This window comes from Triticum aestivum, chromosome 5B (genome assembly GCF_018294505.1).
Source record: "Triticum aestivum cultivar Chinese Spring chromosome 5B, IWGSC CS RefSeq v2.1, whole genome shotgun sequence".
Taxonomy (NCBI): domain Eukaryota; kingdom Viridiplantae; phylum Streptophyta; class Magnoliopsida; order Poales; family Poaceae; genus Triticum; species Triticum aestivum.
Window position 1 is genome coordinate 96,838,721 of NC_057807.1, and position 72,089 is coordinate 96,910,809.

Below are 72,089 nucleotides of genomic sequence, written 5' to 3' on the forward strand. Positions count from 1 at the left end.
ACATCCATCACACTTGCGCACCAGGTCCTCAGCATCTGCATGTGCCGTCAACAAGAATAATCCATGCCTAAACGCTTTAGCCACTAGAGATCTTGAACCGACGTGATGACCACAATCCCTAGCATGAATCTCCTGAAGAATCTCATAGCCTTAATCCAGAGAAACACAAAGTTGGAACACGCCCGTGACACTGCACCTGTGTAACTCGCCATTGATGATTGTCATGGACTTAGAGGCCTGATAATCTGTCGCGCCAAGAGCTCATCTTTTGGTAACTCGCCTCTGGTCAAGTTTGCCAAATAAGGCAGAGCCCAATCTGGGATAGCACGTAGAGCCACCACCAATTTCCCCTCTAGGTCAGGAATAGCAAGATCTTCCTTCGAATGCAATTTGACAGAAGGTTATGTAACACATTAGGGGAACCGGCTTACGCTGTGACCCAAGCCGAGATAGTGCATCAGCCGCCTCGTTTTTGCGCCGGTCTATGTGATCCACTTGGTACCCCTTAAAGTGACCAGCAATATTATCCACTACTTGACGATAGCCGCCATCAGCGGGTCTTTAGAATCCCACTTTCTTGAAACTTGTCGTGCCACCATGTCTAAGTCGCCCAAACACCTAACCCGACTCAAGTTCATCTCCTTCGCCATTCGGAGTCCACGGAGCAAAGCTTCATACTTAGTTGCATTGTTAGTACAAGGGAACATGAGCCTTAAGACATAACAAAATTGATCACCTCTTGGGGATTCCAGAATAACTCCAGCACCCGAGCCTTCCAACTATTTGGACCCATCCAAGTGTATAGTTCAATATGTGTTATCTAGCTTCTCCTCGGGTGCTTGCAGCTCTATCCAATCGTTAATAAAATCCACCAAAGCCTGTGACTTGATTGCGGTTCTAGGCACTTACTTAAGATGATGTGGCCAAGCTCAATTGCCCACTTAACAATCCGACCAGTAGCCTCTCTTTTTGTATGATGTCTCCCAAAGGGGATGAACTGACCACTGTGATTGGGTGTCTAAGGAAATAGTGCTTCAACTTGCGACACGCCATGAACACTCCAAATACAAGCTTCTGCCAATGTGGATACCTCTGTTTAGATTCTGTTAAGACGTTGTTGACGTAATAAACCGGCAGCTGTACGGGTATTCTTTCCCTGCCTCCTTGAGCTCCACAACAACTGCCACGCTGACGGCTTTATTATTAGCCGCCACATACAAGATCATAGGCTCTTTGTCAATCAGAGCAGCCAAGATGGGCGGCTCAGCCAAATGCTTCTTAAGTGCTTCAAATGCTTCATTCGCGGCATCACTCCAGACAAAATGATTTGTCTTCTTCATCATCTGACATAAAGGAATGGCCTTCTCACCGAGGTGGCTTATGAACTGACTCAGGGCCGCAATACGACCCGCGAGGCACTGAACGTCATTGATACAGGCTGGTTTAGAAAGAGAGGTGATAGCCTTGATTTTCTTCGGGTTAGCCTCAATGCCTCGTTCTGAAACCAGAAACCCTAGCAATTTACCTGCAGGTACACCAAAAACACACTTGGCCAGGTTAAGCATCATCTTGTAGACCCGGAGATTGTCAACGGTCATCAAGTTAGCAAGCAAGGTCTCTTTCTTCCTTGACTTGACCATAATATCGTCCACATAAGCATGAACATTGCTCCCAATTTGACCATGAAAAAAATTCTGAACATAGCGCTGGTAAGTCGCCTGGGCACTCTTGAGCCCAAAAGGCATGGAAACATAGCAGAAAGCCCCAAATGTGTGATAAAAGATGTCTTCTCTTGGTCTTTGTTGGGGGAAATATACAGGGGTACATGTTTTCCCCTGACTCGTGCGTGGACAAGCCCAGAACAAGAGGAACAAGAGACCAAGAGACTCGAAGAACCAACTAACAGATAGGAAGGAACCAAGACTAAGATAGAGGAGCCGAATATTATCAAGAGAGAAGCCTCCCTTGCCGGGCAGGCGAGCCCGGCAAGGGGCGAGGCACCCCCAGAAGGAAACAACCAAGGCGTCCTAACAAGGCCTGCCGGGACTCACGGAGGCCAGATCACCTCACCGACTACTCCACCACGACCCACGTCATCGATCAGTGTGGTGTCAAGACGCAAGATGATTAAGTGGCAGCCATTCGCCACATGGCGGCCACTTCCTACCAAGGAAACCCACAAATGACACCCGTCCAGTGACGTGTCAAGCGAGCAGGCGCGGAGCTGGCGAATTAGCCCGACAAGCCTTGTCGGGCAACCAACGACGTGACACTAAGTGTCGCATTAAATGCACACTGTCAGCCTGCAGAGTTAGGTATGATAGCACTATTTGCTATCATATCAGTGTCTAATGACTAATTTGCCACTGTGGTAACCCCTTGATCTATAAAAGGAGGCCCATGGCAACGGTTCGAGAGGTTAGAAGTTTAGACCACTCACACCCCCATACACGCGTAGTCGCTGCCGCCTCGATGCGATCCCTATTGTGCTACCTTGCGTTGGTCTGCTCTTTGTGCAACGCGACTCCCCCCTACCAAACCAGCAAGGCGCCATCCTGGTCCCATAGGTGGTCGTGGTTTCCCGTGACAGTCTTTAACTGACATCTTGATCTGATGATAACCAGAGTAAGTGTCCAGGAAGCATAAACTCTCATAACCCGTTGTTGCATCAATGATCTGGTCGATATGAGGGAGAGCAAATGGATCAGCTGGACAAGCTTTGGTGCGATCTGTGTAATCAACACACATACGCCATGTGCCATTTTTCTTAAGTACAAGCACAGGGTTAGCCAACCACTCAGGTTGAAAAACTTCCATGATAAACCCAGCTGCCAAGAGCCGGGCTACCTCTTCTGCAATGGCTTTACGTCGTTCCTCATTGAAACGACGGAGGAACTGTTTGACCAGCTTGACTTTAGGATCACATTAAGGTGGTGCTCAACGAATTCTCTCAGTACACCTGGTATGTCAGAAGGCTTCCATGCAAAGATGTCCCAATTCTCATGGATGAACTCGATGAGTGCGCTTTCCTATTTAGGATCCATCCCAGCACCCACACTGAACTGCTGAGAAGAGTCGCCAGGGACAAAATCCACTTGTTTGGTATCATCTGCCGACTTGAACTTAAGCAGAGGGTCCTGCTCAGTAGTAGACTTTTTCAAAGGAGACATGTCAGCCGGGTCAACATTGTCCTTATAAAATTTGAGCTCCTTAGTGGCACAAGCCGCCTCTGCATAAGTGGCATCACCTTCCTCACACTCTATGGCGACTTTTCATTCTCCATGAACTGTAATCATCCCCTTTGACCCTAGCATCTTCAACTGCAGATAAACATAGCAAGGGTGGGCCATGAACCGAGCACAAGTCGGCCGGCCGAACAGTGCATGATATGGACTTTTAATTTTGACTACCTCAAACCATAAGGTTTCTGCTCTGTATTTGTATTCATCACCAAAGGCGACTTCCAGAGCAATCTTCCCTACAGGGTAAGCCGACTTGCCTAGCACAACACCATGAAAGACTGTGGAAGATGGCCTAAGATCCTTCTCTATGAGATTCATTTGTCGAAAAGTGTCATAATACAGAATGTTAATGCTGCTACCACCATCCATAAGCACCTTGGTGAACTTATAATCTCCCACCTCAGGAGCGACCACAAGAGCCAGCTGACCCGGATTATCAACCCGAGGCAGGTGATCTGCCTGGCTCCAAGTTATTTTGTGCTCGGTCCACCTCAAATACTATGGAATAGCCGGCTCAACCGCATGAACCGCCCGCTTATGAACCTTCTGATCACGCTTGCAGGTACTTGTAGTGAAGAGGTGATACTGCCCGCCGTTAAGTTGCTTGGGGTTACTCTGATACCCAGACTGATTGCTCCCCTGGCCAGACTATTGATGACCCTGATTCTGATAGACAGAGTTTGAGCTGCCTCCATTGAAGCCGGACCCTAAAAACCCACCGGAACCTGATCCGCCAGGCGGTCCATTGCCATCATTAGGATGCTCTTGAAACATATGGTTCTTAATCTCCCGCAAGAGATGACAATCCTTCCAAGCATGTTTGGTTGGCTTATGAGGATAACTGTGCTTCGGACAAGGGCTATTTAACATCTCCTCCAGACTGTGTGACCTCCCCCCATTGAAGGGCTGCTTGCCATTATCATTACGACATTGATTCTTATATCCAGCGTTGGTGTTAGCCACCAGATCGGACCCTCCATCAGGGTGCATGCACTTACCACCATTGTCCTAGTTATTACCATTGTGCCCGACCATATTCTGCTGTTGGCCCTTAGCACCGCTGTTTTTCTCGCCCTTGTTAGATTTATCCTCATCATCAGAACTGGGGTCCTTTGTATTGTCAGAATCTGCATATTTTGTGAGAGCACTCATGAGCTCCCCCATGTCCTAGCACGTACGCTTGAGTCACCCGATCTTCTGCTTAAGGGGCAAAAAGTGCAAGTTCTTCTCCAGAATCAAAACACCTTGACCCACCGGAATATTATCTGAAGAGTGGATGATAGTAGAGACCCGCCGAACCCAATGATAGGCCGACTCATCCTCCTGTTGCACACAATGATATAAATCAACAATTTTCAGCGACTTCTTGCATGTCCCTTAAAAATTCTTGATAAAACGCACCTTCAACTCCGCCCATGAGTTGATAGAATTGGGAGGCAGGCCTTTCAACCATGTACGAGCCGGCCCCTCCAACATCATAGTGAAATATTTGGTGCAAACTGCATTGTTGGCTTCCAGCATGTCCAAGGCTAACTCATAGCTCTCAACCCAAGCTATTGGCTCAAGATCCCTGTGTAATTGGGCACCTTACGAGGACCTTTGAAATGCTTAGGCATACGCTCATTGTGCAAAGCTAGTATTAAACACGACACTCCAACAGTTCTGGCACTTAACCCAGCTCCTACTGCAGCATAAGGAACCATAGGGGGGGGCTCATAAGCCCCCTGGTTTACGGCCTCCTCACAGCGGTTTTGCCCGCCATCCATGAATGCTTGAACCGCACCCCGGGGATCGGGAGGGTTAACATGGGGCGGGTTTTGGCGCCGCTCACTGTTGGAGACTGCGGGTGAGTTGATACGCCGACTGTTACTACAACTCGGACGGGAAGTTGAGTGCATCCTGTCACGACTGTATGAATAGGTGGCATGCTACGCCAGGGCTGTTTGTAGGAGCTCGACTGTGTTCCGGGTTTCCACCGTTGTCGTTGAGCCGCCGGTCATTGGAATCGCTGCAAGCCGGGTCGCCGCCGCTACCATGTTATCTACTTGGTTAGAGAAGTGCCCAAGCGATGTCGGGAAACGTTGTGGCAGTGTCTGATTAGGGGGCGGGTTAGGCACTGACTCTTCCCTTCGTATCGGCTCAGTCTAATGGGGTTGAGCCGCCACCCAATTTCCCGACAAATCCGAGTTGAACTGGGGATTCACCCGGGCATCTGGAGTACTTGGTCCTGCTTCGGGAGTGCCAAACAAGCGCCTTGGGTCATATGTCAACGGTAGGCGACTCCGATGCCTTCTCTGGAACACTACATTGGATGCGTTTTGGTCCAGATTTAAGCGCCAAGCCTCTGCCCTCACACGCTCTGCCTCTGCATCAATTTGAGCCTTCAACATAGTTGTCTGGACGTTCTCAGCTACAATGCCGTCTTGGGCCTTGGTTATCTCCTCACGAATCTTTGCAATCTCTGTGTTGCGCTCTACCTGATTTTCCGTTGTAACCTTTGTTACCAACAAAGTTGTTAAGGTGCCCATGAGATCCAACAGTACCTGAGTCGGAGGCCTTGCTGAATCGGAACCCTCAACCCTTGCAGCAGCTGGGTCAGAGATTGTTGCAGCCGCTATTGAAGAATTGAGATTCGGCCCTGTGCTCCATGAAGGTAGCAGTCCTGTATGCCAGCTCATATGGGTCTGATATACTGTGGTCCTCGGAATAGCCCCCAAGTCCGCCGTCTTGAAGTTGATAGATTGACTCTGTCTCTCCAGTCGAGGACTCATCACCTGAGTAGATGAGAGTCTCTCCCCTAGAGGCAGAATTCTCCGCAAGTTCCATCCCTTGCATGAAGCCCACGAAAGCATGCCTCCACCCGGCTTGGACCCGGGCGGGTTGCATGCACCGAGCTGGCTCGATGATGTCGGTGTTGAGGTCCGGCTTAGCTTCTGACCCGTTGACCTTGCCGATGAAGACGTGGATTCCGCCGAAGGGGACCCGGTACCCGTACTCAATCAAGTCGACCTTGGGGCCCCAGCCAGCGTCGTCGATGTAGAGCTTGCCGCGGCGACTCTTGGTCATCCTGCCAACAGCATACCCCTCGATCCCTGGGGAAGAGCGCTTCAAGAACTCAAAACCACCGTGCACTGGCCCCACCGTGCAATGATGAAGCGAAACGAGAGCCTTATGCATTCAAATATAGGAGAGAATAAGTTACTCCTCTTGAACTGGAAAAATGTCTTACCTTTAGATAGAGAGGAAGTACCTTCTATAATATAAAACACACACACATGCACATATTATATACACCTTGGTATCGATGATCATTGGTGATGGTCAAATGGCAAAAATATAGCATGTTCCGTGGCTTGGGGGTGCAAGACGAAGGATGTCGTCCGATCACTTCTGCTATTTTCAAGGCCACCAATGGTAATGTCAAGAAGTCTCCAACGGATGGTGCATGGATAAGAAACATAAACACATCGGTGGGAATTAAGGTGACCCAATTGTTCACATTGTGGACCTTGATACATAACCATGTCCATTTTTTAAAATCTCACTTCAGATGGCACCTACTCAACCTATCATGCTCAATTTGAAGGCATTATTGTCGCGACTATGCGGCTGATCATTTGGAACAATTGCCCCGCCGCTCCACCTCCCCCCCCCCCACACACACAACATAAATTCTTTATGTGGCATATATGTGAAGATAGAGTTTGGACCGCGAGGCGCCTCCAAAAGAGAGGTTGGTCTGTTGTGATCTTTGTTTGCTTTGTAGGAGGAACTGGAGACCGTCGCTCACATTCGCTTCAAATGCCACCTCACCGATGGCATTTGGACCATGATCTTAGATTGGCTAGGTTTGACGAACATGGGCATTAATTCTTGGGCTAACTTCGGATTGATCTTTGAATGGTGGTTTTCAGTGATTCATCCCAATGGTGAGCAAGCCATGTCATCTTTAGTCAGGTTGGTGTCTTGGTCGATTTGCAACAAAAGGAATGCATGGGTTTTGCAAAACCATTCTTCATTACTGTCTATCATCATCGCCATGATTAAACAAAAAGCCGAGTATTGGTTGACCATCGGGGCTAAACATTTGAGATGCATCATGCTGCAAGAGTAGTTCCTTTCGGTATCCAGCCCACATATGTTGTTTGTACATATTGAATTGTCTTCTTGATCAATGAAATGCCAGAAAGCTTTTGCGCTTGTTTCCAAAAAATACCAAAAGTGAGTTAGAGATAGTTAAGACTAGGATAATTAACAAAATCAACACATGCCTCACCCTGTTTGCAAATAAGTTTTAGAGGACACAAAAGCATTATTGACTTAGTGAATCACACTTGACACTAAATTATCACTGCTTTCTAAAACCGCTTACCTATCCTCCTAGCTTCAACACCAACTAGAAAACATACAACCATGTTAATTCGGTAGTCTCAGCAAATAAAAAGGCATGCCATGCAGTTGCCAAACACGATACATGCTAAACTTAGTTCCTTGTAGATCATTTGTCGGAGACTATAAAAAGATCGTCATATGCACTAACAACTATCATGCAACAATGAGGTGCAAATGATTCTAGTTATCAGCGTGATGCCTCCATTGAGTGATATCACTACTGGAATCAGCTTCTTTGCCGTCCACCATGGCAGATGGCAAAGGCATGGATCATGGACATCAAAAGTCTTTGCCGTCAGCCAGCGGACGGCAAACCATCCGGCTGACCACGTGCCAGCAAAGACCTTCTTTGTCGTCCGCTTCGTAGAAACGGATGGCAAAGGATTGTGCCGTCAGCCATCCGAGGCCAGCAGACGACAACGAAGATGGACGGCAGCGGTGTGAGGTGAGAGCCGTTAGGGGTTAATGGCGTTCTTTGCCATCCGCCAGCCGACGGCAAAGAGGCAAAGCTCTTTGCCGTCCGCTGATGGACGACAAAGAGCTTAGCTAGGGCAGCACTGGGATGCTGCCATGTGGCTAGCTATGCCATCGGCCAGCAGACGGTATAGATGGCCCTGTTTGCCAGGCCTATTTGGTCACTTTGCCGTCCGCTTGCAGACGGCAAAATGACCAAATAGGCATGTTGCCAGTTTGCACAGGTGACTGCCACGTGTCCTCTTTGCCGTCTGCTAGCGGATGGCAAAGAGCTTTGTCGTCTGCTAGCAGACGGCAAAGATCCTGTATAGTCCTTGTTTTTTCTGTTTTTTCTTAAATTCATTCAATTTCACAGAATTTCACACACACACACACACACACACACATTTATATATATATATATATATATAATTACACACACACACACACACACACATATGAAAATACTTTCGACAAGCATACCAACACATATACATACCAAATCATATCCCTGCCATATGGATATGATCATCCAACACATATACATAGCAAATCAAAAGTCCATATGCAACATATATAGCTAGCCAACATATCCAACAACAAGCATACAATGGTTCCATCCATACATGCATACATAGGTAGCAAGTTTCACATTGTTCATCCTACAAAATCAAAACAAAAAGGAAGCATAAAGAGAAGAGTAGACTCCATCGACGCAAGCTTCCTCATCTAAAGAAAATCTGCAAATAGGGAAAGAAGAAAGTTAGAAGAAGAAAGTAAGAAGAAGAAGAAGAAGAAGAAGAAGAAGAACACTAGCTAGAAGAAGAAGAAGAAGAAGAAGAAGAAGAAGAAGAAGAAGAAGAAGAAGAAGAAAAAGAAGAAAAAGAAGAAGAAGCTTTTTTCTTCTCTTTCTTTTTCTCCTCTCCTCTTCTTTATCTTCTTCTTCTACTAACTAAGGTAAGTAAAAATGTCATTTTATTGCTAAGCTAGGTAAAAATGCTAAGTGTAGGTCATTTTAGAGCTAAGCTAGGTAAATAGGTCATTTTGGAGCTTAGTAAGGTTATTATGTCATTTTCGAGGAAAATAAGCTAAGTCTATATCATTTTGGAGGTAACAAAGATTATCATGCCATTTTTGACCTAAGTATGCTAAGTATGGTATAAATGAACTGAATAAGCTAAGTATAGCTCATTTTTTTTATCTAACTTAGGTAATTATGACATTTAGGAGGAAAATAAGCTAAGTATCCATTTGTAAAGCAAAACATTAGAGAAAACTTACCCTCATCACAACAAATATGATGAAGATCGCAACTAAGGTAATAATTGATCCAATGGCATAATGATACCAAGCCTCATTATCAATGGCATATTTTCTAATCTTCTTAAGCTTCAGGCGCATTGCATCCATCTTCAAGCGCATTGCATTCATCTTCATCTTGTGATCATCGATGACATCGGCAACATACAACTCCAATGTCATCTTCTCTTCTTCAATTCTTTTAATTTTTTCTTTCAAATACTCATTTCCTTTTTCTACTAAATTTAACTTCTCAACAAGAGGGTTGGTTTCAAATTCCGGTTCACATACCTCCTAGATTAAAATATCTCTATGTCAACTTGATGGCCATAATTGTCATAAATGTGAAATGCAACAAATAGTTATGAAAAGGAATTTACCACATCTGAATCATAAAGCGGGCGAGGGCCGACGGGGACGAAAATCAAGACCATGGCACTATGTATAAGAAACAATCATACAAAGTAAGAAAATTATACATATCAACTATATAAATCATACAAAGTACAACATAAAAATTAGAATACCTAAGAATCACTATCGGTAATGACATGCTCATCATCATCATTAATAAATGCAACATCATCATCACTATCGGTAATGACATGCTCATCATCATCATTAATAAATGCATCATCATGTGGAAGGCCACATTTACGTAATCGTTCAAGCATTGACAGGTCATCTGCAGCAGTAACTTCTTCTTCTTCCGGATCTTCTTGTTCCGGCTCAGGGTCGGATTCACTATCGTTGTCTACTTCAATGTTCTGGGGTGGAGTAGAGCGTTTCTTGAAACGTTTTTTGGCAAGACGTGTTTCTTGGAAGAATTCTCCTTCGTCATATGTGTCTTGGTTAATGTGATGTTCATAATCCTCTTCATTGCGGGGAGGTGGTCTAACATGTGGTGGCACTTCATAAATGACATCCCAACCACTGAGATTTGGATCACTTTGACAGGCCCATGGTAGATAGAAAACTTGGGTTGCCTGTTGAGCCATAATATAGACATCGGGAGCATCCAAATGGGTGCTTTGTTTGATTCGACTAGCCCTATATGTTCATGAGTCCTTCTAGTCTCCCTGGGCTGGAACCAATAACATCTGAAGAGTATGATGTTTGGTGGGTTATCACCATAGAATTGAAGTTCATAAATTGCTTCAAATCTTCCATAATACTCGACACCTCCTTCGGTAATAGCAGAGACACAACAATTTGTAGACTTTCGGTCGGCCATAGATAGCTCTTTGCCATAGGTACGAAAGCGATACCCGTTGATGTCGTAATTGTCAAATGAATGAACCTTATAGTCAAAACCATTAGCTACTTGTCTCAATTCGGCATCCATAATCTCTGAATTAGCCTACAAGTTTAATAAGAAAGTATTGTTGCATTAGTCGCAAATTAGCCAAAGAAATGAAAGGGTCTAATGGAAATTACCATTTTTTTGAACCAATAGATGAAACCGGGATATTCGCCTCCTTGCATTGCCAGAAGCTCATACTCTTCGACGGATCCTTTTGGATCATCGCTCCAAACGAGAATATGGCGACGTATCGACTGCATCAAATATCCAGGAATAAGGTAAGTTCAAAGAAATTAGAAGTTGCAAAACAATGTAACGAGATCTTACTCGATGTACGGCCGCACTTCTATTAGGTTGTTAAAGAGATACAACGAAATGGTCCGCCATTCTTCAACATCCAACGATACTGGTTTCCAAGCACTGGATGGTGCGAGATTCCCTTTGAATATGCTGAGGTTGGATTGACCCTTTGTAGGCTCGTCGGCATTGTACCGATGCTTCGGATTATGCAAATGACGTTTTTTAGCTTCGTAGTGTGCTGTCACGAAGTTTGACGCCTCGACCATCGATGCTTCTATTCTACGTTTATTTTTACATTTTGCTCGAAGCGTCTTCTGCATCCTCTCAGTTGAGTAGCACCAACGATTTTGCACGGGCCCCCCCAATCGTGCCTCGGTCGGGAGATGCAAAATCAAGTGTTGCATTGGATTAAAGAAGCTTGGCGAAAAGATCATCTCTAACTTGCAGATCAACTCCGGTGCCAACTGTTCCATTTCTTCTAGGAGGCCAGGCGATAGTTCTTTTGCACAAATAACACGGAAGAAATAGCTCAGCTCTGCCAGTACTAGCCATTCATCCTCAGGGATGAAGCCACGCAACATCACTGGCATTATCCGCTCTATCCATATGTGCCAATCATGACTTTCAAGACCAAATATTTTCAATTTACCAAGACTCGCTCCCCTCTTTAGATTTGTTGCATACCCATCGGGGAACATCAACTGCATTTTCACCCACAAAAGAATTTTCTTCATAGCTAGCCTTCCAAGATTGAACCATGCCTTTGGCTTCTTCCAGTTCCGCTTTCCTTTCGGTTCTTGCATGTTTTGTAACGGTCTATCATAGAGCTCCTCTAGATCGTCTCTAGCCTTAGTATTATCCTTTGATTTTCCCTGTATGCCGAACAATGTACCAAAAATGGCTTCGGCGATATTCTTTTCAGTGTGCATCACGTTGATGTTGTGTGGGCAAAGGAGGTCTTTGAAGTAAGGCAGATCCCAGAAGCATGTCTTGTGAGTCCATGCGTGTTCCTTATTATACCCCTTGAAATACCCTGGATGCTCTGGATCTGGCTCGAGAGCGTTTATCTGATCTAGGGTCTGTTGGCCTGACAACGCAGGTGGTGCAGAGTGTTTGACAACTCTACCTTTCATGAAGTTCTTCTTGTCTTTCCTGAACTTATGGCGAGGATCTAGAAACTGTCTATGCAAGTCGAAGCAACTATACTTGCGCCCCGTCATCAGCCAACGAAACTCAAGAGCTCCCTTGCATGTGGGGCACGGGAACCTTCCATGCACACACCAGCCAACGAATAGCGCATACGCCGGCAAGTCATGTGTCGAGCACATGTACCAGGCACGCATTATGAAGTTCTGTTTGCTAAAGGCATCGTATGTCTTGAACGCATTATCCCAAGCTTCTTGCAATTCGTCCTTAAGCGGCTGCATGTACACATTCATATTCTTCCCCGGATAGTTGGGCCCTGGAATTATCAACATCAAGAAAATGTTCTTTCTTTGCATAATCTACCCGGGGGGGGAGATTGAGTGGAATGACAAACACGGGCCAACAGCTGTATGGGGCTGCCATCTGACCAAACACATTGAACCCATCTGTGCTGACGGCGACTTGAGGATGCCTTGGATCTGCCGTTTTTTCCTTATGTAATGCATCGAAGCGCTTCCACGCTTCACCATCCGATGTGTGCATCATCATCACATTCCCATCTGCATCTAGTTTGGTTCTTTTGCCCGTTTTGTGCCATGTCATCTGTCTGGCCGTCTCTTCGACCATGAAAAGACGTTGAAGTCTTGGTACGATTGGCATATACTGAAGAATATTAATGGGTATTTTAGTCTGCGTCTTCTCACCCATACCATTGTCTACCACAACATACCTGGAAGAATTGCAAATGGGACAATAGTTCAAGTCCTCATACTGAAGCTTAAATAAGACACATCCTTTCTCACAGGCATGTATCTTATCATAGGGCATCTTAAGAGCACGGAGGATTTTGTCTGACTGGTACAGGTTTGGAGGTAGCACATGGCCTTTGGGTAGAAATCGTCCGAAAACTGTCACCATCGCGTCATAGCATTCTCTGCCCAAGTTAAATTGAGCCTTCAAAGTCATTATTTGTGAGATGGCATCCAGCTGACAAAGCTCAGTGTGCTCGTGGAGAGGACGTTTTGAGAACTCCAACATTTCAGTGAAGGCCTTTGCAGATTCCTCCATCTCCTTGTCTGAGTCCCGAGCATCGTCAAAGTCTTGCACCATGTCTGTGGTCCAGGTACCATGCTCGTCGGTGCGACGACGAACCACCTCGGCTCTGGCACGTTGGGTAGACTCACCATGTAATGTCCAGACCGTGTAACCAGGCGTAAAACCAAACTTCTGCAGGTGTTTACTCATTTGAAGCTCGCCCCTCTGATTATAGTTGTCGCACCGGACACAGGGGTACCAGCTAAATTTCTGTCTATTTGCAAATGCGGCTCTAACAAACCCCTTAGTTTTTGTTAACCATTCCTCGGTCCAAACATACTGACTAGTGTAACCGGTGTACATCCACGCACGATCACTCATATTGACTTCCTACTGGACACACAAGAAATATATACATAATTAGGCAATCCATATCCATCAGCTAATGGAGTTTGTTAGTTTTATTACGTCCATGCAACCTACACGCTAATAGGTAAGGATAGGTCCTAATCTCACCCGAGTATGTGTAGATCGGGTTCGTTTTCCCATGCTCTACTCCAGATCCGACGCAAAATTTCGGCAGCACCTCCCCGCTGTTCTCCTGATACACGTCTCGGCAATAAGCAGGGAGGATGTGTACCCGGAGAACAATAGGGAGGCACTGACGAAATTCTGCATCAGATCCGGAGCTGAGCATATGGGAAAACGAACCCAATCTACACATACTCGGGTTGTCCATGGATAACATTGGACAATTCGAAAGAATCACGATTATAAATATGCAAATGCATGCATATTTATAGATGTAACCCTTTCGAATGGGAGACGCGTAGTGGTTACGCATACTGATGATTGACACCTATAGCTAGCAAGTTTCATCGGCACAAAGACCGGAACAGAGCAAATGAAGGGGGGAGGAGGAGATGACATTTGTGCTCACCAACGAACGCAGGGGCGGAGCTCGTCGAACACTAGACCCTCGCAACGATGAAATAACTGCATATTTAAATTGAAAGATGAGTAACATAGCAAGTATTCGACATCGACGGCCACATGTACCTCGCATTGACGATACTTGCTATTTACGGTACCATCGACACCGAGGAACCCTCTAACCCGCTTGTCCCCGGGTAAACTAAATAGCAACTACCATCGGTGCAAGGTACATGAGGCGGTCGGTGTTGAACACTAGATCCACATCCCACAAGTGAAGCCGGCGCCCGGCGTCCCGCAACAATAGTTCTGGTGGCCGATGATGGTCGAACACCTTGGCGAATTTGTCTGGCAGCCTCTGCGATGAGGATTAAAGCCAAGTTTTGAATTTTTCAAACAAACAAACCGACTTGACTTACTTTGGGTGTTTCAAGTTTCAACACTTAGCTTTCAATCGTCATCTCTGAGGTTGCCAGACAAATTTGCAATGGTGTTCGACCGCCATCGACACCGAGAACTGTTGCTGTTGGACGCAGGACCCCTGTGTCACTTGTGGGACGTGGATGTAGTATTCGACATCGACGGCCACATCTACCTCGCACTAACGATACTTACTATTTAGGGTACCATCGACACCGAGGAACCCCCTAATTCGCAATGGTGTTCGACCGCCATTGACGCCGAGAACAATCGACACACGGGCGACGGGTCAGCACTCGGACCGGGGGTTCTCGGCATGGGCGTCGGGACCGACGGGACCCACTGGCTCCACCATCTATCCCCTCGGCAACCCTCTTCCTTTTTCCCTTTTCCCTCTTCTTCTACTTATATTTCTTTTTTCAATTATTTTCTTCTTCTAACTATCTAAACCTAAATCTGGCAGTAACCTAACTATCTACCACTAAAACCTAAACCTAAACACAAAAACCTCTTCTTCTAACTATCTACCACTAAAACCTAAACCTAAACACAAAAAATAGTAAAAAAATCACCTTGGGCGGCGGGGCCGGGGCGTCGCCGGGGCGGCAAGCCTTGGGCGGCTCGGCGGTGGTGGAGGAGGAGGCGGGCGCCGGGGCGGCGGGGGCGGGGCGCCGCCGCGGGCCAGGGGGTGGTGCGGGATGGGGCGGCGAGCCGGGCGCCGCGGCGGGGGTGCCGGGCGGTGGTGGCGAAGGGGCCGCAGGGCTCCTGGGCGGTGGAGTGGGGCGGCGGCAGCGTCCGGGCGGCGACGGGGCGGCGATGGCCGGGCGGAGGGGGCACCGGGCGGTGGTGGCGACGGGGCCGCATGGCTCCGGGACGGCGGGGTGGTGCTGCGGCGGGGTGGGGCGGCGGCAGCGTCCGGGCGGCGACGGTGCTCGACGGCGGCGGTGTGGGCGCGGGTGAGTGGGGGCGCGGGGTGGAGAGAGCGGTGAGAGAGAGGGGAGAGAGCAGTGGGGTGGGACCGGAGAGACAAAGAGGGGGCGGCCGTTACTAATTAGTGGGGACACGTTCTGTGCCGTCCGCTAGCGGACTGCAAAGGGCGCGCATAGAAGAAGGGGAGACGTCCGTTAGCTGGGCCCTTTCTTTACCGTCCGCCAGCAGACGGCAAAGGTCCGGCAGGCAGACGACAAAGATTAGGCTGACGGCAAATAGGCTGACCTAGCCACGCCGTGCCCTGTGGGGCCACCTGGCTCTTTGTCGTCTGCTTTCTAGCTCTTTGCCGTGAGCGGGCTGACGGCCAAGAAGCAGCTGACGACAAATATCCTTTTTGTCATCAGCTCGTTCTTTGCCGTCAGCTTTGTGGAAGTGGACGGCAAAGAGCCTCTTTGCCGTCAGCTGGCCGACGGCAAAGAGGAGCCAGACGGCAAAATGCCAGATTCCAGTAGTGTATGGCTCTCTTTGTCCTCGCGCAGTTTGAGCAATGAGGCCGAGTCTTGGATTTTTCATTAGGAGAACATGTTTTAGCGCCCGTGTATCGATGCCTTTGAAAAGGAACCCTTTTGATGCCTGGGCGAAACACATCGTCATCTAAGCCCTCACACACATTATTATCGCTAGGCCCGATCATTGCATGAATCACCAGGGTCTGTCTTGATCTGCCATTGCGTCGGCTAACACTGTCTTGAACTATGGAGGCCACACCAAGCGCTAGCCTCATCAATCTGAAGCACTAAAACCACAGTTCAAACCATGCACCACCAGAGGAAGCAGTGGTTCAGCCTGCCACTGACTCTACTCTACTTTTTTCCTAGTATGATATTGTTATAATGGGACTTATCTTACATCATATGCCACATGGGATACAATCAAGTCTCTCTCTTGTCGTACCCAAGCCATACACAAAACTATTGTACATGAGGTAGTCCCGCTACACTTTTTCCTACCCTGCACGCCTAATCCCCCCCCCCTCCACTACCTGGTCTTTCTTTTTGCCTAGAGCATCGACCTCCTCTACAAGCAACACCGATATGCTTGAAGCTATACTGAACCTACACACTGCAGTCTGATTCTACGTGGCTCTGTGGGGCAGTGCATTGGCCATGCCTTTACCTACTTAGTGGATCACACAAGCTATCAAAACAACTACTGTCCAAAGTACGACTGAGGTGAGTGAAAAGAGATGCCCGAGGATCCGCCAAATGGTTTTTGGAAGGTTCTTGAGAGGAGACACACAAAACACCGACAAAAGTGAGAGGAAGGCGGCAATGACGACTTACGAGAAAGGAAACCTATTTCTTCATGGATTGCACGCATGCTCCTAAGGGGAGTGCATTTTTCCGGCAATAGCTTGTTTTTTCCTCAATAGTGTGAATTGCTTACCATGTATGTCACGTGGTAATAACTGGATGAATTGTTCATTCGAAGATCGACCTTGTAGTATATGATTGATTTTACAATTGAGTCAATTACATCACTAGTGCTAGAACTTGGCATGAATGGTCAGTTTAGTGCTACAAGTTGTGGTGTACATTAAAGCGATGCAAAAACTTGGCTTTGCGGTGTAAATACGGTGCAAAACTCGTTTTTGTACATCCATGACGCTGACGAGGCGTCTTAGCTTGGCATGAGGCCCGCTGTCAGACGATGGGGACAAGGCATGTGGCCTGCTCTTTTTTTCAGAAAAAACTTCAGTTTTTTTTTCGCAAAAAAAAACACTAGGTGGCCCACCTGTCAAAAATAGCACTGATAGGAAAATTGTACCCACTAGGTTTCGAACCTCAAACCCGCAGGTCCTGCAAGCCTTACCAAATCAACCGATCAAGTTTCCTGTTCATTTGTGATCAGTACTAAGAGTGTAAATTAATTCTTTTTGAACACAAATGAAAAAGGTGCACCTTAGTGGTTCGAACCAAGGAGCTACATATTTTACAAATTGGCGATTAACCACCAGGCCTGACGACATTTAGTTCTCTATAATAATAAATATTTTCTATACCAGTTTGGCCTAACAACATAAATTAAAACTCTAAACTTTGAATGAAAAAAATCCAACAGTCAAACCAGTGACCTCCTATCCTGATAGTGCAAACCAACACCCGACAAAGATTGTTTCTTATACATAGGCTAATGGTTCTTTTATATTGAAGCCACATTTCTATTCTTTAGAAAATATAATATTTTCCTTATAAATGTGCACATGATTTTTCATGAAGCATAAATATTTTTCCTAAAAGTACATAAGCATTTTCCAAAAGCATGAAAAATCTATATATTGCATTAATATTTTATTAAAAATGTTAATTTAAAATTATACAGATATTTATTTAAATACATTTAACCAATGTAAAATATTTATAAAAGTTCATAGAAATTTTAAAAAATTAATATAGTTTCAGAAATGTTGAATATATTGAAAACAATAAATAACAGTAAGTTGTCCCAGGAACAAGAAATACTAATAAATATGAAGATCATACCTGAGGTCACCTGCGACATTTTTAATAAAATATTTAACCATTTAAAAACTACATACATTAATGTTTTCTAAATTATATAAACATTTATTGAAATATGTAAATTCATATAATTTTAATATTCACCTTTTTAATAAAACATGCATGCAGTATATAAACGTTTTCATGCTTTCAAAACTGTTTATGAACTTTTAGGAAACAAAATACTTATGATTTACGAAAAATCGTGTGCAATACCTATAAGTAAAAAATTATATTGTCTAAAGAATATATATATATATATATATATATATATATATATATATATATATATATATATATATATATATAGGTGTGCTAAACTAAGCCCGAGCGTATTATGTCTTAGCGTACGCTCCGGCCGATCGACCCAACCGGACAGTTCGCACTAATTAGCCCGAACCACGCACTAAAAAATCAAAAGTAACGGCTTACGACCAGGTCCACGCACTTCGCCTGGTCCGTGCTCCTCCCTGGAAAATCAGTAGTAACGCGTTACTGCATACCTGTGTGATCAAGAGCCGTTCCTTTTTCATTTTTTCTATGCTTGCCGTTACTGCATGTGGCTTGTGGGATCAAGAGCATCCCATTTTTACTTATTTTCCTACGCTTCAATTGTACTGTATTTCCCAATGAAAAGAGCAGATGTAGTAATTCGTTACTTCAGATCAGTATGGTTGTACCAGGTTTACGAGGCAGGACTGGATCATCTCTAACTAATTGGTTGGTAAAATATGTCTTTCATTACCATTCAATCCATCCATTTTACTGCCAACAATTTCATTACCACCCTCGAAATCTAATTTCATTACCATCCACCCCATCCTTTTTACATATAGCAAGGCACATGTAGTAACTCATTACTACATATCAACATGGTCTTACTAGGTTTAATAGCCGAGGGATCGTAGTTTATTGCTTGGTAAAGTATTTTGGCGCATTACCATCTCTTATATCTCTATATTACTGCCAACGATTAGTAATCTTGGAAGCCGGACTTCGTGGACCATGCTAGTATAGATGGTATCCAAATTAAATCTTATTACTATTCTCTTCACACACTTTTACCCTCAACTAATTAGTAGCGGTTCCTAAAAAACCAAATTAGTAGCGGTGGAGAGGCCTGCAGGACGTGGTGGACCACGTGAGAACCGAAGGTAATCAAATTAAATCCCGTTACTATTTCCTTCAAACCCTTTTACCCTCAACGGCTTACTTCTGCATGCGCGACCATCCCACCTAATTAAGACCGGAGCGTACATCTCAAAAAAAAAAAGACCGGAGCGTAGGCTAAGCAATTCTGCGCTCTCGCTCACAATAGCGTGACCGTATATATATATATATATATATATATATATATATATATATATATATATATATATATATATATATATATATATATATATAAGTGGCCTATTTAGCAAACAATTTTTTGGCGGCCCTGGTAGTTAATCGTGTATGCCTGAAATCTTCATATCGTTTTTTTTTCAGGTGTTGTTACCTGCTGGTTATAGGTTCGAAACTCTGTGTGTGCTATTTTTTCCTCAATGCGTTTTGTGCAGGTGGGCCTCCCAGCGTTATTTTTGTGCAAAAAAAACTGAAGTTTTTTTTTTTCAAAAAGAGCAAGCCGCACAGCCTGTCCTCATTATCCCGTCATTGACAGCGGGCCCCAAGCCTTGTTGGCATGCCTCATCAGCGTCGTGGACGTATACAAACGAGTTTTGCACCGTATTTGCACCGCGAAACCAAGTTTTTGCACCACTTTAATGTACACTACAACTTGTAGCACTAAAGTGACCATTCATGCCAAGTTCTAACACCAATGATGTAATTGACTCAATTGAGTCTTTACAATTACTTGTTCTTTTGTGGGGAATTATGGTTATGTCAACGTACTAACCGTGCGCAGACAAATCATCATATGTAGTTGTTGTGAATTTGTTTCGTGAGTATCGTCGGTGTAATGACAAGTCAAAGAACCTGCTTCGTTGGTAGCACTGGCTAATTAAGCTGGTCTTGGACGGCAGCTCACTAGTCAGTAGTAAACAAATAGCATCGTTGACAAAACCAAACTAGCTGCTAGCCGCCCTGCATCCAACAAGCATGTGATTTTTGTGAATTGTGATCCCCTGGTCACGGCAGACAAAACCTAGACGTTTGCCCCAGCAATCAACTGACCATGCATCACGGTTCACAAAGCTCGCGTGCTAAACCAACACAGATAGCTTACGTGTTTTGTTATTCCATAATTTGCTGCAAACGAGTTTGTGATGATGTTTTTCCCTGCAAACCAATTTATGGTTCCAGTCCATCAGACTTTAAGTTAAATTTTGTATTTTCATTATTCAATTAATGAAAAGGGATTGTGCCCGGTTCAAAGATCAGTGTTTAAGTTGTACATGGGAGTTTATGTCTTGTGGCGATATGCGTTCATTGGAAGGAGATTTTCTCGTCGACTACAAAGACTTTTGTAGCGGCTTCGTCAATCTCAAGATGATGCACTGGCTCAGTTTTTCGGAGGTAGTCATAAGATAGGGTATGCGTGTGTTTAAGAAATGGGTGTATGAGAGTATGTTTAAGCGAGACGCATTGTGTATCTTTTTTTTTTATGTTTTCCCCGTGAGGTTGGACTGCACATTACAGTGTACAACTCCGAGTTTGTGATGACTTTTGGAGCCTACACATTACAGTGTGCCGCGGCACACGGTAACTGGGCCTGTTCTGCTGGCGCAGATGTGGTAGTGCTCACTCAGTACGTGACGCGAGGGTGAACGTGACGCGACGGTCCACGCGAGGCCATACGTGGGAAGGCCGGAGCGTGTCCACGCGTTACGTCCCGCCGGGCCCGCATGGCAGTGGCACCCGAGCTGGCGCTTATCCTGGGTCCAGCTAGGCGCCCGCTCGAACCACCACCCACCAACCAAGCACCAGACCTCGCCAGATAATCAGAGAGGAGTCTCGCCGCCGGCGACGGCCGCCCGCACATGCCGATCTCCGCCGGCATCCGCGCGCCGCCGCAAGGGGCGTCGGTGTACGTCCCTGGGAGCCGGATCCTCCGCGTCCCCGTTCCTCAACTGGCGGCGGGCGGCGTCCGGCGCAGGAGGCTCGGGGTCGTGGTGGCGGCGGCCTCCTCCGCGGCGTCACCCGACGAGCTCCACGCGCGCGGGAGGCATCTCCACGGTTTCCCCGAGGTGAGCGCGAGCGCGATGCCGATACCGATGCTCCTCCGTGGAGCGGGTGTCTGTCTGTCTGTCTGTCCGTGCTAGCGAAAGGAAACTCTGCCCCTTTGGTGGGGCAATATATGCAAATTATTATATACTCATAATCATGTGTGCAACTCCGCAACACAAATTTTTAAAAAATACGATCGTGCAGACAGAAGCTGAAATCATAAGCAGCATAGAATAGGTTACCTGTAGGTTGAGGTGTCTCGAGACAGGTGTGATGAAGTTATTTACCTCCCACTGACAAAGAATTAGATTCTTGTGAGCTTCCAGCCTTCCGCTGGAAAAAGTTACTCCTATCCTATCGAATCGATGTACTAGAATAGGATTGGCATCTTGTAATCCTATCGAGTCGATGTACTGATGCTGTTCATTACCATGACGCGCTTGTATTGTTTGCAGAAATCTTTACTTTGGAACTTGATAAAAGATGTAGAACCTTTGGATCTAAGTGTAGTCCAGAGAGATGTTCCTCCTGAAACTGTGGATGCAATGAAGAGGACTGTTTCGGGCATGTTGGGTCTGCTTCCGTCTGATCAGTTCCGTGTTGTCGTGGAGGCCCTTTGGGATCCCTTCTTCAAGTTGGTGATATCTTCAATAAAGACAGGGTATGCTTTTCTCCTGAATCATACCATTCATATAGACTATAGTTCAAGTTGGTGATATCTTCAATAAAAACAGGGTATGCTTTTCTCCTGAATCGTACCGTTCGTATAGACTATAGTTGAATTTGATTGTCTCTGGTCAAAAGAAGACACATTTTGGCATGGTCCTTTTGCAATTGTGTGCATATAAAAGTAGCAAATGACTTGATGTGGAATCTAGGTCAACCCGTTATGTGAGGTGGACTGGAAAAGTACGCCATTGGTCGTAGGCTGGTAGCCTGCTGTAGCATGCTCTTATTATCTCTGTGTAGGAAATCGAAATTCAACGTCACTACTCACTGTAAAAAGGGCAGTTATCAGAACAGTTTGCTGCAGTTTGAGTCGCACATGTCAAAAACATGTTTTAAGAGTGTGAACTATAAAATCCGATTCATGTTGCATAGTTTCTTTGAGTGTCCGATTTTAATGCTGGTAGAATTGCTGTCTTGTGTACTTAGACGTTTGTCACATAGAATGTGCAAATCCTACTTGATTTTTTCCATGCCCTTCCATTTGTTATTGAATGACTACATTTGTTTCATAATTTGAGAAGCAGCAGATCAAAACATGCTAGCTAAACTTAATCATTCAGACTTCAGTCTGAAACACTGACCTTGATCAACTTATTTTCATGTGGTAATGGTTGTTAGTAAGAAAACGATCGAAAACTTTGCTTTATTCACTTTTCTAAAACAAGACAGGAAATTTGAACAAGCTCCTGCCCCTTGGTACTTTTTGCTTTCTTATAGGCGCACTTGGCTTGCACTGCCTACTCACAAACATGATAAACATGCCAGGTATAATTATCACCTAAAGTTGCTTTGTCTGTATTTCAGGTACACTCTGTCTAATGCTGAATACAGGCTTTCCCTTGAAAGAATCCTAGAGTTGTCTGATGATGAAACTGAGTGCAAGGAAAGAGATAGCACTGAATATAGTCAAGGATCTATTTTGAGATTATCAGAAGACGATGAAGCGGCTAATGAATCAGAAAAGAGGGATGGCAATTTATTATCGGAAAATATGGGTGGATTAGATAGCTTAAACGCTCAAGCAAAAGAACATATTCTCCAATTGCAGTCTCGCTTGGATTCTATGGAAAGGGTAACATCTATTTCATACTTAATTTGGCAATATAAGATGATTGTTACTCCAACTGTTTCACTACCTCTCTCGGTATCTCCTACCTCGGGTTACTCCATTTTAAAATGTCTGTGTATTGAGGAAATCAATAGTGTGGTTATTGTGTTGACTCCGTTCTATACCCCTGTAAATTAACGTTGAGAATGGTTATATAAATAAATTTATTTAGTAGAGATATGCATTATGGTCATTTCTTATTTACTTTTCTCAGGATTAGTGCGAAGGACAGACCTGGTGCAGTGGTGAAGTACTCCCCACTTGTGCCATGAGGTCTTGTGTTCGACGCGGCCTCTCTGCATTGCGCTGTGCAGGGGTAAGGCTTGCCTCGTATAATCCTTCCCCAGACCCCACCTGGTGTGGGAACTTGTAGCACTGGGTCTGTCTTTTTCTCAGGATTAGTGGGCTGTAAGCATAGTAGGCCGAGGAAAGATATAGTAAAACAGAGTTCTCAGTTTTAGATGTTTATTCTGTTTTTATGAGCAGTCCTATGTATTAGCTATCAAAGCCATGGTGCATTTTTTGCACAGTTACCTTTTTGTATCAAGAATTCACAAGAAGGCTAGTTTCTGTGATGCCTGAGGTCATCTTACTTTCTTCAGCGAGAAATTAGTCCCATTTCTGTTCTTTCTAATCTTCTTGCCTTAAGTTCCCACTCATCGGATTTTATTGGGATGCTTATTCTATTTTCAATCCTGCAGGAGCTACATGAGCTCAAGAAGAAAAATTCTTCCTTGCAAATGCAACAGTTTGCTGGAGAAGAAAAAAATGAGTTACTGGACTACTTGAGATCATTATCACCTGACACGGTTTGTTCTATCTCCTACTTCTTCATCGAGCAGTAATATGTTTCCTCTTGTTTCTGCATGTAGTCTATCCAGTGCTTCTTATTGTCCTTCAGTTGAACAACTCAACAGATAAGCTTCTCAGGTTCGCTGGGTACCTGTTTTGTGTCTGATTTGAGCCACTAACTATTTTTTACAGGTTATCGAACTCTCGGAACCTTCCTGCCCTGGTGTGCAGGAAGCTATTCATTCCGTGGTACATGGTCTTCTAGCAACTCTCTCCCCCAAAATGCATGCAAAGCCCCCTCCACCATCAGAGAACATGGCTGGTGGAACCCTGAATTACGGGAATGGGGATGATGACCGTGCTGAACTCGTGGAGGATGTATCGCTCCCATTTCAGCCCCTCATATCTATTCCACGGGATCATCTTGCGCGTCTATTATTCTGGTAATAATACAAATGGATTTATAGCCCTCTTTTCCTAGGTTGCCTATTGGTGCGTTGGAGGTGAACTCTGATCACCCGTTTCTGCGATGGCTGTTCAGGTGTATGCTGCTGGGCCACTACATCCGAGGCCTCGAGCGCCGGTTAGAGCTTTCGCAGCTCCTGGAAATGTCATGTGACACAAGGTTGTGATTCCCAATTTCCCATGGTGACAATAGCCATGCTTAGGCATCATGAAGCTTTGCCAGTGGGTTGTCATCACCCAAAACAGAAACGTTCCCTATCATCTGTGACCACAGGAAAGAGAAGGTCCGCGGACCAGGGTATCTGGTCTCCTATTCGCTGTCGCCACAAAAGCTCGAAATGGCTGAGTTGCCTGCGGAGTAGCGGGTAGTACCTGCGAAGTTACCAGGTGGTTGTTTCTTTTCGCTTCCTCGTGGATCGTGCTGTGCATATGTTCGGGTAGTGTAGTAATCAACCTTTGCGACTCTTTTGTCATCTGTAAAGTCTGGTTATCTATATGTATAATTCTGTGATTGTATCATAGTTGAACCGCATTGATCTAACTATCTAAGGCCCTTCTTATTTGTGTCAACTCGAAGGGTGTTTCTGCTGTCCCGAGCCAACGCGCATTTTCAGACTCTGGTCTGGAAATGAGATGTTTTGTTAGCCTGGAGGGGTTATGGCTTATGGGCAACCATTCTTTGTGGAAGTGGTTCTTCTGGCCTGCTGTAACATTATAAGATTAGTTTTTGTTTTCGTTTTCCAGGATCAGAGACCATCCTTTAGTACCAAGCTTGAGCGTAGATGAAGGCTTAAGGGCTTCTTTGATTTGTATGGTTTCCTTCATCGTATAAATGGAAAGAGAAAACACAATAATATTGTAGTAGGATTTTACATGCAAAACAAAGGATTGTGAGCAATTTGAATTTTACGGAATTGGTTGTTTGATTTGCAGGAACATGAAAAATATATAAATTCTTGTGAAATCAAAAGGTTAACTCCTGAGAAGGTAAGATTATGCCCCCTTCGTTTCTTTATATAAGATGTATTTATTTTAAAAAAAATAAATAAAATGTAAGGTGTATTTCTTCTAATTCCTCATAATTCTCTTATTAGCCCTTCAGAAAAAAGAAACATCTCTCTTCTGATTGTCTAGATCTCTCGTTGTAGCAAAGAAGGAAGTATCTCTCCGTCGATTGCATGTACTTTCTTGAACTAACTGATTTACTTGCCACTAATCAATAAATTTGTCAAGGATAATTTTGTCCTAACATGTCTATAATTATGTGCCTTGGTCACCGTGCTGAAAATAATATACCTTGCGTAAAAAACAGAGGGGTATTGTTATTATGCAAGACGTTTGCCTTGTCCTTTGTGCTGATGAATGCAAAAAAATGCTGATGAATGCAAAAAAATTGTTTGGGTGGATTGTAAAATTTCTTTGTTTTTTTCCTTGAAACTCAAATCAAAGGCAAAATTCGTAGGACGTGTATAGTCAGTGCGCAGCCGCTTGGAATGGTTAGCGAGCGGTCGGCTAATTTAGGAAATTTCTTCCCCCTTCTAATTAGGAAAACCTTCTCACCTAATCCCTTTTCTCACGACGTATTAAATGCTAGCACAGCCATCTCCTTTGGTGCATGCTTTTTGTTCTCTCATGCATTTAATTTGTGATTTTAAAAATTTAGAAGGCATAACGTTCAATCCGCGTGTCGAAATTACGATCTGTTTTCACCGTTGGAATCTTTACGACGTGCTCTTCGAAACTAGATCTCGAATGGGTATATTTTGATGAATTTTTGTGTGTGCAATTTAATCCCTTTTTGACGCAACTGTATAGTCGTCAATGTACTATCTGACAGTGGATGTGCAACTTTCCCCTACTTATGAATGTGCATTTTTCACTGATGCAAAAGCAGGTGTGAACATATTTAATTCGGTTTTCATTTTTCTAAAAAAAGCATAACTTTTGAACAGAATAAAAAAATTAAGACCCCTTTTCACCGTAGGAATTCCTATGACGTGCTCTTCAAAACTAAATTCCTCATGGGTATGCTTCAACGAACTGTTTTGTGTGCAATTTAGTCTTTATTTAGTGCAAATGCCTAATAGTTGATGTGCAACTATCTGACAGTCGATGTGCAAATTTTCCTCTACCCGTGGATGTGCAGTTTTCACTGATGCCACCTCCATCCAAACTACCATCTACCATTGAGACGTGCAACTTTGTCTATTGCCCTGTCCAATTGACTATTAGTTGTTGTGCAACTTTTCCTTGTCTACGGATGTGCAGTTTTCACTGTTGATGTCTCAGCCAACTGCCTAACAGTGGATGTGCAACTTCAGATGCTACCCCTACAAACTGCCTAGCACTGGATGTGCAACTTTGGATGTGAAAGAACATGCGGTGCCCCCATGTTTGGTTTTAGTAATTGATGACAATCTCTATGGACTAATGGTTGTCTTGAGTTATATGTGAAGGATTTGTCCATAGGCTTTTCTTGAAGTTCATGTGTTGGTTTCAAGGAATTTATGAGTTGACCAAGGTGCTATTAAGGAATTATCCAAACATTGGTCATGCAAGTGTTGAGCTTATTGCAAGCATGTCTTGAAGAACAAGATTGTGTGATCATTCATGTTTACCTTCAAGACATCAGCCAAAGGAAGAGAGTTGGAAAGATTCAAGGTTGATCAAGACTAAGTCAAAGAATGAATCAAGTTGATCAACACACAAAGCATAGAAGATGTACCGAGAGGGATCAAGCGATCCCATGGTATGGTAAGCATGGTCAATTACGCTTTGTGTACTAACCCATGGTCTTCGTGAGAGTTCTTTGTGGGGTTAGGTTGCGGTGTCCAAGTTCAAGTAGGATCATCACGAAGAGATCATATGCTTGAAGCTTGCCGTCCTTTGTGGCGACAATGGACTTGTGAAGATGTGCAGAAGAGTGGCTCACCCATAGTGGAGTATGGGGGAGCAATCTACTAGTCTTCATCGAGCCAACACAATCAAGAAAGGTGGTCCAACTTGAGGGAGATCGTCGTCATCTAGCTCAAGTGGACCATGTGCAAGGCAAAGGTTTGCCCTTGATAGGTTTTCTATTTTACCGGTCTCATGGTAGTTGTGGGAGACCGGGTTATAGGATCGTTTGCCGTACTATCAAGGGGGGCTCTCGATGAGTTGCTTGATCGTATCGTTCGTAGAGAGCTCAAACCATTGCATCCTTGCATCATCTTTATTGGTTCTTGTTTGGTTCTTCTCCTTGTGAGATTTGGAGCTTTTGGTCATGTTCATGACAAGCTCGAGTTCATCGAAAACGGAGTTCACATGCATCTTCTATGATGTTTTCGATGTTGGAGGGTATGCCGGTTCTTCTCTGTTGGAGGTGTCACTCCTTTGTTTGCTAAGCATACTTCTATGATATTTTCGATGTTCATGACAAACTTTGGAAAGTCGCTGTTTTGATGCTACTCGTTGTCTTGTTTCAAACAAGCTTGAGTTTGCTCAATTCGGAGCTCATATGAAGAAGTTATGGCAGTTCTGGTTTTCCTTGGAGTATTCTTTGTTTTCGTGGTTGAGGCATAAGGTTGGCCCCAGTGATAGTACCACGTCCACAGCGGTAGTACCGCCGAAGCTCCCCAGCGGTAGTACCGCTCTCAGAGCGGTAGTATCGCTCCAAGCGGTAGTACCGCTCTCCGAACGGTAGTACCACTTGGGATTTTCGGCCGTAGTACCGCTGTGTGTCTGGGCTACTTTCGCCTCGATTCTCGAACGAAGTTTTTCGTGTTGGGTTTTGCGGCACTAAGGGAGGTAGTAGGAGCGGTAGTACCGCCCTAAGAGGTAGTACCGCTCTTCCCTAGCGGTAGTACCGCCCTGGCAGCGCGGCAGTACCGCTGGGTTGAGCGGTAGTACCGCCCGGAGCGGTAGTACCGCCCTTCCCTAGCGGTAGTACCGCTCTGTGCGGGGATGTACAGTGGGGTAACGGTTGGATTTTCCCCCTCCTATAAAAGGGGGTCTTCTTCCCCAATGAACCTTATCCTTTGAGCTCGTGTTCTTCCCCCATTGTTGACCTTCTCCGAGCTTGCTATTTCTCAATCCCTCCATGGATTCTTGCTAGTTTTTGGGGGAAAAGAGAGAGGAGATCTAGATCCACATTTCCACCAATCACTTTCTCCTCTACGTGAGGGGAACCCCTTGGATCTAGTTCTTGGAGTTCTTGCTGTTCTCCTTCTTGTTCTTCCTCTCATTTTCCTCCCTAGCATTAGTTGCTTTGGTGGGATTTGAGAGAGAAGGACTTGGGCACTCTGTGTGCCCTTGCCATTGCATTTGTGCATCGGTTTGAGTTCTCCACGGTGATACGTGGAAGTTACAAGTTGAGAAGCTTATTACTCTTGGGTGCTTGGTGCCCTTGAGCTTGTTCCTCTTGGGTGCTTGGGCGCCCTAGTCGGTTGGTGGTGTTCGGAGCTCAATCATTGTGGTGTAAAGCTCCGGGCAAGCGTCGGGGTCTCCAATTAGGTTGTGGAGATCGCCCCGAGCAATTTGACGGGTTCCGGTGACCGCCCCCAAGGGTTGCCAAAGTGTACGGGTTCGGTGACCGCCCCCAAGTGTTGCCATTTGTACGGGTTCGGTGACCGCCCTCAAGGGTCCCTTAGTGGAATCACGGCATCTTGCATTGTGTGAGGGCGTGAGGAGATTATGGTGGCCCTAGTGGCTTCTTGGGGAGCATTGTGCCTCCACATCGCTCCAAACGGAGATTAGCATCCGCAAGGGTGTGAACTTCGGGATACATCATCGTCTCCGCGTGTCTCGGTTATCTCTTACCCGAGCCCTTTACTTATGCACTTTACTTTGTGATAGCCATATTTTTCTTTATCATATATCTTGCTATCACATAGTTGCTTATATTGCTTAGCATAAGTTGTTGGTACACATAGGTGAGCCTAGTTGTTTTAAGGTTTTGTGCTTGACAAATTAACCGCTAGGTTTATTCCGCATTTGTTCAATCCTAAACCGTAATTATTTTAAAACGCCTATTCACCCCCCCTCTAGGCGACATCCATGATCTTTCAGGATGCTACCCCGACCAACTGCCCAATAGCCGACGTGCAACTTTCTCCTGTACCTCATGGGTGTGTAGTTTTCACTGCTTGCACCCTGTCCCAACCACCGGCTGTTTGTGAGATGTCCAACTTTAGGGCCCCACCTATAGGCAACTTTTCTCTTCCCTCATGGATGTGTAATTTTTTACCATCCAACAATCCATGCTGGTGAGATGTGCAACTTCACCTATTGTCTTGGCCAACTGTCTTGCAAACTATGTGCAACTTTGTCTGTTCCCCTGCCAAGTGAATCTACATATCCACAAGTAACTAGGAAAGGGGGAAAAGTTGCACCTCGACTACTAGGTAGTTGGCTGGAACAACAGACTAAGTTGCACATATCGTTGGTAGGGTAGGTGAGGCAGGGTGTGCTGATAGTGAATAATACACATCCAAGAGTAGGAAGAAGGGTTGTGCATCAATTACTAGTTAGTTGGCTGGGACAGTAGACTAGTTGCACATCTAAAAAGTTGGTTGTCATGGTTGCTAAGTGGCAACCACATAGGAAATTGGATCATGCAGCTCTAAAATTGGTTTTGTAAAAATTTGCACCATGCAATACTAAAGTTGCATCATATAGTAATAGAGTTGCACCATATGACATCAAAGTTGGCATCAAAAAAAGTTTGTCGTAACATTCCCATGCGGGATCTAGTTTCAAAAATCTCGTCACGGAGATTCCAACGGTGAAAACTGATCTAAATTCTGATGCGCGATTTGAAAGATATGACTTTTTGAAAATTCAAAAACCCGAAATAAATGCAAATGGTCCTGTTTTTGCTAAACCAAAGTGACTAGTACAAACGCACTTAATGCCAACGACCACATGCACTAGGAGACAAAAAAATACATTCATGTGAGCGTATGTGGCCGGCCGCTCGAGTCGTATAACTGACGCGCACGCACGATTGTGTATTTATGAAATTCCTATATATTTCCTACGTCTTAAAGGCCTGTTTGTAACATGGGATAGAAAAACCCGGGGAAAAAATGTAGGAATAGCAAATGGATGTCATGTCCATACAAGAATTTAATACACCATAATTGTTCCAATGCTCCATAGGAATTTTGCATGATTTTTTTCAAGCGAGATAGAAGATGAGAGAAAAAAAATACATAGCATTGGATTTCTCAAAAGGAAGCGAAAACATGAGATTTAAGCAAATGTTTAGAATCCTCCAAAACGCAGAGGAAAGGAAGGATTCCTATAGGAATTTTGAAAGCAATTCTACAATCCATATGGTGATTTCTTGTGTGAAAAATCCTATGTTCCATATGGAACATAGGACTTTGAATCATATGGAAGAATAGTGGTTCTCTCCCGCCCCCGTCCCCTACCCACTCTCCTCCTAGATCCATTTTCTTTGGACCCACCCCTCTCTCTCCGGCGGTCAGTATGGTGAGGACCCCTCGCACGTGCTTTACTGCTTTAGTAGTACTAGATGACTTGTTGCACTCTTGGAGTAAATCCCAACTAGAGCCAAGAAACGAAGCAACTTATGAACAACATATCTTGCGAATAATCCGCAAAGAGGCAAAAAACAAATGCAACCGAGAACTTAGGCGAGCAATTTGAAGGATGTTTTTTGTGAATTGATTGTAAGTGATTATGTTTATGTTGTGTTTGTATTTGACTTGTTTTTACCAAGTCAAGTACCCTCAGTAGGGTGGCAAACGTGGACGGAAGTACCAGAAGGGAGTTCGCACAGGGTACCCCCGGGTTCGGGGTCTCATGGTGAGGCAACAGCCTATGTTGTGCTTTGTTTTGTATTGTTTGATGAGTGTTATTTTTACACTCCTCTAAACTAAGTTTAAACCAAAATATTTCATCAAAACTGAGATATTCGCTCCGATATTTCTAGTAATGACTAATGAAGGCAAATGATTCTAAATATCCAAGCTTTATTTTTTCCCATAGGAAATGAGCTATTTATGGACGAAATTAAGCCAATACATGTGAAAGAACATGCGGTGCCCCCATGTTTGGTTTTGGTAATTGATGACAATCTCTATGGACTAATGGTTGTCTTGAGTTATATTTGAAGGATTTGTCCATAGGATTTTCTTGAAGTCCATGTGTTGGTTTCAAGGAGTTTATGAGTTGACCAAGGTGCTATTAAGGAATTATCCAAAGATTGGTCATGCGAGTGTTGAGCTTATTGCAAGCATGTCTTGAAGAAGAAGGTTGTGTGATCATTCATGTTTACCTTCAATACATCATCCAAATGAAGAGAGTTGCAAAGATTTAAGGTTGATCAAGACTAAGTCAATAGTGAATCAAGTTGATCAACTCACAAAGCGTAGAAGATGTACCGAGAGGGATCAAGTGATCCCATGGTATGGTAAGCACTGTCCATTACACTTTGTGTACTAACCCATGGTCTATGTGAGAGTTCTATGTGGGGTTAGGTACGTATCCATGGGCTTGCATCAAGAGGAAGATATCATACAACCCATGGAAAGGATGACATCAAGTGGTGATCGTCATCAAGATTGCCGTGTGCAAGTTCAAGTGGAGCATCACGAAGAGATCAAGTGCTTGAATCTTGCCATCCATTGTGGTGTCAATGGACTTGTGAAGATGAGCCGAAGAGTGGCTCACCCATAGTGGACTATGGGGGAGCAATCATCTAGTCTTCATCGAGCCAACACAATCAAGAAAGGTGGTCCATCTTGAGGGAGTCAAGATCGTCATCATCTAGCTCAAGTGGACCATGTGCAAGGCAAAGGTTTGCCCTTGATAGGTTTTCTATTTTACCGGTCTCGTGGTGGTAGTAGGGAGACCAGGTTATATGATCGTTTGCCGTACTATCAAGGGGGGCTCTCAAGTTGGTAGCTTGATCGTATCATTAGTAGAGAGCTCAAACCCTTGCATCCTTGCATCTTGTTTCTTGGTTCTTGTTTGGTTCTCTTTGTGAGTCTTAGAGCTTATGGTCATCTTGATGACAAGCTTGAGTTCATCGAAAACGGAGTTCACATGCATCTTCTATGATGTTTTCGGTGTTGGAGGTTTTACCGGTCTTTTCCGAGGAAGGGTTCTCACCATTTTCCTTTGGGCCTTTTCTCATTTGCTTCTTATTGGTATTTCTTTCAAGATTGTGTTAGCCCTTGTCGCTAGCTTTCCAACAAACTTGGTTTCGTTGAATTCGGAGTTCGTTTGCAAAAGTTGTGGTTGTTTTGGTAAAGGCTGCAGCGGTACTACCGCGACTGGAGCGGATGTAATTTTTTACTACCGCTCCAGAGCAGTACTACCGCGGCTTCTAAGCGGTAGTACCGCTCCGGACCAAAATCTCGTGTTTTGCTCAGCGGAAGTAGGCCTAGAAGTATTTTTTAGTACCGCTTGCAAGCAGTAGTACCGCTACCATTTGCGGTAGTACCGTGAGGTCGAGCGGTAGTACCGTGAGGACGAGCGGTACTACCGCTGCGAAGGTTCTTTTGGCCTTTTTGCCTCCTCGCTATTGTGTTTCGAAGGGGTACTACCGCCCTAGCGGTAGTACCGCTCCTTGGAGTGGTAGTACCGCTCTGTGCGGGCTGTGAGCATAACGGTTGGATTCAGGAGCTCCTATAAAAGGGGGTCTTCTTCCCCATTCAACCTTATCCTTTGAGCTCGTGTTCTTCCCCCATTGTTGACCTTCTTCGAGCCTGCTAACTCTCAATCCCTCCATGGATTCTTGTTAGTTTTTGAGGGAAAATAGAGAGGAGATCTAGATCCACGTTTCCACCAATCACTTTCTCCTCTAAGTGAGGGGAACCCCTTGGATCTAGGTCTTGGAGTTCTTCGTGTTCTTCTTTCGTTCTTCCTCTCATTTTCCTCCCTAGCATTAGTTGGTTTGGTGGGATTTGGGTGAGAAGGACTTGGGCACTCTGTGTGCCCTTGCCATTGCATTTGGTGCATCGGTTTGAGTTCTCCACGGTGATACGTGGAAGTGAAGTTTGAGAAGCTTATTACTCTTGGGTGTTTGGGCACCCTAGAGCTTGTTCCTCTTGGGTGCCTTGGTGCCCTAGATGGTTGGTGGTGTTCGGAGCTCAATCATTGTGGTGTAAAGCTCCGGGCAAGCGTCGGGGTCTCCAATTAGGTTGTGGAGATCGCCCCGAGCAATTTGACGGGTACCGGTGACCGCCCCCAAGGGTTGCCAAAGTGTACGGGTTCGGTGACCGCCCCCAAGGGTCGCCATTTGTACGGGTTCGGTGACCGCCCTCAAGGGTCCCTTAGTGGAATCACGGCATCTTGCATTGTGCAAGGGCATGAGGAGATTACGGTGGCCCTAGTGGTTTCTTGGGGAGCATTGTGCCTCCACACCGCTCCAAACGGAGATTAGCATCCGCAAGTGTGTGAACTTCGGGATACATTGTCGTCTCTGCATGCCTCGGTTATCTCTTAGCCGAGCCCCTTTACTTATGCACTTTACTTTGTGATAGCCATATTGTTCTTTGTCATATATCTTGCTATCACATAGTTGCTTATCTTGCTTAGCATAAGTTGTTGGTGCACATAGGTGAGCCTAGTTGTTGTAGGTTTTGTGCTTGACAAATTAACCGCTAGGTTTATTCCGCATTTGTTCAAGCCTAAACCGTAATTATTTTAAAGCGCCTATTCACCCCCCCTCTAGGCGACATCCTCGATCTTTCAATTGGTATCAAAGCCTCGTCTCTCTTTATTAGGCTTTACCGCCTAGAGAGTAAAGATGTCAACTAGGGGATTAGGATTCTCTGACACTCTTAGTTTCGATGGCACAAATTTTGATGTTTGGGTAATTCGCATGCTTAATATCTTTAGGGTCATGGACCCAAATTTAGAGCGAATTGTAGATATGGGTTTTTATCCTCCAAAGGATCCCCAAAGATTATCTTTAGAGGATGCGAAAAACTCTTATCTCAATGCTCAAGCTTCTAATGTGCTTTTCGATGCTTTGAGCAATGTAGTTATATTTCAACTCATGCCGTTCCGAGATGCTCATGAGTTGTGGACGAAGGTTCAAGATAAATATGGTGTGTCCAAGATTTGTGGGGATGATTGTTCTCCCTCCACCTCCGGTCGTATAGTCTTCTCAACTTCTTCTACTTCACCTACATGTGGTTTTCCACAAGGTAATGACATGGTGAGTAGTGTTGGTCATTGCAATGATGATAGTATGCTTATTATGGATGATCCTTCAGCACTATATTATTGCAATGCTCCTTCTTTGGGCTTTAACACTTCGAGCACTCCAAATGTTTCACATGCTTGTGTTAATAGTCCTTGCATATCATGTGGAAATTGCTTGACTAAATCTCATGATGATATGCTTGCTATGTCTTGTTGCCATGATAAAAATGCATCTATTTCCTCGAATTGTTGTGCTAACAATGTAGTGGAAACCGAACACTCCATGGAACAAGATGTGGTGTTTAATGGTGCCTCAAGGGATCCTACATCATCATCTATTGCTTTTTGCCTTATGGCTAAGGCGTCAAAGGTATCTCCTACTTTGTACCCCAATATGTCTCTTGATGATGATGTTGATGCTAATGATGATGAGGATAATGATGAAGAGAATGATAATGTTGCCTCCTTAAAAACTAAGGGGGAAATGATTTTTAAAGCTCTTCATAAAAATAAAATTGCTCGTTCCAACTTCATGGAAATAATGTCCATTGCCATTGATGGCAAGAAATACATTGAGGAGTTGGAATCTCATCTAGAGGAGCATGAGGCCACCATTGATAAAATGGAAGGTCATTGGCGTGATTACGCTAATGAGATTGCGGACCTCTCTCAAGCTCTTGAACTTGAACAAACCACCAAGGAATCTCTTGAGGAGACTTTTGCTCTAGAATTGTCTAAAGTGAAGGAATCTACTGATAGACCTCTTAAGGTGGCCAATGTTTTTGAAACTAAAAATGCTAAGCTTGAAGTTGCTCATGCTAGACTCCTTGCGGATTTTGAGCACCTCGAAAATGGCTCAAGGGTCATCAAGGGTGAGCTCATCAAACTCACCGAGTCTCATGCTCAACTTGAAGCTTCTTATTGAAAAGAGCTTGCCAAGTTGCCTTCTCCTCTTGTTGTTAATGATGATGCTTGTGCTACTAATTCTATTACTTTTTAAGCATCCATTTTGAAGGAGAATGTTGAGCTACGAGCTCAACTTGAGGTGCTATCTTGCAATTATGGGAAATTGGAAGAAAGTCATGAAAAGCTCTCAAGCTCTCATGATGATCTTCTAGTATCCCATAGTGTGCTAAAGATAGCTCATGAGGCCATGATTGCTAAGGTAACATCTAGTGAGCCTCATGTGGATACTAGCACTACTTCTAGTCAAAATAGTATATGGCCATGTGCTAGTCCTTGTAATTCATCTACTCACAATGTTGGTACATCTTGTGATGAATTGCTTTCCTTGCCTTGTTGCTCTAACGATGAAGCTTATACTTCCTCTAGTACTTGTGTTGAGACTAACCATGTAGAGGAAATCAAAGAGCTCAAGGCCCAAGTCACTTCTTTGAAGAAAGACTTGGAAAAGTGTCATGAAGGGAAGGCCACACTCAACAATATCTCCCCCAATGAAAAAGGTGGACTTGGATTCAACTCCAACAAGAAGAAGAAGTCCAAGTTGAACAAGAAGAAGGGCCAAGAACAAGTCAAGTATTCGGCCAAGATTGTTTGCTTCAAGTGCAAAGTCGAAGGGCATCATGTTAGATCTTGCCCCTTGAAGAAGAAGGCCATTAGTGTCAAGCAACAAGGGAAGAGGGCACAAGTTCAATCTCATGCTCAACATCAAGTTGAAGAAAGGCCTCTTCCCAAGAAGACTCAAGTTAATGCTTCTCAAATTGAGAAATCAAGTGAGAAGAAAGTGAAGAGTAGACGTTGCTACTTATGTCGTGAGAAAGGTCACGTCGCTTCTTCATGCACTAGTGGTAACTTATCCAACCCAATTATTATTGATGATATCTATTCTCTTGGTAAGGATAAGGTTGGCAATGTGTTTGCCAAGTTTGTTGGTACTCAAAGTGGTGTCAAGCAAAGAACCATTTGGGTAGCCAAACCTATTGTGACTAACCTCTCAGGACCCAACTTGGTTGGGGACCAACAAGCTCAAACTTGATCAATAGGTGTTGTAGGAGGGCATTGGAGACTTGGCTACATTATGAAGAATTAAGGGGACTTCATCATTCTCTTTGTCTCAAGCCAAGTCAATTGGATTATCAAGTTTCTATCTTATATCCAATGTGCCTCCTTGCGGTAACTTGTACTTAAATTGTTTACCTTGAAAGTTACTTGCCCCCTTGCATGTTTTGGTTTTGTTCCTTGCATGTGTTTGTATATGTTGCGCTTCCAACTTGCTTATCTTGAGCAATCAAGTATGTGTGTGTTGGTTTGCACATCATGTACGTGTGCGTCGTGCGTTGAGCCTTTTTGGTTCCTGTTTGTATCCTAGTTGGCTCGTGTGAGAGATCAATGGAACATCCCATTTTGGGGGAGTGATGTGCTTTGTGCACCTCACAATCCTATAAATGTGTGTACATGAGGAATACCATCTAGTATTGATATTACAAGATTATCTAGTCGCTAGGTGGTATATCTCTCATGAGAAATTCAAATTCTAAAAATTCCATTGATTATCTCGTGTTGGATCCTATTATTGCCTCTTGTTTATTTCTTATTGGTATCACATTATGGGGGAGTAATATGCTAAGTGCATATTACAAGCCTAGAAAATGTGTACATTTGAGATATTGTCACCTAGAATTGATACTGTAAATTATCTTGTTCCTAGGTGGCATGTTAGCTCTACAAGTTGCAATTTGCTTTTTGTTTGGAGTGAAGATGATGTCGGATATCCTTGCTATCTACCACCGGGAATTATTTCCAAATACTTCTTGTCTTTTGACAATTGGTAATCACTTATGTGTGGTAGAGTTTAATTGATCATCTTTACATTGGCTTTTGTTTATTTGCCTTTTTCTCTTGCCAAGGTTTGTGTCAACTCCCGTTGTCTTCCCTACCACTTGTGGATCTTGTTTATTTCTTGTTCTTGTCTAGTGTTTTCTAGATATAGTGAAAGTGGTGATCCCACCTTGTGCATTTTGTATTCAAATGCAAATCCTATATAATGCACAACTCGTGGGGGAGCTATCCTATTTTCTTTAGAACACTCTTCTTGTGATCCTTATCAAGTGTGTTTTGGTGGAAGGCAAGCCATTTCTTTTTGGTACTTTGTGCCATCATGAAACTTTGTTGAGAGCCTGGTTTGTTTGGAACCATCCTCTCTTTGAGAGTTTGACATCTTTAGTTTAGTGTGTATCAATGGATATCTCATTCCTTGATGTATCTTTAATGATATCTTCCAAGTGATGATTTCTCCATTTGGTATCATTTTCACTTGGCATTTCTTTGTTTTTGGTTTCGGGTTTTGAAAGTCTTGAGCATGCATGTTTACTTCATGTATTTCATTTGGAATGCTTTCTTTCTTTGACTCAACATATAGGGGAAACTCCACCTAGTCTCAATTTGGATGAGATGTGCATGAAATTCATTTTCATATCTATATGCACATATTTATGTGGAGTTTGTCCTATGTATTGGTGTTTCTAACTATTTGATCCTGATGAGTTTGGGTACCGTTTAGTTTGTGTTGTTCTTCTAGGAACATTTGGAGATGCATTGGATGCTTGGCTCACTCACAAGGAAGGTGTTGTCACCATGTCCATATTGGAGTCAAGCTAGGATGATCAATGAACTACTATCTACCTTCAATTGGTATCTACTACATCCTTCCAATGATATCTCGGTAACAAGTATCTATTCATGCTTTCTCCTCTTGCATTCAACCTTGTGTAGGTTGCATCTTGGCATGATTTTCATTTCATATCTTGTGATACTGGTTTCCTTTCTCAAAGCATCCCAACGATGATCTCTTGTTGCTAGTTGTGATGCCTTTGATGGATGTGTGTTTGGACTTCATTTATATACAATAAGACCATATCTAGCCAAGTGCTATGATTTCAAGCAAATATCTTATTGGTATATTTATGACTTCCTTGTGGATATCTTGTTCCTTCGTGTTGTAACTATTTCGGGTGTACATCCTTCTTTGTAGATATATATATCATCATGATTTCGTCTACATAGAACCTTATACACTTGAGAGAAATTACATCTCTAGTTGATATCTTTTCTTTCACGTCTACCTTGTCTTTCTTATGTTATTTCTTTGGTGGCTCTGTGAAAGCTTTTGCCTTGAGTGCGTGTCCTCTATCATTGCATCTTGTTGCACTCTTGTGTGGTGAAGATTATTTTCCTCTTGCTTACCTTTACAAGGTTTTTGCCATCTTAATTGGTATCCCTCGTCTTGATGAGCCTCCCCTCGTCTATCTTCACCATGGGTTGTCACAAGCATAGGTTCTCTTTTGCTTATGGAGTAGTAAGCCTCTGAACCCATTTGCCAGTTGTGTGTGGGAATGATAGGCCTTGCACCGTGTGCCTCATTCTTTCAAGACTATGTTGATGCTTAATGCTCATCCTAATTTTAGTCTTCTCAAGTGCTTCACCATGACTCACACACATCATTTTGGTTGAGCCTATTCTTAAGTTGCCTCTCTTACATGTTGCTCAACCATGTGCTTGTTGCAAGCGCTAGGCTTTGTTTCCTATAGGCTCACTTGCACTGGATGTAAGTTTCTATTGATTTTGGGGGAGCTATGATCCTGTTTTGTGCACTTTGTATTCAAATACAAAAATTCTTATGTGTGCACAAATCATGGGGAGCTTCTCCAGTTTCTTTAGAACACTCCTTCGCTCATATCATTTATTCATTCATGTGGCATGTAGGATCATTGGTCTAGTTGGCTCAATTGACATTCATTGATTGCTTGCTTCAATTGGTATCTTTTGATTGCTTGATTGCTTGTTTCTCTCTTTCTTATGTCTTTGTGGCATATCTTTCTTTTGTGCACTTTGGGCCTAAATATAGTTTGTTTTCCTCCTAGTATTTACCGTCAAACTTGTGTATTGCATTCCACTCTCTTGTTGAGAAATACACAATTTATGGAGGACCACAATTTATATTGGCCTTCTTAGATTTTCACCCATTTTGGCAATCGATGCCAATGGGGGAGAAGTTTCAGAGAGTTTTGTGGAGAAGTTTAGAGAGTTATCTCTTCTTGCTTTGGTTTTGTTCCTTAGCATTTGCATCTCATTCGCATGCACTATTGGTTGTTGCATTGCATGGTGATGCATAATTCCTTATATAAACTCTCTTGAAAGTGATTGTCATCAATTACCAAAATGGGGGAGATTGAAAGAACATGAGGTGCCCCCATGTTTGGTTTTGGTAATTGATGACAATCTCTATGGACTAATGGTTGTCTTGAGTTATATTTGAAGGATTTGTCCATAGGATTTTCTTGAAGTCCATGTGTTGGTTTCAAGGAGTTTATGAGTTGACCAAGGTGCTATTAAGGAATTATCCAAAGATTGGTCATGCGAGTGTTGAGCTTATTGCAAGCATGTCTTGAAGAAGAAGATTGTGTGATCATTCATGTTTACCTTCAAGACATCATCCAAATGAAGAGAGTTGCAAAGATTCAAGGTTGATCAAGACTAAGTCAATAGTGAATCAAGTTGATCAACTCACAAAGCGTAGAAGATGTACCGAGAGGGATCAAGTGATCCCATGGTATGGTAAGCATTGTCCATTGCACTTTGTGTACTAACCCATGGTCTATGTGAGAGTTCTATGTGGGGTTAGGTACATGTCCATGGGCTTGCGTCAAGAGGAAGATATCATACAACCCATGGAAAGGATGACATCAAGTGGTGATCGTCATCAAGATTGCCGTGTGCAAGTTCAAGTGGAGCATCACGAAGAGATCAAGTGCTTGAATCTTGCCATCCATTGTGGTGTCAATGGACTTGTGAAGATGTGCCGAAGAGTGGCTCACCCATAGTGGACTATGGGGGAGCAATCATCTAGTCTTCATCGAGCCAACGCAATCAAGAAAGGTGGTCCAACTTGAGGGAGTCAAGATCGTCATCATCTAGCTCAAGTGGACCATGTGCAAGGCAAAGGTTTGCCCTTGATAGGTTTTCTATTTTACCGGTCTCGTGGTGGTAGTAGGGAGACCGGGTTATATGATCGTTTGCCGTACTATCAAGGGGGGCTCTCAAGTTGGTAGCTTGATTGTATCATTAGTAGAGAGATCAAACCCTTGCATCCTTGCATCTTGTTTCTTGGTTCTTGTTTGGTTCTCTTTGTGAGTCTTAGAGCTTATGGTCATCTTGATGACAAGCTTGAGTTCATCGAAAACGGAGTTCACATGCGTCTTCTATGATGTTTTCGGTGTTGGAGGTTTTACCGGTCTTTTCCGAGGAAGGGTTCTCACCATTTTCCTTTGGGCCTTTTCTCATTTGCTTCTTATTGGTATTTCTTTCAAGATTGTGTTAGCCCTTGTCGCTAGCTTTCCAACAAACTTGGTTTCGTTGAATTCGGAGTTCGTTTGCAAAAGTTGTGGTTGTTTTGGTAAAGGCTGCAGCAGTACTACCGCGACTGGAGCGGATGTAATTTTTTACTACCGCTCCAGAGCAGTACTACCGCGGCTCCCAAGCGGTAGTACCGCTCCGGACCAAAATCTCGTGTTTTGCTCAGCGGAAGTAGGCCCAGAAGTATTTTTTAGTACCGCTCGCAAGCAGTAGTACCGCTACCATTTGCGGTAGTACCGTGAGGTCGAGCGGTAGTACCATGAGGACGAGCGGTACTACCGCTGCGAAGGTTCTTTTGGCCTTTTTGCCTCCTCGCTATTGTGTTTCGAAGGGGTACTACCGCCCTAGCGGTAGTACCGCTCCTTGGAGCGGTAGTACCGCTCTGTGCGGGCTGTGAGCATAACGGTTGGATTCAGGAGCTCCTATAAAAGGGGGTCTTCTTCCCCATTCAACCTTATCCTTTGAGCTCGTGTTCTTCCCCCATTATTGACCTTCTTCGAGCCTGCTAACTCTCAATCCCTCCATGGATTCTTGTTAGTTTTTGAGGGAAAATAGAGAGGAGATCTAGATCCACGTTTCCACCAATCACTTTCTCCTCTAAGTGAGGGGAACCCCTTGGATCTAGATCTTGGAGTTCTTCGTGTTCTCCTTCTTGTTCTTCCTCTCATTTTCCTCCCTAGCATTAGTTGCTTCGGTGGGATTTGGGAGAGAAGGACTTGGGCACTCCGTGTGCCCTTGCCATTGCATTTGGTGCATCGGTTTGAGTTCTCCACGGTGATACGTGGAAGTTCAAGTTTGAGAAGCTTATTACTCTTGGGTGCTTGGTGCCCCTTGAGCTTGTTCCTCTTGGGTGCCTTGGTGCCCTAGACGGTTGGTGGTGTTCGGAGCTCAATCATTGTGGTGTAAAGCTCCGGGCAAGCGTCGGGGTCTCCAATTAGGTTGTGGAGATCGCCCCGAGCAATTTGACGGGTACCGGTGACCGCCCCCAAGGGTTGCCAAAGTGTACGGGTTCGGTGACCGCCCCCAAGGGTCGCCATTTGTACGGGTTCGGTGACCGCCCTCAAGGGTCCCTTAGTGGAATCACGGCATCTTGCATTGTGCGAGGGCGTGAGGAGATTACGGTGGCCCTAGTGGCTTCTTGGGGAGCATTGTGCCTCCACACCGCTCCAAACGGAGATTAGCATCCGCAAGGGTGTGAACTTCGGGATACATCATCGTCTCCGCGTGCCTCGGTTATCTCTTACCCGAGCCCTTTACTTATGCACTTTACTTTGTGATAGCCATATTGTTCTTTGTCATATATCTTGCTATCACATAGTTGCTTATCTTGCTTAGCATAAGTTGTTGGTGCACATAGGTGAGCCTAGTTGTTGTAGGTTTTGTGCTTGACAAATTAACCGCTAGGTTTATTCCGCATTTGTTCAAGCCTAAACCGTAATTATTTTAAAGCGCCTATTCACCCCCCCCTCTAGGCGACATCCTCGATCTTTCAATTGGTATCAGAGCCTCGTCTCTCTTTATTAGGGCTTAACCGCCTAGAGAGTAAAGATGTCGACTAGGGGATTAGGATTCTCTGACACTCTTAGTTTCGATGGCACAAATTTTGATGTTTGGGTAATTCGCATGCTTAATCTCTTTAGGGTCATGGACCCAAATTTAGAGCGAATTGTAGATATGGGTTTTTCTCCTCCAAAGGATCCCCAAAGATTATCTTTAGAGGATGAGAAAAACTCTTATCTCAATGCTCAAGCTTCTAATGTGCTTTTCGATGCTTTGAGCAATGTAGTTATATTTCAACTCATGCCGTTTCGAGATGCTCATGAGTTGTGGACGAAGGTTCAAGATAAATATGGTGTGTCCAAGATTTGTGGGGATGATTGTTCTCCCTCCACCTCCGGTCGTATAGTCTTCTCAACTTCTTCTACTTCACCTACATGTGGTTTGCCACAAGGTAATGACATGGTGAGTAGTGTTGGTCATTGCAATGATGATAGTATGCTTATTATGGATGATCCTTCAGCACTATATTATTGCAATGCTCCTTCTTTGGGCTTTAACACTTCGAGCACTCCAAATGTTTCACATGCTTGTGTTAATAGTCCTTGCATATCATGTAGAAATTGCTTGACTAAATCTCATGATGATATGCTTGCTATGTCTTGTTGCCATGATAAAAATGCATCTATTTCCTCGAATTGTTGTGCTAACAATGTAGTGGAAACCGAACACTCCATGGAACAAGATGTGGTGTTTAATGGTGCCTCAAGGGATCCTACATCATCATCTATTGCTTTTTGCCTTATGGCTAAGGCGTCAAAGGTATCTCCTACTTTGTACCCCAATATGTCTCTTGATGATGATGTTGATGCTAATGATGACGAGGATAATGATGAAGAGAATGATAATGTTGCCTCCTTAAAAACTAAGGGGGAAATGATTTTTAAAGCTCTTCATAAAAATAAAATTGCTCGTTCCAACTTCATGGAAATAATGTCCATTGCCATTGATGGCAAGAAATACATTGAGGAGTTGGAATCTCATCTAGAGGAGCATGAGGCCACCATTGATAAAATGGAAGGTCATGGGCGTGATTACGCTAATGAGATTGCGGACCTCTCTCAAGCTCTTGAACTTGAACAAACCACAAGGAATCTCTTGAGAGATTTTCTCTAGAATTGCTAGAGTGAAAGAATCTTGATAGAGCTCTTAAAGGTGGCATGTTTTTGAAAACTAAAATGCTAAGCATGAAGTTGCTCATGCTAGCTCCTTGAGGATTTTTGAGCACCTTGAAAATGGCTCAAGGGTCATCAAAGGGTGAAGCTCTCAAGCTCCACCGAGTCTCATGCTCAACTTGAAGTTTCTTATTTAAAAGAGCTTACCAAGTTGCTTCTCTTCTTGTTGTTTAATGATGATGCTTGTGCTACTATTCTATTACTTGTGAAGCATCATTTTAAGGAGAATTGTTGGCTACGGGCTCAACTTGAGGTGCTATCGTTGCATTCTGGAAATTGGGAAGAAAAGTCATGAAAAGCTCTCAAGCTCTCATGATGATTGAGGGAGTCCCGGACTAGGGGGTGTCCGGATAGCCGAACTACCATCATCGGCCGGACTCCAAGACTATGAAGATACAAGATTGAAGACTTCGTCCCGTGTCCGGATGGGACTTTCCTTGGCGTGGAAGGCAAGCTTGGCGATACGGATATGTAGATCTCCTACCATTGTAACCGACTCTGTGTAACCCTAGCCCTCTCCGGTGTCTATATAAACCGGATGGCTTTAGTCCATAGGACGAACAACAATCATACCATAGGCTAGCTTCTAGGGTTTAGCCTCCTTGATCTCGTGTTAGATCTACTCTTGTAACCCACATCATCAATATTAATCAAGCAGGACGTAGGGTTTTACCTCCATCAAGAGGGCCCGAACCTGGGTAAAAACATCGTGTCCCTCGTCTCCTGTTACCATCCGCCTAGACGCACAGTTCGGGACCCCCTACCCGAGATCCGCCGGTTTTGACACCGACATTGGTGCTTTCATTGAGAGTTCCTCTGTGTCGTCACTGATAGGCTCGATGGCTTATTCAATCATCATCAACGACGCAGTCCAGGGTGAGATCTTCCTCCCCGGAGAGACTTTCGTATTCGGCGGCTTTGCACTGCGGGCCAATTCGCTTGGCCATCTAGAGCAGATCGAAAGTTACGCCCCGGGCCGTCATGTCAGATTTGGAAGTTTGGACTTCACGGATGACATCCGCGGGGACTTGATCTTCGACGGATTCGAGCCACAGCCGAGCGTGCCGCACTGTCACGTCGGGCATGATTTAGCTCTGCCGCCGGATAGTACCCTGGAGGCCGCACTCGAACCCGCTCCGATCTTTGACTCGGAGCCGGCCGCGCAGACCAAGGATGGATGGCTAGACACCGCCTCGGGGGCTGCAACCTCTATGGCGATAGAGCCGAACACCAATCTTGTCCCCCATGAAGCTCGTGACTCTGAGGTGCCGGACTCCTTGCCGGACTTCAGACCTCCCGCGCCCCCTCTAATCGGATCCGATTGGGCGCCGATCATGGAGTTCACCGCAGCGGACATCTTTCAACACTCACCTTTTGGCGACATCTTGAGTTCGCTAAAGTACCTCTCGTTATCAGGAGAGGCCTGGTCGGACTGCGGCCAGGACGGTTGGGATGCGGACGACGAAGAAATTCAGAGCCCACCCACCACCCACTTGGTAGCCACTGTCGACGATCTAATCGACATGCTAGATTACGACTCTGAGGACATCGACGGTATGGACGACGATGCCGGAGACGACCAAGAACCAGCGCCCACCGGGCACAGGAAAGCCACCTCTTCATACGACACATACATGGTGGATATCCCAAAGGACGGGAACGGCGAAGGAATAGCGGAGGATGACCCCTCCAAGAAACAGCCCAAGCGCCAGCGTCAGCGGCGCCGCTCTAAATCCCGCCATAGCAAGAATGAGGATTCCGGCACCGGAGACAATAATACACCGGATAGCGCCGAAGACAACCCACTCCAGCAAGATCCAGCACAGGAGGAGGGGGACGCCAGCCCTCATGAGAGAGCGGCCGAAGAAGAGGTAGAGGACTATATGCCTCCCTCCGGAGACGAGGCAAGCCTCGACGACGACGAATTCGTCGTGCCTAAGGATTTCGTCGAACAGGAGCGTTTCAAACGCAGGCTTATGGCCACGGCAAACAACCTCAAGAAAAACCAGCAGCAGCTTAGAGCTGATCAAGATCTGCTAGCCGACAGATGGACCGAAGTCCTCGCGGCCGAAGAGCATGAACTCGAACGCCCCTCCAAAAGCTACCCCAAACGTAAGCTGCTCCCCTGATTAGAGGTGGAGGCATATGATCCCGCTTCACCAGGAGACAATACGGCTGATCGACCACCCCATGGTCGCGACAGAGAGGCCTCAAGGCCCTTCACTAGACCCATACCCCGGCATCGCTCGAAAAGCACAAGGCCACAGGGGAACACTCCGGACCTGCGAGACATATTGGAGGATAAGGCAAGACAATCAAGATCGATCTATGGATCACGTGGGGGCCCCACGATACGTGACGATCACCGTCACCCCGGACACAGTAAGTCCGGCCGGGCCGAACACAACAGACAAAGCTCTTTTGAGCTCCGTCGCGATATCGCCCAGTACAGAGGCGCCGCACACCCACTGTGCTTCACAGATGAGGTAATGGATCATCAAATCCCAGAAGGGTTTAAACCCGTCAATATTGAATCTTATGATGGCACAACAGACCCCGCGGTCTGGATCGAGGACTATCTCCTCCACATCCACATGGCCCGCGGAGACGATCTCCACGCCATCAAATATCTCCCACTCAAACTTAAAGGACCAGCCCGGCACTGGCTTAACAGCTTGCCAGCAGAGTCAATCGGGAGTTGGGAGGACCTGGAAGCCGCATTCCTCGATAACTTCCAAGGCACGTACGTGCGACCACCAGATGCAGATGACCTAAGCCACATAATTCAGCAGCCAGACGAATCGGCCAGACAATTCTGGACACGGTTCTTAACCAAGAAAAACCAAATCGTCGACTGTCCGGATGCCGAGGCCCTCGCGGCCTTCAAGCATAACATCCGCGACGAGTGGCTTGCCCGGCACCTGGGACAGGAAAAGCCGAAATCCATGGCAGCCCTTACATCACTCATGACCCGCTTCTGTGCGGGTGAGGACAGCTGGCTAGCACGCAGCAACAACCTCAACAAAAATTCTGGCAGTCCGGATATCAAGGACCGTAGTGGCAGGTCGCGTCGCAACAAAAACAAACGCCGCATTAACGGCGATAACAGTGAGGATACGGCAGTCAATGCCGGATTCAGAGGCTCTAAACCCGGTCAACGGAAAAAGCCATTCAAAAGAACAACTCAGGGTCCGTCCAATTTGGACCGAATTCTCGACCGCTTGTGCCAGATACATGGCACCCCTGAAAAGCCAGCTAACCACACCAATAGGGACTGTTGGGTGTTCAAGCAGGCAGGCAAGTTAATTGCCGAAAACAGCGACAAGGGGCTACATAGCGACGACGAGGAAGAGACCCGACCGCCGAACAATAGAGGACAGAAGGGTTTCCCCCCACAGGTGCGGACGGTGAACATGATATATGCCACGCACATACCCAAAAGGGAGCGGAAGCGTGCACTCAGGGATGTATACGCGATGGAGCCAGTTGCCCCGAAGTTCAATCCATGGTCCTCTTGCCCGATCACCTTTGACCGAAGGGACCACCCCACCAGCATTCGCCATGGTGGGTTCGCCGCATTGGTTCTAGACCCAATCGTCGATGGATTTCATCTCACCAGAGTCCTGATGGACGGCGGTAGCAGCCTAAACCTGCTTTATCAGGACACGGTGCGCAAAATGGGCATAGACCCCTCAAGGATTAAACCTACCAAGACGACCTTTAAAGGCGTCATACCAGGTGTAGAAGCCAATTGTACAGGCTCAGTTACACTGGAAGTGGTCTTCGGATCCCCGGATAACTTCCGAAGCGAGGAGTTAATCTTCGACATAGTCCCGTTCCGCAGCGGCTATCATGCCTTGCTCGGACGTACCGCGTTCGCAAAGTTCAACGCGGTGCCGCACTACGCATACCTCAAGCTCAAGATGCCAGGCCCTAGAGGAGTCATCACGGTCAACGGAAACACTAAACGCTCCCTCCGAACGGAGGAACATACAGCGGCTCTCGCGGCAGAAGTACAAAGCAGCCTTTTAAGGCAATTCTCGAGTCCGGCTGCCAAGCGGCCGGACACAGCTAAGCGTGCCCGGAGTAACCTACAACACGACCACCTGGCATGTTCCGAGCACGCGTAGCAGTGCGGCCCCAACCCCAGCCCCTGTAAAACATTAAGACAGACCCTTCGCGTACTCCATTACGCTCTGAAGATACCATGGGCATGGGGCAAGGGGCTCGACCACGATAAGCCCAGACTGCGGCTCAACCGCACCAGGGGCTCTTAAGTGTGTCGTTTCTTTTTCTTTTCCTTTTATTTTTTACCTACAGGACTCCGTTCATCAGAGGCCCTGTCCGGTAGCACACATGCCGAACCCACGATGCAACAGCCAGGGAAGGAGAAAGGCTACAACAAAAATCCAGGTGGTCTCCATCATGAGCATTAAATATGTTTTATGCATTATTCCGTAGCCTACCCCTGGAGGGGGACATGTTAAATAGTCCCATCCCTTGCTTACCGCACCACTTGTATCGTCCTGCACTTACAGTAGTTTTTATTGAATAAAGCAATGCAGCGCATTTTTGCTTCCAATTGCATTTCTTTCTTACACACATGTTCATCTATGACATGTTGCATCCGTACGTTTTGGTACGGCTAAATACACCAGGGGCTTATGTTTCCCGCGTTATGGTGTGATAAGTCCGAACACTTTCACAAGTGCGGCACCCTGAACTTATAGCATTATATGCATCGGCTCCGAATCATGTTCTTGGGTCAATAGTTGGGTTTGCCCGGCACCCATGTTTTGGTACCTTATGTTCCGTTTTATCAGCTAAGGTAGCACTGGGAGAACCACTGCGATTGCGCCCCAGTTGAGCTGGGTTAACGCCTCAGTGGAGAAAGCTAAAACTGACCGTCATGATGAGGCGAGAGCTGGTCGCTGTTCGAGAGGTTCTTTGCGAGTCCCTAAAGACTTATGCCGCTTCGAGCGAGGAGCCGGATTCTGTCCGGCCAAGGCGTGGATAGCGCCCCAAATTCGGCCTTCCGAAAACTAGGGGCTTCGCCGAAATTTAAAATTATAGAATTCTATGGCTAAGTGAGAGTGTTCAAGCATTATAAGTCCGGTTGCCTTGTTCGTTGTGTTGAGCGCCTCCCTCGATGGACCCAAATATGGGAACAAGAGTGCCCAAATTTATCCCGAACACCCCAGCACTCGTGGCATGGGGGCTGAAGCCGACGACTTGCCATCTCTCAGATTTGATAAACAGCCGCACAGAAGGTAATATTTTAAATTAACAAGTGTTGCTTCGCGCATATGAACTTAGTTTTCAGCGCACAGGATAACAAAACGCGAGTCTACTCAAAAACTTCTTCTTTGGAGCACTCACCCGCAATAATGCGGGCGCCCTTCAGCACACTCCTATAATACATCTCGGGCGTGCGATGCTCCTTGCCCTCTGGTGGGGGGTCCGTCACAAGCTTCTGGGCATCCATCTTGCCCCAGTGCACCTTTGCGCGGGCAAGGGCCCGACGCGCACCCTCGATACAGGCGGAGTGCTTGATAACTTCAACCCACGGGCACGCGTCCACCAGCCGCCGCACCAGGCCGAAGTAGCTCCCAGGTATAGCCTCCTTAGGCCACAGCCGAACTATGAGGCCCTTCATGGCCTGTTCGGCCGCCTTGTGGAGCTCGACCAGCTGCTTCAGCTGGTCGCTAAGGGGCACCGGATGTCCGGCCTCAGCATACTGAGACCAGAAGACCTTCTCCGTTGAGCTCCCCTCCTCGGCCCGGTAGAATGCGGCAGCATCGGACACGCTGCGGGGAAGATCTATGAACGCTCCTGGAGAGCTCCGAATTCGGGTAAGCGATAGGTAATTAACACTCACATGCTTACTTTGCATGAAAAATGCCTTACCCGCTGCTATTTTCTTTACTGCCTCTATCTCCTGGAGGGCCTTGTAGGCTTCGACCTTAGCGGCTTTGGCACTCTCAAGAGCCGTTGCAAGCTCAGACTCTCGAGTCTTCGAGTCACGCTCCAGGCTCTCGTGTTTTTTCACGAGATCCTGGAGCTCTTGCTGTACCTCCGCCACCCGCGCCTCCTGTTTCTCTCGCTCGGTGCACTCCGCAGCCGCATTGCGTTCGGCCGCAGCCACCGCCTCCTTCAGGGTTGCCACCTCGTTAGTGGCCCCTGCAATACCCCAGTTATCCTTGTCATTTTTCTTGCAACCAAATCCTTTTCGGTAAGGTACAATTTTCATAAGGTATTACTCACCTTCTTTTTCCTCGAGCTGCTTCTTGGCATGGCCGAGCTCGTTCTCGGACTGCTCGAGGTTTTCCTTCAAAGTATTGACCTCCGCAGTCAGTGCGGTAGAGGTCAGCAGCACAGCCTGCAATCCCATATTGACATATTTTCATGACTCCTGCAGTTATCTTTCTAAAGATCCTCAGTCCGGCTTTTCTTTCCGAACACCGAACCGAGCATCAGGGGCTACTGTCTATGCGGTACCATTTTACATATATTGAAATTGTTACCTCAAAGCCAGTTAGAAGGCTGCTGCAGGCTTCGGTCAGCTCGCTCTTGGCGAGCTCAACCTTCTGAATCATCATACTCATAACAGTGCGGTGTTCCTCTTTGATGGAGGCGCCGTTGAGCGCCTCCAGCAAATTATCCGGCACCTCCGGTTGGACGGAGGCAGCCGGCGTCGCGGCCTTGCCCTTCTTATGAAGGGGTCGCCCGCCGGACTCCGGAGCCACTATGGGTTCCGGGGCTGAGTCCGGTGCAAAGTCCGGGAGGTTGTCCCGCGACACCTCTGGGGCCCTCTCCTCCTGGTGGGTCCCTTCCTGGGATCCCACCTCGGCATCGTCCGCATCACGGGGGGTGGAGGCAGTCGGAAGAGAATCCATATCCGACGCCCCTAAGGACCCGCTCGACGAAGTGGGGAGATCATCCTTAGGCGGACTGCAGGGTTGTATGCGGCATTAGAAAGACATAATGTGGCGGAAAACGAAAACCTTGAAGATTATTCGGGAGTCCGGATACTTACGATCTCGCCAGAGGCTTGGCACTTGGAGGCCAGTCCTCCTTGTCGTCACTAGCGTTGGCGGAACAGTCCGGGGGAAGAGTTTTTCCCCTCTTGGACCCTTCGGCCTCCCTTGTTGGGGAGGCCTTCCTTTTCTTCCCTCCCCCCGCTGGGGGAGAGGCTTTCTTCTTCTCCTCCTCGCCTTGGTGGGAGGAGTCGGCCTCGGATTCATCGTCCGATAGCACCTGAAAACGGGAACTCTTCCGAGTCCTCGTGGCCTTCTTCTTGGCCTTCTTCTCCGGCACCACGTGGGGTGCCAGAGCCAGCAGCCCCATTAGGCGGGCATCAGCTAGGTCCTCTGGCAATGGGGCCGGACAGATAGCCTGTGCGGCCTTCTTCAGCCAGTCCTGTCAAAGGAAAGGGAGTTTAGATCCCGCATAGAGTCAAACTATGAATAACAAGTGTCCCGTAAAGGACAATATCACTTACCTCGTCAGCTGGACGCTGCGAGCTGAATCCGCGATCTTCGGTAGCGGATGCGGGAGCCTCGGCGCCCTTGAACAACACCTTCCAGACCTCTTCGTACGTAGTGTCGAAGAGCCCATTCAAAGTCTGGTGTTGCGCCGGATCGAACTCCCACATATTGAAGCCCCGTCGTTGGCATGGGAGAATCTGGAGGATGAGCATGACCTGGACTACGTTGACAAGCTTGAGCTTCTTGTCCACCAGCTTTTGGAGGCAGGCTTGGAGTCCGGTCAGCTCCTCCGAATCGCCCCAAATTCGGCCGCTCTCTTTCCAGGAGGTGAGCCGTGTGGGGATGCCGGATCTGAATTCGGGGGCCGCTGCCCATTCGGGATCACGTGGCTCGGTGATGTAGAACCACCTCGATTGCCACCCCTTGATGGTTTCCACGAAAGTGCCCTCGAGCCATGTAACATGGGACATCCTGCCCACCATGGCGCCTCCGCACTTCGCTTGGCTGCCCTTCACAACCTTCAGCTTGACACTGAAGGTCTTGAGCCACAAGCCGAAGTGGGGCTGGATGCAGAGGAAGGCCTCACACACGACGATAAACACCGAGATGTTGAGAATAAAATTCGGGGCCAGATCATGGAAATCTAGGCCGTAGTAGAACATGAGCCCCCGGACGAAGGGATGAAGTGGGAAGCCCAGTCCGCGGAGGAAATGGGGAAGGAATACTACCCTCTCATGGGGCCTGGGGGTGGGGATGAGCTCTCCCTCGTCGGGGAGCCGATGCGCGATGTCGCTGGACAAGTATCCGGCGCTGCGCAGCTTCTGGATATGCCCCTCCATGACGGAGGAGGCCATCCACTTGCCTCCCGCTCCGGACATATTTGGAGAAGGTTGAGGTGAGATGTGCGGGCTTGGGCGCTAGAGCTCGAGTTCGCAGAGATGGATAAGCCAAGGAGGAAGAAGGCGCAGGTAAAGAGGTTGGATCTTTATCCCCTTATATGGGCGGACAGAAACACGCGTCCCCACCGGCCTGGTAAAACTCGCTTATCTCCCAAGCGTCACAATCAATGGCGCGGTTGGGTTACCCACGTCCGTATTGATGGGAATCCCGGAATAAGGGGAACACGATCTCTGCTTCGACAGACGTGCCAAGGAAACCGCCTCGCTAAACGCGCTGAGGTGGAACAATAGAAACAATTCGAGTAAAGGCTTGGTTGTGGTGTGACATCACACCATGGAATACGTCAGCAGATTGAACTTGTGTGAATATTATTCTCTCTACGGTGGTATGTGGAAATTATTTTGCAGAGCCGGACACTATCCTGGTGTTCACAATCTTTGATAAATCATTCGGAGGAGGAACCCGCCTTGCAATGCCGAAGACAATATGTGCGCCGGACTCGTCGTCATTGAAGCCTGGTTCAGGGGCTACTGAGGGAGTCCCGGACTAGGGGGTGTCCGGATAGCCGAACTACCATCATCGGCCGGACTCCAAGACTATGAAGATACAAGATTGAAGACTTCTTCCCGTGTCCGGATGGGACTTTCCTTGGCATGGAAGGCAAGCTTGGCGATACGGATATGTAGATCTCCTACCATTGTAACCGACTCTGTGTAACCCTAGCCCTCTCCGGTGTCTATATAAACCGGATGGCTTTAGTCCATAGGACGAACAACAATCATACCATAGGCTAGCTTCTAGGGTTTAGCCTCCTTGATCTCGTGGTAGATCTACTCTTGTAACCCACATCATCAATATTAATCAAGCAGGACATAGGGTTTTACCTCCATCAAGAGGGCCCGAACCTGGGTAAAAACATCGTGTCCCTCGTCTCCTGTTACCATCCTCCTAGACGCACAGTTCGGGACCCCCTACCCGAGATCCGCCGGTTTTGACACCGACAATGATCTTCTGGTATCCCATAGTGTGCTAAAGATAGCTCATGAGGCCATGATTGCTAAGGTAACATCTAGTGAGCCTCATGTGGATACTAGCACTACTTCTAGTCAAAACAGTATATTGCCATGTGCTAGTCCTTGTAATTCATCTACTCACAATGTTGGTACATCTTGTGATGAATTGCTTTCCTTGCCTTGTTGCTCTAACGATGAAGCTTATACTTCCTCTAGTACTTGTGTTGAGACTAACCATGTAGAGGAAATCAAAGAGCTCAAGGCCCAAGTAACTTCTTTGAAGAAAGACTTGGAAAAGTGTCATGAAGGGAAGGCCACACTCAACAATATCTTGAGTGTGCAAAAATCCCCCATTGACAAAGGTGGACTTGGATTCAACTCCAACAAGAAGAAGAAGTCCAAGTTGAACAAGAAGAAGGGCCAAGAACAAGTCAAGAATTCGGCCAAGATTGTTTGCTTCAAGTGCAAAGTTGAAGGGCATCATGTTAGATCTTGCCCATTGAAGAAGAAGGCCATTAGTGTCAAGCAACAAGGGAAGAGGGCACAAGTTCAATCTCATGCTCAACATCAAGTTGAAGAAAGGCCTCTTCCCAAGAAGACTCAAGTTAATGCTTCTCAAATTGAGAAATCAAGTGAGAAGAAAGTGAATAGTAGACGTTGCTACTTATGTCGTGAGAAAGGTCACGTCGCTTCTTCATGCACTAGTGGTAACTTATCCAACCCAATTATTATTGACGATATCTATTCTCTTGGTAAGATAAGGTTGGCAATGTGTTTGCCAAGTTTGTTGGTACTCAAAGTGGTGTCAAGCAAAGAACCATTTGGGTAGCCAAACCTATTGTGACTAACCTCTTAGGACCCAACTTGGTTGGGGACTAACAAGATCAAACTTGATCAATAGATGTTGTTGGAGGGCATTGGAGACTTGGCTACATTATGAAGAATTAAGGGGACTTCATCATTCTCTTTGTCTCAAGCCAAGTCAATTGGATTATCAAGTTTCTATCTTATATCCAATGTGCCTCCTTGCGGTAACTTGTACTTAAATTGTTTACCTTGAAAGTTACTTGCCCCCTTGCATGTTTTGGTTTTGTTCCTTGCATGTGTTTGTATATGTTGCGCTTCCAACTTGCTTATCTTGAGCAATCAAGTATGTGTGTGTTGGTTTGCACATCATGTACGTGTGCGACGTGCGTTGAGCCTTTTTGCTTCCTGTTTGTATCCTAGTTGGCTCGTGTGAGAGATCAATGGAACATCCCATTTTGGGGGAGTGATGTGCTTTGTGCACCTCACAATCCTATAAATGTGTGTACATGAGGAATACCATCTAGTATTGATATTACAAGATTATCTAGTTGCTAGGTGGTATATCTCTCATGAGAAATTCAAATTCTAAAAATTCCATTGATTATCTCATGTTGGATCCTCTTATTGCCTCTTGTTAAGTTCTTATTGGTATCACATTATGGGGGAGTAATATGCTAAGTGCATATTACAAGCCTAGAAAATGTGTACATTTGAGATATTGTCACCTAGAATTGATATTGTAAATTATCTTGTTCCTAGGTGGCATGTTAGCTCTACAAGTTGCAATTTGCTTTTTGTTTGGAGTGAAGATGATGTCGGATATCCTTGCTATCTACCACCGGGAATTTTTTCCAAATACTTCTTGTCTTTTGACAATTGGTAATCACTTATGTGTGGTAGAATTTAATTGATCATCTTTACATTGGCTTTTGTTTATTTGCCTTTTTCTCTTGCCAAGGTTTGTGTCAACTCCCGTTGTCTTCCCTACCACTTGTGGATCTTGTTTATTTCTTGTTCTTGTCTAGTGTTTTCTAGATATAGTGAAAGTGGTGATCCCACCTTGTGCATTTTGTATTCAAATGCAAATCCTATATAATGCACAACTCGTGGGGGAGCTATCCTATTTTCTTTAGAACACTCTTCTTGTGATCCTTATCAAGTGTGTTTTGGTGGAAGGCAAGCCATTTCTTTTTGGTACTTTGTGCCATCATGAAACTTTGTTGAGAGCCTGGTTTGTTTGGAACCATCCTCTCTTTGAGAGTTTGACATCTTTAGTTTAGTGTGTATCAATGGATATCTCATTCCTTGATGTATCTTTAATGATATCTTCCAAGTGATGATTTCTCCATTTGGTATCATTTTCACTTGGCATTTCTTTCTTTTTGGTTTCGGGTTTTGAAAGTCTTGAGCATGCATGTTTACTTCATGTATTTCATTTGGCATGCTTTCTTTCTTTGACTCAATATATAGGGGAAACTCCACCTAGTCTCAATTTGGATGAGATGTGCATGAAATTCATTTTCATATCTATATGCACATATTTATGTGGAGTTTGTCCTATGTATTGGTGTTTCTAACTATTTGGTCCCGATGAGTTTGGGTACCGTTTAGTTTGTGTTGTTCTTCTAGGAACATTTGGAGATGCATTGGATGCTCAGCTCACTCACAAGGAAGGTGTTGTCACCATGTGCATATTGGAGTTAAGCTAGGATGATCAATGAACTAGTATCTACCTTCAATTGGTATATACTACATCCTTCCAATGATATCTCGGTAACAAGTATCTATTCATGCTTTCTCCTCTTGCATTCAACCTTGTGTAGGTTGCATCTTGGCATGATTTTCATTTCATATCTTGTGATACTTGTTTCCTTTCTCAAAGCATCCCAACGATGATCTCTTGTTGCTAGTTGTGATGCCTTTGATGGATGTGTGTTTGGACTTCATTTATATACAATAAGACCATATCTAGCCAAGTGCTGTGCTTTCAAGCAAATATCTTATTGGTATATTTATGACTTCCTTGTGGATATCTTGTTCCTTCGTGTTGTAACTATTTCGGGTGTACATCCTTCTTTATAGATATATATATCATCATGATTTCGTCTACATAGAACCTTATACACTTGAGAGAAATTACATCTCTCGTTGATATCTTTTCTTTCACATCCACCTTGTCTTTCTTATGTTATTTCTTTGGTGGCTCCGTGAAAGCTTTTGCCTTGAGTGCGTGTCCTCTATCGTTGCATCTTGTTGCACTCTTGTGTGGTGAAGATTATTTTCCTCTTTCTTACCTTTACGAGGTTTTTGCCATCTTAATTGGTATCCCTCGTCTTGATGAGCCTCCCCTCGTCTATCTTCACCACGGGTTGTCACAAGCATAGGTTCTCTTTTGCTTATGGAGTAGTAAGCTTGTGAACCCATTTGCCAGTTGTGTGTGGGCATGATAGGCCTTGCACCGTGTGCCTCATTCTTTCAAGACTATGTAGATGCTTAATGCTCATCCTAATTTTAGTCTTCTCAAGTGCTTCGCCATGACTCACACACATCATTTTGGTTGAGCCTATTCTTAAGTTGCCTCTCTTACATGTTGCTCAACCATGTGCTTGTTGCAAGCGCTAGGCTTTGTTTCCTATAGGCTCACTTGCACTGGATGTAAGTTTCTATTGATTTTGGGGGAGCTATGATCCTATTTTGTGCACTTTGTATTCAAATACAAAAATTCTTATGTGTGCACAAATCATGGGGAGCTTCTCCAGTTTCTTTAGAACACTCCTTCGCTCATATCATTTATTCATTCATGTGGCATGTATGATCATTGGTCTAGTTGGCTCAATTTATATTCGTTGATTGCTTGCTTCAATTGGTATCTTTTGATTGCTTGATTGCTTGTTTCTCTCTTTCTTATGTCTTTGTGGCATATCTTTCTTTTGTGCACTTTGGGCCTAAATATAGTTTGTTTTCCTCCTAGTATTTACCGTCAAACTTGTGTATTGCATTCCACTCTCTTGTTGAGAAATACACAATTTATGGAGGACCACAATTTATATTGGCCTTCTTAGATTTTCGCCCATTTTGGCAATCGATGCCAATGGGGGAGAAGTTTCAGAGAGTTTCGTGGAGAAGTTTAGAGAGTTATCTCTTCTTGCTTTGGTTTTGTTCCTTAGCATTTGCATCTCATTCGCATGCACTATTGGTTGTTGCATTGCATGGTGATGCATAATTCCTTATATAAACTCTCTTGAAAGTGATTGTCATCAATTACCAAAATGGGGGAGATTGAAAGAACATGCGGTGCCCCCATGTTTGGTTTTGGTAATTGATGACAATCTCTATGGACTAATGGTTGTCTTGAGTTTTATTTGAAGGATTTGTCCATAGGATTTTCTTGAAGTCCATGTGTTGGTTTCAAGGAGTTTATGAGTTGACCAAGGTGCTATTAAGGAATTATCCAAAGATTGGTCATGCGAGTGTTGAGACTATTGCAAGCATGTCTTGAAGAAGAAGGTTGTGTGATCATTCATGTTTACCTTCAATACATCATCCAAATGAAGAGAGTTGCAAAGATTTAAGGTTGATCAAGACTAAGTCAATAGTGAATCAAGTTGATCAACTCACAAAGCGTAGAAGATGTACCGAGAGGGATCAAGTGATCCCATGGTATGGTAAGCACTGTCCATTGCACTTTGTGTACTAACCCATGGTCTATGTGAGAGTTCTATGTGGGGTTAGGTACGTATCCATGGGCTTGCATCAAGAGGAAGATATCATACAACCCATGGAAAGGATGACATCAAGTGGAGATCGTCATCAAGATTGCCGTGTGCAAGTTCAAGTGGAGCATCACGAAGAGATCAAGTGCTTGAATCTTGCCATCCATTGTGGTGTCAATGGACTTGTGAAGATGAGCCGAAGAGTGGCTCACCCATAGTGGACTATGGGGGAGCAATCATCTAGTCTTCATCGAGCCAACGCAATCAAGAAAGGTGGTCCATCTTGAGGGAGTCAAGATCGTCATCATCTATCTCAAGTGGACCATGTGCAAGGCAAAGGTTTGCCCTTGATAGATTTTCTATTTTACCGGTCTCGTGGTGGTAGTAGGGAGACCCGGTTATATGATCGTTTGCCGTACTATCAAGGGGGTCTCTCAAGTTGGTAGCTTGATCGTATCATTAGTAGAGATCTCAAACCCTTGCATCCTTGCATCTTGTTTCTTGGTTCTTGTTTGGTTCTCTTTGTGAGTCTTAGAGCTTATGGTCATCTTGATGACAAGCTTGAGTTCATCGAAAACGGAGTTCACATGCGTCTTCTATGATGTTTTCGGTGTTGGAGGTTTTACCGGTCTTTTCCGAGGAAGGGTTCTCACCATTTTCCTTTGGGACTTTTCTCATTTGCTTCTTATTGGTATTTCTTTCAAGATTGTGTTAGCCCTTATCGCTAGCTTTCCAACAAACTTGGTTTCGTTGAATTCGGAGTCCGTTTGCAAAAGTTGTGGTTGTTTTGGTAAAGGCTGCAGCGGTACTACCGCGACTGGAGCGGATGTAATTTTTTACTACCGCTCCAGAGCAGTACTACCGCGGCTCCTGAGCGGTAGTACCGCTCCAGAGCAGTACTACCGCGGCTCCTAAGCGGTAGTACCGCTCCGGACCAAAATCTCGTGTTTTGCTCAGCGGAAGTAGGCACAGAAGTATTTTTTTAGTACCGCTCGCAAGCAGTAGTACCGCTACCATTTGCGGTAGTACCGTGAGGTCGAGCGGTAGTACCGTGAGGACGAGCGGTACTACCGCTCCGAAGGTTCTTTTGGCCTTTTTGCCTCCTCACTGTTGTGTTTCGAAGGGGTACTACCGCCCTAGCGGTAGTACCGCTCCTTGGAGCGATAGTACCGCTCTGTGCGGGCTGTGAGCATAACGGTTGGATTCAGGAGCTCCTATAAAAGGGGGTCTTCTTCCCCATTCAACCTTATCCTTTGAGATCGTGTTCTTCCCCCATTGTTGACCTTCTTCGAGCCTGCTAAATCTCAATCCCTCCATGGATTCTTGTTAGTTTTTGAGGGAAAAGAGAGAGGAGATCTAGATCCACGTTTCCACCAATCACTTTCTCCTCTAAGTGAGGGGAACCCCTTGGATCTAGGTCTTGGAGTTCTTCGTGTTCTTCTTTCGTTCTTCCTCTCATTTTCCTCCCTAGCATTAGTTGGTTTGGTGGGATTTGGGAGAGAAGGACTTGGGCACTCCGTGTGCCCTTGCCATTGCATGTGGTGCATCGGTTTGAGTTCTCCACGGTGATACGTGGAAGTGAAGTTTGAGAAGCTTATTACTCTTGGGTGTTTGGGCACCCTAGAGCTTGTTCCTCTTGGGTGCCTTGGTGCCCTAGACGGTTGGTGGTGTTCGGAGCTCAATCATTGTGGTGTAAAGCTCCGGCAAGTGTCGGGGTCTCCAATTAGGTTGTGGAGATCGCCCCGAGCAATTTGACGGGTACCGGTGACCGCCCCCAAGGGTTGCCAAAGTGTACGGGTTCGGTGACCGCCCCCAAGGGTCGCCATTTGTACGGGTTCGGTGACCGCCCTCAAGGGTCCCTTAGTGGAATCACGGCATCTTGCATTGTGCGAGGGCGTGAGGAGATTACGGTGGCCCTAGTGGCTTCCTGGGGAGCATTGTGCCTCCACACCGCTCCAAACGGAGATTAGCATCCGCAAGGGTGTGAACTTCGGGATACATCGTCGTCTCCGCGTGCCTCGGTTATCTCTTACCCGAGCCCCTTTACTTATGCACTTTACTTTGTGATAGCCATATTGTTCTTTGTCATATATCTTGCTATCACATAGTTGCTTATCTTGCTTAGCATAAGTTGTTGGTGCACATAGGTGAGCCTAGTTGTTGTAGGTTTTGTGCTTGACAAATTAACCGCTAGGTTTATTCCGCATTTGTTCAAGCCTAAACCGTAATTATTTTAAAGCGCCTATTCACCCCCCCTCTAGGCGACATCCTCGATCTTTCAACATGGAAAGGAGTAAAGTGGTGATAGAGGAGATCAAGTGGGAGGTGCAGCAGAAGAAACAACAAAAAAGACGATGTTCCATGCGACCATGCCCGCTCGTATTGATGGTCGTATGGCGTGCCAACCAAGGCATGTGATCCACCTAAAAAACCTTTATAAAAGGCCCAACGCCAAATGAGTAACAGAACAAGCCGCCACATCGTCATCTTCGCAGGAGTCATCTCCGTCTACCCTAGCCGCCGCCATTTCCCATCTTCATAGCCACCACCTTCATCACCATCATAGTTCTCAAGCATCCAACCATACTTGGAATTGTGCATCACATCTGACATCCATTGGAAGATAACCAATTGATCCTCATGATGTGTTCTTCAGTGAGTTCTTTGGGTGTTTTGATTTCCATGTGTGAGTAATTCGGCATGGTGTGGGTTGAGGCAAGGCCTTGCAACCTGATGTATTTGTTAGAGGGATCGATGTAAGTACTTTGAATTAATGTCCCGTATATGTAGCATAAATTTGCTTCGCAGTTGTCTGTTGTCTCATTCTCGTTGTTCATCCCTGCAGGCACCTAGGATCGTGGAGACCAAGTCACGAAGAGGCTAAGGGCAGGGAAACCGTGAAGTATTATTCTAGACACTATTGACATAAAGGTTTAATATGGTAACACGGATCCTATCTTTGGGGATTCAAGAGGTGTAGTCATTAAATGCCCAATACTTTTGTCTGATTATTGCTATCTTAATTTCCAGGGTGACCCCGCGTGACGGATAGGGCCTTCGGTTGGGCAACTGACTCTTGATGCAGAACACGTGCTGGTCAAGACGTAATTTGGACACACCTCTCACTTTGATATGTAGCAAGCACATCTTGATGGGTGACTTCCAGAGCACAAATTAAGATCATGATGATCCCGACACAAATATATGGTTGTAAGCATAAGTCTTCATACCCACACATATTTTTATAATAAGAGTTTTTAGTTTTAGCTTGATTCTGATCCGGTCAAAATTTTGGAATTAATTTAATTCTCTAGCAAAAGCTTGTTAGAAACCCTTGGTTAAAGGAACCATTCTCTCGTGGGTTCGATAACTCAAGTTCACCTCTCAGGAAAAAGGCGAGAATCTTGCTCCTTTACGGGATCACTAAGGGGACTTATCAAACCTTTTTCTGGCGTCGTTGCTGAGGTGGATTTGTGTGCCTAGTATTTATTTAGAGTTTTGTTTTAGTTTTTAGTTTAATTTTGTTGCAAGTCTTGTTAGTAGAAAACCCAAGAAGAATACTAGGGCTCGTAATCTTGGAAGTTTTGCTACTCGTAGCAATAGTTTCATGCGTGAACCGATTGCACAATCTAATGTTGCTGCCGTTGAGTATGAGATAGAGCCAAACCTAGTCTCTATGGTTCAACAGGACCAATTTGGAGGCTCTACTTCTGAGGATGCCGGTACGCATTTGTAGAAAAAAAGACTGGATTGTGTAACATGACACACATTAAGGATTATGATCCTAACACTTTGAAGTTGCATCTATTTTCTTTCTCCTTGAGAGGAAAAGCAAAAGAATGGCCTCTAGCATTGCCTAAAGGTAATATGCTTTCATGGACTAATTGTTGCAGTTAGTTTTTATCTATGTTTTGCCCACCTGCAAAAATTATGCAACTTCGCTCACAGATAACAAGTTTTAAGCAGGAAGATCGTGAGCCACTAGCGCTTGCGTGCGGTCGCATGGAGCCTATAAAGAATTGTGCTAATCACTGAATGGGAGAATGGTTAATTCTTTGTATGTTTTATAATGCTTTAAATCATATGTCAAAAACTATGCTTGATACTGCTGCGGGAGGAACTATCATGGGTAAGCCCATCACATATGTTCAAAAGTTGCTTGATGAAATGCAAGAAAACCACGCCCAATACACATTAAGAGGGCCGCCACCAAGAGAGTTAATATTATTGAAGAAAAGAATAAGAAGTTGACTGCTAAGATTGATGAACTCATCTTCGTCGTTAGAGGTAAAGAAGAGGTAAATGTGAATGCTCTTACCAATGTAGAAGTCAATGATGTCAATTTTATTGCTCGTGATAGCTATAACCCAACTAGAAAGATAATGGGTATGCTCCTAGATTGCCTTATCCTAATAATAGTGGAGCATCCAATAATTTTAAAGGGATGAAAAATGGCAATTGACCGGTAAGATTGCTGGACTCACTAATGATGCGCATGATCTAGATGGGAGAACTAAGAGCATGGAAGCACAAGTGGCTAAAATTGCAGAGAGCCAAACTTTAATTCTAGCCAAGTTTGCAAGTAAACCGGAACCCAACCCGGTTGAAGAACTCAAGATGATGAGAAGTAACGAAGAGAATGCAAAAGAGCTTCATAAAAGCCATGTGCCAGAATACACTTATACGGTTGCAGGATTTCATGAAGATGATAGCAATGAGACACCCACTACATGAGGTATCAAATGATGAGGCGTATAATGTCTTTTTTGATCATGTTGCACCCAATGCACATGAGTTGGATGATGAAACAAAGGAGCTATTCCGTAAGTTACCTGCTAAACAAGAATATACTTTTGAGCCTAATATTGAGATTGAGATTGGTTTGAATAAATTCAGTGCTTTATGTGATCTAGGTGCTAGTGTTTCCACTATCCCTAAGTCTGTTTATGATAGTCCCAATCTTGGTCCTTATGCTACTACTGAGATTAGATTGAATATGGCCAATTCTACTTTTACACAAGCAGTGGGGATTAAGCATGGTGTTTTCATTCAAATTAATGATTGGCCTATCATGATTGATCTTGTTATAGTTGATATGCATGGAAATCCTATTGCTCCTATAAATTCTTGGTAGGCCTTTTCTTGGGACCATAAAGGTTATTATTAATGTGTTTGAGGGAAATGTAAGATTTGACCTTCCTGCAAAGGATCCTTTTGGGAGAGATTTCCCAAGGGAAAAGGAAATGAAGATGTACACCAGAGATGGTATTATCGTCAACGCTGGGCTCAGTGTGTTCATTCCCAAGTGATCATCATTGCTGTAGAGCTATTTGATCAAAAATAAGTGCTTCATGGGAGGCAACCCACACAAATAAAGTACAAAAGTAAGTTTTTTGTTTTAGTTTCAATAAGAGAGTGTTGAAGTTTATATCGTGGAAGATAAGTGAAGAAAAGTTGTTCTAATGAGGCCTTTGTCCTGTGCAAAATTATCATGTGTTGTACGAATGTTTGAATGCCTGGACATATGCCTATATGTTATGTTGGAATTAAGCCACATGAATTATTCAAAAAGTGAAGTTTCAGAAGAAATGGAATAAAAGATGGCCCAGTGTGCGACCATGGTGGTCGTATGGACGGTTGTTATGACCTCCTGTGGATCCAACATAAATCAACCAGAGGCAACAAAGCATTCGACAACGTATCATACAAGCATCTCCGATCGTATGGACGGTCGTATGAACCTCCGACAAAAACAAAGAAGGAATCCAGAGCGTTTGACTTCGCACTATATGTGAGCATCCATGCTCGTATGTGCGGTCGTATGGCATCTTCGACCAGAAGATCAAATCAACGACACAAACTACGATGTTCTATACGAGCGCACCCGCTCGCATGATTGGTCATATGAGGTAAGCGCAGACAACACTTTGGCTCCAGAGTGAACAGCGACATTCCATATAAGCTCTTGCGCTCGTATGAATGCTTGAATGACATCGTGGCGGCTATAAGGAGCCCGAGTCAAGAGGTATTTTGCCCCCAACACATCTCTTTCTTATTCTTCTCCAAACCTCTCAAAACCCTACCGCAGTTTCACCCGATCTTCCCACTCATTTGATTTCAGTTCAAACCCTTCTCTGTGATCGATCTACGGTATGTCTCTCCTCTGATCCCAACTTATTTCTCGTGAATCCATGTTCTATGTGCCTAGCATTGCCATGTCTAGGGTATGTGTACTTTTGATCCAAATTTTGATTTGACTTGGATCCGTGGATGTTTTTAGAGGAGTATGATGTTGTAGTGTTGTAGGATCACTATTGTGTCATTCTATTGGATGGAAAAATTATTTTGTACATATGTTCACGAGGAGGTCCTCACGTGTCGCTCATGGTGATGCACCGGGTTCATCTGCGAGCGCCGCACAAAGGTGACAAGTATCACGTAGGGGATCATCTTCACTGATAGTGAGGCCATGAAGAAGTACAAGAAGCTTCACGCAAGGAAGATGAAGACCACCAAGTGGGCTTTTAAGTCCACACTAGCCAAATTGGCATTGGTAACGATTTCAATTTATTATGTGATAATGTTGGGTTGCATCATTTTGTTTATCAGGGATGTGAGATGTGTGAACGATTGACACTTGAGTTTCTTAGTACTGTGGCGACCGATTTTTCCGGGTATTAAATTCCCAAAAAATGGCCTTTGTGCTCACCAGCCCCAAGATTACTGTTAGCTGATGAGGCACCAACTTGTTACAGAAATTCCAAGAAGAATGCAAAATATGTAGTACAAGACCATTCTGGCCTGTGAGAACAACAAATGGTTTCTAGTGGTTGATGGCGGAAGCGGTTTGTGGACCATCAGTGTCTATGGGACTCCATTTCCCACAGGAACAGTTGACCAGGTTAACTCATATCTTCGCGAGGCTGCTATCACCGTTGCTTAGGTTCCCGTGCTGTCATCACGGTCGCTCCTCTCTGCGCAAGAAATCTGGCCAAGACAATAGCCAGGGACAAGCCAGTGAGTACTTTGAATGTACTCGCAAACATTATGAACACGGGTATAATATAACCACGATGTTCTGAAATATTTTATGATCATGACGTCAGTCACAAAAAATAGTAAAATCTCTGATGCATGCAAGCAGGTTATTAATGAATATGCAACAACATAGAAATAATAAAATGCACCGACCGGGTGTCTGAGCGACACCACATAAAGGGCTTATAAAATAAATAAATAGCAACATGCCACAGTCGGGCGTCTGAGCGACACCACATAAAGGGCTTATAAAGTAAATAAATGACAAGCATGCCATAGTCGGGCGTCTCAGCGACACCACATAAAGGGCTTATAAAATAAATAAATAGCAACATGCCACAATCGGGCGTCTGAGCGACACCACATAAGGGCTTATAAAGTAAATAAATGACAAGCATGCCATAGTCGGGAGTCTCAGCGACACCACATAAAGGGCTTACAAATAATCACAGTGAATATCCAGGAGGTAAGACCGTCCCGGGGATACTCAATACTTCAGATAATATCGAGGGGTTAGTCCATAAAAATAATAATCATAATCATCATAAGTCACAAGTCACGATCCATGTTATGGTTTAACAGTTTCTCCTCCGAAGACCGACACTAAGACCGACACTTGACCCATCCCAGACTGTAATCCTTAACCATGGACACGACTATTCGAATAGGTTTAATCTCTGCAGAGGGTGTACTCTTTACCCACGAGTAACGGATTCCTTTAGTCCATCGGGACTAATTCCGTCTACGGCCTTTTAGTTGAAAACACACCTAACTTGCACACACCAACTTAACTTACCGGTGTCTGGAATCACCCACGACACTTGTTAAGCAAAACTCTATGTGGGGAGGCTACAACCTCGCGTAGCATGGGATCAAATTTATATCGCGCGCTCTAAGGGGTGGCCTCCCCTCTCGGTCTTAACCGGAAACACCCATGCCCCCGGACCAGGTGGCCTGCCTACCAGCTACAACCGGTATCTTCCACCATGGCCTCTCTGTACGGTGTGTGCTAGAAAGGGGTTGACGACTTACTGAACTGTACTCTACTTGTTGTAGAGACAAGTGGTAGCACGAAACAAGTATGGGGTTGCTGGAACAAGACTCGATCTATGGTCGACTCAGGAGGTTTAAGCATTTCCCTGCATGATTAGTATAACGAATTTATTTCATCCAACAAACAGATTCACCACTCATCATACCCCTCATGCCATGCCGGACACACTCGTCTCGACGAGGAACTAGGGACAAGTTCGGGTCTACCCAAGACAGAGACTTTCCCGTTTTCCTTCCGGTAGGCACGAAAGGCATACGAGGATGATCATCAACCCAAGCATGTCCATTTCCAACAGCAAGGAAATTCCAATAAGCATTCATGCAAATGATCATATCACAACATAAAATAACGAGTCCTATGTAATGAGGTGGTGTCATGATCGTGTCAAACAATGCATGCAAAATATTATGCCAGGGTTCAGAATGCTTGCCTTCAATGTGTGGGAAGGCAGGGTGCACTCCAAAACTTTTGAAAGTTTTCTTCTCTCTCTCCAAAGTCCTATTTTAAATAAATTTGAATTAACACACAAATTCAAAACAGCACAAAAAGTTGTTTTGAATTTTTTTCAAATAAATCTTAAAATAAACTAGATTAAATTTGAGAGAGGTAGGAAAAGGAATCAATTCATTTGGAGTTATCATTAAAAAGTTATAGGTAGTCAAAGCTGTGGTCAAAATCTGTTTAAAAAAATAAAACAGAATAAAAAGAAAATGATACGGATAAATACACGTCGAAGACGTACTCTGGGAATACGCCTTCACTTATCCAGCGTGGACCGGCGCATGGGTCACTAACGGTGGGCCCGCCTGGCCCACTGGTCAAGTTTGACTAGTCCACGCGCGCGTCGTTTCCTTCGACCGAACAGAGACGGAGCTCGGGCGATCGCCGCCGGCGAACGGAGGCATCCCACGGGGATCCAAGGACAGGGATGGATCCGCAAGATCAAGGCGGTCCTTCTGGTGGTCTACTTGCTGGCGGGGACGGAGTGAGTCATCGGCGGCGAGCTCCGCGGCGGCTGGTGGCTTCGGAAGTTTTGGGGGTTTGAACTCCGGTGGCTATCGATCGTGTTTGAGGTGTTGGACGGCTCCGCAAGGGTGAGAGGAGAAGGTTGGTAGCACTGGTTGGACTAGAGGGGCTCGGCTCATGACGAATCGGACTGAGACATGGTGGCGGCCGAACCGGCCGGAGTCGGGGAAGACGGCTTCCCCCGATGATTGCCGACTGTGGGGGTGGCCTGAGGTTGCGTGCATGCTCGAATGAGTTTGGGAGCCTCCTTATATAGCACAACAAGGTCGGTTTGCGGCGGCCGTGGATAAGTTCACCGGCGAACCGCCTCCCTGTAGCAGCAGGGCGTCGTGGCGGCGACGAGAGCTAGAGGACACGCGAGAGGATGAGGCTGAGCTGTTCCAGGGGCAGGTGGCGAGCGGGAGAGGCTTGGGCGGCACCGACCTGGCAGAGGCGCGCTGCGGATGCCGGCGTGCCGCCAAGGGCTCTGATGGCGGTGCTGCAGGGCACCAGGGCTGCTTGGCGTGTTCTGGTGAGAAGGGGAGTGCGTGGTGCGGCTCTGTGGTGTGGGCAAAACCAGGGGCGCGACGTGGCGGCTCGGGCGCGGCACGTGCAAAACGCGCGCTCTACTCGCTCCCAGAGCACGCACGGAACGTGCTCGACAAAATGCCAGGGCGTGCTAGAGGTCTCGGGTGAGGTTGGGAATTAGCAGACCTAGGTTAGGGGTAGCTAGGAGTTTAGTGGACAAGGTGGTTAGGAAAGATAAGCAAGATCATAGTGCAAACTAAGACTCATGTCAAAATGGGTCATGCTCACAGGGTGTTCGACAAAATGCCAGAGGCACCTAGGAAGTACTTGGGGTGGTCAAGACTTCCAGAGTGGGGTCCCTTTAGATGAAAGAGAGGGTGGTGAGGTTAGTTTGCCAAAAGAAGAAACTTGCTAGTGCAAGTTTTGCAAATCTTCAATTCTGGACAGAATGTAATTGGCGTCATTACATGAACCAAAACTGTCCCAAAGGGTGCATGCTCCTGGACTTAGGGGTTTTGCAGGGTTGACTACAAGCAGGAGAAAGCACAAGGTCACTAGAGCAAAAATAAATAGGGTTGCAGTAGAAAACACAAGGCTGGACCAGAATGAAAAAGAGGTTGATACACTCAATTTTTCCAAAGAACATCACTAGGTTTTTGCATAAAGTTGTATGGCATGCTATCACTGAGATCCCAAAATTTTGGTAGAAGTTTTTAAGAAATATTTAAATAGGTTGTAGTGCAAAACTGTCCTCTGGACCAGATTTGAAAACTTGGTGTAGAACTCAAAATATCCAAGGAATGAAATATATTTTTGCATAAAAGTGTTTTAAAAACATCACATGCCATCTCCAATTTTTTGTGGAATTTTTAAATAAATTTATCAAATGGTTGTAGTGTAAAAGAGGCCTTGAAGCTTAGAAAAAAATCATTTTTACAGAAATAAGGCATCAGGGAAAAATTATGCAAATAATTCCACTGATAAAGAATTGTTTTATTTGAGAGAGAAAAATAAGTCCAACAATGATTGAAAAGATTTCACTTGGGGTAAAACTCCATAATAATAAAGAAAAGAGTGGTTCTGAAATCAGAAGGGAATATAGAAAATAAAAGTTTTAGTTTCTAGGCGAAATTTTAATTAATAAAACAGGTTAAAATTTTGGGGTGTCACAACACTACCCCCCTTAAGAAAAAATCTCGTCCTCGAGATTTTCTAAGAGCTGTTGTGAAAACAAAAACTCCACGAATACGTGTTTTTGCAAGCAGGGTATGTGTTCGAGCAGTTGTGAGTCTGCTGCCGTGGTGCTGTGTGAAATAAAGTAATCCACGGCGTGAGAAGATATACGATGCGGCAACTCAAGGAAAAATAAATCTCACTCCAGGGTTTTTCGCGAGAGAAACAGTAATATATTAGAGTCAAACCGCAACAAGACTACTCACATTAATAGAAACTAAATAATTTACTTGCCGCACAAACTCGGGGTACCACGCATAAGTTACAACGCAATAATAAATGTTGCCATAATAAACACAACAGTGACGTCTATAATGCAAACGGTAACTGGATGGGGTCCCGAGAAAACGTCTCTGGTACTGGGACACACTCCTCTTTTATCGGGGAAGGTGGATTGATCAGCCGATGAATATGTCTCTCCTGGTCGGGCCTCAGTGGTCTGCCGATGGCAATCTGAGGATTCAAATCAGCGAGACTCTGTAGGTATCCCATTACTCGCTGGGTCAAATGTTCTTGAGCGATGACGTACTGGACCAGGTTGGCCAGTACTGGGTCTCTCTCAATCCGTCCACCGGGAAAAGATGTTACTTATCCGGGTGCTGCACGGCTCGGAAAGTAATAATATCCTCGTTCGCTGGCATAGGGTACCGAGAATCGAAGGCGAGCGAGTGCTTCGTAAGCAGCAGCTTCTATGGCCATATGTGGGGTTGGCATTGATTTCCCCACGAAGGAGACCTCCGTTGGGTCTTGGTTGGAGTCTACGGGAGGGATGTGTACTGCTGCCCAATATTTCGAGGTGGAAGGTGTGATTCTTGATTTGAACAGCTCGTACTGGGGTGGCTGGGTAGAACCCATGGTACTGCAGGTAAAGTCCCACAATATTTTGACAAAACTACCCGGGGTTGCATCTGGGGTTCTCAGATAAATACTAGGGCTCGGCATGGCAAGAAAAGGTTGTGAGGGTGGTGCACAAGGTGAGGGTGCTTGGCAAGGTCACGAGGTGGCCTTTTTATAGCACTGGAGCTGGGTCATTTTACCGTGGTGAAAGGTAATAAATTTGCCAGCTTATCTCCAAGGGTCGAGGTCAAAGCCACAGATACATACCTCACTAAAGTGACGTATCACTGTGGGGGTTGTCGGGGTTGTCTTGGTAGCTGTGCCTGGAAAAATATGTAACTGTGTGCTGACATAAATATGCAAGGTTACTATTTAAAACAGAGGCACAATAACAGGCTGCGTTAATTCACAAGGTCACACGATTACAAAGCGAGGATACACTAAGACTCGGCACTGCTCGGGTGACTTAGTCTACCTCGTTTATATCAAAACGGGCGTGCCTTGTGGATGTCGAGGTTTCTCCACGGGTCTCACCGTTGGAGTAAGTCGGAGATGGTGGAGGGGCTGCAGGGTCGGGGTAGCGATGATGACCATTGCGGGGATTGTTAGCCACAATCCCGTTGTAGTGTGCTCCCAAAAGGCGACGAAGCACTTCTAGGGTCATCAAAGTATCTTGGTTGATGGCTGGGGCTGATCTCAAGGTCTCGATTGGTTGTCCGAACAGCACGACTGGGTTGTCGGCGTCAGGCTCGTCTTCTCCTCTCGCCGGGGCTCGACGAACCAGTTCTCCAGGAGCTGCGATCAGATCAATGGTGATTTGATCGAATAGTGCCTCTAGTGCACCTACATAGCGCACTAGGTGCAACAGTGCAGGATCCGTCTCGTGATCTCCGTTGGCAACTTGGGGTGGTCTACCATACCCTTCACGCCTAGGGTAGTAGTAGAATGAGCGAAAGTTAACTCTGGGCGACAACTGCCGGAGTTCAACTATAGCCTCTCGAGCAGCTAGCTGGATGGCTTGTGGCTCAAAGGAAGTTGTTCTTCCGGTGAACCTATAGGGGCGTTCTGGAGACAGACTCCTACCGTAGATGTGCACAGTGGCCCAGAATTGAAGGCTTTCACCGCCCATGGGTCCTTGGTACACAACATATTCTGGGGGCTCTTCTAACACATAGGCACGACGGGTGAGGTTTGCGAGTATGGTCACAAAACCTCCAAGGTTGGTTGCTGTGGTTTCATTGTGCACGACGGGACCAGGCATTATGGCTCGGTTTGGGGTAGAGGCTGTGCTGTGCTGGGTTGAGGCTAGCGTGCCTTCCTTTGCACGCTTGCGAATGAGACATTATAAGCATCGGTCACTGGCGCGTGATCGACAGGCTAGGTTGATAGGTTGGGGACCGACTGCCAAAAGTGTCGGAGTCACTGTGTGGCTATCTTGCACGAGAAGCTTGGCTAGGTTTTTGTTAAGGTCTGGTGGGTTGGTTTGCCTAAGTTTTTTCCGACCTGGCTAAGATAGGATTAGGCAATGGTCAGCCTGGCTCTGATACCAAGTTTATGGCGACAAATTTTTTCGGGTATTAAATTCCCAAAAAATGGCCTTTGTGCTCACCAGCTCCAGGATTACTGTTAGCTGATGAGGCACCAACTTGTTACAGAAATTCCAAGCAGAATGCAAAATATGTAGTACAAGACCATTCTGGCCTTTGAGTACAACAAATGGTTTCTAGTGGTTGATGGCGGAAGCGGTTTGTGGATCATCAGTGTCTATGGGACTCCATTTCCCATAGGAACAGCTGACCAGGTTAACACCTATCTTCGTGAGGCTGCTATCACTGTTGCTTAGGTTCCAGGGCTGTCATCACGGTCGCTCCTCTCCGCGCAAGAAATCTGGCCAAGACAATAGCCAGGGACAAGCCAGTGAGTACTTTGAATGTACTCGCAAACGTTATGAACACGGGTATAATATAACCACGATGTTCTAAAATATTTTATGATCATGACGTCAGTCACAAAAAATAGTAAAATCTCTGATGCATGCAAGCAGGTTATTAATGAATATGCAACAACATAGAAACAATAAAATGCACTGATCGGGTGTCTGAGCGACACCACATAAAGGGCTTATAAAATAAATAAATAGCAACATGCCACAGTCGGGCGTCTGAGCGACACCACATAAAGGGCTTATAAAGTAAATAAATTACAAGCATGCCATAGTCGGGTGTCTCAGCGACACCACATAAAGGGCTTATAAAATAAATAAATGGCAACATGCCACAGTCGGGCGTCTGAGCGACACCACATAAAGGGCTTATAAAGTAAATAAATGACAAGCATGCCACAGTCGGGCGTCTCAGCGACACCACATAAAGGGCTTACAAATAATCACAGTGAATATCCAGGAGGTAAGACCGTCCGAGGGATACTCAATAATTCAGATAATATCGAGGGGTTAGTCCATAATAATAATAATCATAATCATCATAAGTCACAAGTCACGATCCATGTTATGGTTTAACAGTTTCTCCTCCGAAGACCGACACTAAGACTGACACTTGACCCATCCCAGACTGTAATCCTTAACCATGGACACGGCTATTCGAATAGGTTTATTCTCTGCAGAGGGTGTACTCTTTACCCACGAGTAACAGATTCCTTTAGTCCATCGGGACTAATTCCGTCTACGGCCTTTTAGTTGAAAACACACCTAACTTGCGCACACCACTTAACTTACCGGTGTCTGGAATCACCCAGGACACTTGTTAAGCAAAACTCTATGTGGGGAGGCTACAACCTCGCGTAGCATGGCATCAAATTTATATCGCGCGCTCTAAGGGGTGGCCTCCCCTCTCGGTCTCAACCGGAAACACCCATGCCCCCGGACCAGGTGGCCTGCCTACCAGCTACAACCGGTATCTTCCACCATGGCCTCT

The 72,089-nt window shown here is 45.3% G+C and overlaps 1 protein-coding gene across 1 annotated transcript; it reads left to right on the forward strand.

Annotated features, from left to right (window-relative positions):
• Window positions 1–20,897: 20,897 nt before the first annotated feature.
• Window positions 20,898–24,846, forward strand: LOC123110598 (uncharacterized). Its single transcript, XM_044531155.1, has 6 exons — window positions 20,898–21,202; window positions 21,638–21,843; window positions 22,716–22,983; window positions 23,721–23,828; window positions 24,004–24,254; window positions 24,353–24,846. The coding sequence occupies exons 1-6, from the start codon at window positions 20,996–20,998 to the stop codon at window positions 24,441–24,443; spliced, it is 1,131 nt and encodes a 376-aa protein (XP_044387090.1). The 5' UTR covers window positions 20,898–20,995; the 3' UTR covers window positions 24,444–24,846.
• Window positions 24,847–72,089: the final 47,243 nt, after the last annotated feature.

Coding starts and splice junctions, on each gene's coding strand:
- LOC123110598 (XM_044531155.1), top strand. CDS start 20,996: ATGCCGATCTCCGCCGGCATCCGCGCGCCGCCGCAAGGGGCGTCGGTG. Junction 22,984..23,720: donor GCTTGGATTCTATGGAAAGG/GTAACATCTATT, acceptor TCAATCCTGCAG/GAGCTACATGAGCTCAAGAA. Junction 23,829..24,003: donor GATCATTATCACCTGACACG/GTTTGTTCTATC, acceptor TATTTTTTACAG/GTTATCGAACTCTCGGAACC.